The sequence below is a fragment of the Scatophagus argus genome, chromosome 13 (genome assembly GCF_020382885.2).
Source record: "Scatophagus argus isolate fScaArg1 chromosome 13, fScaArg1.pri, whole genome shotgun sequence".
NCBI lineage: Eukaryota > Metazoa > Chordata > Actinopteri > Scatophagidae > Scatophagus > Scatophagus argus.
In genome coordinates this window covers 18,998,482-19,064,255 of record NC_058505.1, presented here as the reverse complement: position 1 = coordinate 19,064,255, position 65,774 = coordinate 18,998,482, and the positions used below count along the sequence as shown (strand labels likewise).

At 40.4% G+C, this 65,774-nt stretch overlaps 6 protein-coding genes across 6 annotated transcripts; 2 read left to right on the top strand and 4 right to left on the bottom strand.

Moving 5' to 3' along the window:
- Nucleotides 1-7,675: 7,675 nt before the first annotated feature.
- On the bottom strand, nt 7,676-8,963 carry LOC124069764 (gastrotropin-like). The gene is made up of 4 exons (XM_046409183.1): nt 8,819-8,963; nt 8,546-8,721; nt 8,319-8,408; nt 7,676-7,804 (listed from the first exon to the last, which is right to left on the bottom strand). Exons 1-4 carry the CDS (start codon nt 8,883-8,885, stop codon nt 7,754-7,756), a joined length of 384 nt encoding a protein of 127 aa, XP_046265139.1. The 5' UTR covers nt 8,886-8,963; the 3' UTR covers nt 7,676-7,753.
- A 10,923-nt stretch (nt 8,964-19,886) lies between these two features.
- On the bottom strand, nt 19,887-24,952 carry elovl8a (ELOVL fatty acid elongase 8a). Its single transcript, XM_046408627.1, has 8 exons — nt 24,947-24,952; nt 23,194-23,260; nt 22,885-23,072; nt 22,169-22,249; nt 21,860-21,916; nt 21,561-21,675; nt 21,348-21,475; nt 19,887-20,060 (listed from the first exon to the last, which is right to left on the bottom strand). The coding sequence occupies exons 1-8, from the start codon at nt 24,950-24,952 to the stop codon at nt 19,887-19,889; spliced, it is 816 nt and encodes a 271-aa protein (XP_046264583.1).
- A 616-nt stretch (nt 24,953-25,568) lies between these two features.
- selenop2 (selenoprotein P2) lies at nt 25,569-30,176 on the bottom strand. Its single transcript, XM_046408626.1, has 6 exons — nt 30,167-30,176; nt 29,686-29,814; nt 28,476-28,734; nt 27,357-27,569; nt 26,822-26,930; nt 25,569-26,588 (listed from the first exon to the last, which is right to left on the bottom strand). The coding sequence occupies exons 1-6, from the start codon at nt 30,174-30,176 to the stop codon at nt 26,283-26,285; spliced, it is 1,026 nt and encodes a 341-aa protein (XP_046264582.1). The 3' UTR covers nt 25,569-26,282.
- A 1,456-nt stretch (nt 30,177-31,632) lies between these two features.
- si:ch73-382f3.1 (uncharacterized protein LOC100151273 homolog) lies at nt 31,633-35,552 on the bottom strand. Its single transcript, XM_046408708.1, has 4 exons — nt 35,127-35,552; nt 34,513-34,672; nt 33,125-33,300; nt 31,633-32,765 (listed from the first exon to the last, which is right to left on the bottom strand). The coding sequence occupies exons 1-4, from the start codon at nt 35,274-35,276 to the stop codon at nt 32,382-32,384; spliced, it is 870 nt and encodes a 289-aa protein (XP_046264664.1). The 5' UTR covers nt 35,277-35,552; the 3' UTR covers nt 31,633-32,381.
- A 201-nt stretch (nt 35,553-35,753) lies between these two features.
- toe1 (target of EGR1, exonuclease) lies at nt 35,754-42,264 on the top strand. Its single transcript, XM_046408707.1, has 8 exons — nt 35,754-36,182; nt 36,483-36,523; nt 36,677-36,773; nt 37,044-37,202; nt 37,688-37,801; nt 38,574-38,722; nt 40,378-40,540; nt 40,774-42,264. The coding sequence occupies exons 1-8, from the start codon at nt 36,069-36,071 to the stop codon at nt 41,497-41,499; spliced, it is 1,563 nt and encodes a 520-aa protein (XP_046264663.1). The 5' UTR covers nt 35,754-36,068; the 3' UTR covers nt 41,500-42,264.
- Nucleotides 42,265-44,932: 2,668 nt separating this feature from the next.
- On the top strand, nt 44,933-47,138 carry tmem53 (transmembrane protein 53). Its single transcript, XM_046409377.1, has 3 exons — nt 44,933-45,177; nt 45,364-45,467; nt 45,604-47,138. Exons 1-3 carry the CDS (start codon nt 45,123-45,125, stop codon nt 46,303-46,305), a joined length of 861 nt encoding a protein of 286 aa, XP_046265333.1. The 5' UTR covers nt 44,933-45,122; the 3' UTR covers nt 46,306-47,138.
- Nucleotides 47,139-65,774: the final 18,636 nt, after the last annotated feature.

Sequence of the window (65,774 nt, the reverse complement as noted above, 5' to 3'; positions counted from 1 at the left end):
CTGAAAAGGTATCAGTAAGAATAAGGTAAAGAAATTTTAGGTCTGTATATGTAGAATTTTAATGTATATGTACTCCCAAGATCCAAGCAAAAAAGAAATTGAATCACAAAGCAAATATTTCAGAAAAGGAAAAGTGATACAGACCGTGTGGGAGTGAAAGAGAGCGAGAACAGATGAAAAAGACTGAGAGAGGAGAGAAAAGGTTGTCAGTTTTATGGCTTGATAAAAAAAGAAAAAAGAAAAAGAAAGGGTATCAGTAAAAGCTTAGGGCTGGAGAGAGAAAATCTTTAGGGAAAAAGAGATGTGGTGATGGTGTGGAGGTGGGGTCGAAAAGAGAGATAATATCAGAAAGAGAAAGGGAAATGGGGGCGTAGAGAGGCCCGTGCCCCTCCCAGTGCCCTGTGCCTTGAGGGGGGACCCAGGGCAGGTCTGGGGAATGTGAGGCATGATGCGGGGGAACAAAGCTGACTACTGTCCCCCAGAGAGAGGCCTTGTTCTGGGCCATGGGGGTACAAGAAGTCAGCCGCTCAAATGCATGAATGGATGGATGGATGGCTGACCGGCTGTCTGGGTGGATGCTGGTTCCCCGTCTGACAGGCTGGCTGGCCCACTTGCCCACAGAGCAGGCATGTAAGGGAACCAAGGCAGGTCTGGGGAATGCAAAGCATGATAGGCGAACAAAGCCGGCTACTGTCCCCCAGGGAGAGGTCCTGTCCTGGGCTACGGGGCACAAGGAGTCAGCCTCTCTGGATGGATGGATGGATGGATGGATGGATGAATAGAAAAAGGGTTAGCTTGCTGACTGACAAGAAAGAAAACCAATAGTTTAAGTTAATACCATGTACCCAGTTGGATCTCTTCCACAAGAATCTTATTTGCAAATTAATTAATGTATTTGAATTAACCTGTACTGTGGATATGCTTATATCAGATCCAGAGTTTGATGAAGAGTCGCAACAGTGACCTTAAAACCAAAAACATTCCATCACTTCAACCTTTACTAGACCCCAATGTTCCCTTTAAAATCATGGTCAGTGGAGTTTAATCCAATGAGTTAGCTACAAAATAAAACAATTGGCCAAATGTGCATTGCCACTCTTTGTGTCGTATTTAAATGTTTAAAAAGGTGTATGTGTTTTAATAGTGTTTTCTTTTCTTTTTTTTAAATCAGTACTCTACCTGAAGTTAAGCATTTCTCTACGGTATAAAAATCCTCAAAAACATATGTGGTCAAATGCATTGTACCACATTCAGAGAACTCTATTGTATACTCATGCAAGATATACAGACATTTTATTCTATTTGTTGATATTTCAATACAGTTTACTGCGACTCCTTAACTTCCTGTCTCTAACCCCCCCCCTGTGTTAAAGCTATGTGACAGACTGAATGCAGGACTGTAAGGCAAAAGATTCATGTGGGGCTACTTTTTATGTAGGACCACAGTAGTGAATGCACAACTCATTTAAGGACTGAAAGCCTGAGTGAATGTCAAGCTCATTGTAAGGCTGAATAATGTTAAAGTGAAAGAAGGCCTTACTAACACAGTTGTGCCTGGAAACTACACTCATTTAGACAATGGAGCTCTTTATTACAGAAACACGCCCCACTTCTGCTACCAGCTGTCTGTTCTTTACCATACCGCTGCAAGTAATGGTCAAAAAATGGCATTTAAATTTTTCAAAAAATCGTAAAGAAATGACACTCCAGGTCAGCAAGGCAAGTTAGCTTATTTTACTTAAAAAGTCTTTTTCAAAGCAATACGTGATGATCAAAGTGCATTACCAATCATCCAATCTAATATCACAGGTGCAAGAGAGAGCAATATAGATGATGCAGACATTCCAATGTGCGTGCAAATTGTTGAAGCTTCTCTCTTATTAGGGAGGAGGCTGTTCCACAGTCCAGGGGCCACAACAGCCAAGGCTTTGTGCTCCTTGCTGCCAGCAGCTCAGCTCTTCTTCTTAGAACCCTAGACAGTGTCGGGTCAGACATCAACACAACAAAAGATTGTCCTTGTGAGAAACGCTTTCACCTACTGGAAATACTCTGGTTTAGCCTTTGTCATTTGGTATTTGCATTTTGTGACAGTACCTGCATTTGGATGAAATATCAACAAAAGAGTGAAAACAAATTTCCAGGCAAACCAAATGTGTACAAAATAGCTAATTCTCCAGACAATGACCTGCTCTAGTCACACACAGACTCAATTGGACATTACACAGAATTAATGGTAATAATAATAATAATACTTATTATTATTATTAGTTCAACTTTGGCTCTCTTTCTGCACCAGCTAAATTGAATCTTTTCAAAACTGCTGTCCATAATGGTGCTGTGTGTGAAAACCTGAATGAGCGACACAACGGGGAGATATATTTCTCTATCAGAGTTGTTTTCAGACAGTTTTTTCAGGTTTTATGAGGATGAACAGGTTGTTTGGCAAATGTACACCCGGTTAACCGGCCCAATTCAGACCAAAAGCAGCACAGAGGTGGCAAAAACGTTCCCATTTTTGCTTGAAATTCATTCCAGCAAGTGCAACCAATGAAACAACAGAGGAGAGAAAAGTAAAGTTCTTTGTCACAGACTGTAGCTATAGGTTGAAATGCATGCAATTAATACTAAACTGAGATGTACACACAACTCCCTGGTTTTCTTCTCCATCCAGTTGTACTAATTACCCTTCACCAAGACAGGAGAACTTCAAGCAAATTGCTAGTGTTATTATGGTTATCACAGGTAATTCCAGGTTATTAATGCCTAATGTGCCAATCACAATGTGGTCTGTCACCCCTTCATTATCCTACACAGAGCATTTTCTGTCTCTTGCTGTTTCTAGATTTTATTCTTGTCTTGAACCCTCACTCATTCCCAATGAATCACTTTCCTCTTTGTCTCTCTGTACCTCTTTATTCAGTACATTCTTCAAAGCGCTGTGATTTGAGCTGCTGTGATTGAAATTGGAGCTGAAGGAAGACGGAGACACTTCAGTGATAGCAAATTGAAAATCAAACTGTGGTGCAGTGGTTAGCACTGTCGCCTCATAGCAAGAGGGTTCCAGGTTCGAATTCCTGTCTGGGCCCTTCTGTGTGCAGTTTGCATGTTCTCCCTGTGCCTGCGTGGGTTTTCTCCGAGTACCACACAATGCCAAAAACATGCCCATTATGTTGACTGGCCACTCTACATTGCCCCGAGGTGTGAGTGTGAAAGCGTGTGTGGTTGTCTGTCTTTGTGTGTCAGCCCCGCCTCTCGCCCGTAGTCAGCTGGGATAGGCTTCAGCACCCCCACGACCCTGATGGATAAAGCGGATATAGGAAATGGATGGATGGATGGATGGATGTAAATTGGAAAAAGCAAACGAGCAGTTCTGGGTCATTTTCATAAAGTCAGTTCAGGTTAACTAGTTGCACTCAGATACTGCTACAAGCACCAAATGCAATAACGTGTTCTGAAAGCCAGAGTCAGAACATTTGGTGAAACAAACAAAAACTCAGAGCACAGGTTACATGTTGCGACAGTGCTCCATATGCCCCAATCACATTTGGCTATTTTGGGAGAGTCACATCTTGTTCCTCTGTTATTATGCAAGTTAATATTACCAAAGGTGTTCAAGCCGAAGCCGTGAACATTTTCCAATTTTATAATGGCAAATGGTAGCAAAATTGTCCAGTTTTATAACCAGTGCCCAGTAACTCAATTGATGTTAAATGCTATGTGGGCAGTGAGCCTTCAGTATTAAAAAGAAATGTCTGTACTCACTCTGACTGTGTCCGGTCAGAAAACCACAGCTTGTGTATTAAGAACCGAGAGTCATGACAGCAACTATATATATAAAGCTTTGAAGAGAGCAATGGGAGAATCATGTCAAACACTAATGGGCAAGTTATTCCTGCTTGTAATAGAACTGCATAATGCTTTTGGATGACTTTGATGAAAAACTCTAGTGTGAAAGAGACCGGTATTAGAAACCAAGGGCCCAGTGAAAGTGATGTAATGATTGGAAGGACTCAAAGGCAGACAGTGCACAACAGAAACAATTCAGGGGTTTATTGCAGAGGTGAACATGCAAGAGTTTAGAGACGGACAGAAACAGACTGGCTCATAACAAATTCATGTGGCAACATAGAAACTATAAAATTTAACTATCTGGCATTGAATGGGGGAAAATGTCTGGTGGATGTGTGATTGTATGGCAGGAGGGAGTGGCTGGAAGTGGAAGCGAAGAAAAGGGGAAAAGTCTAAGGTCATCTGGAGAGCTTGAGGATGGCAGGTCTGGGGAGTTAGAGGAAAGTACATGGAGAAGTGAGTAGCTGGAGGCAGGAACAGAAAGAGAGAAAGAGAGAGAGCAATGCAGAGGGATGACAGAGAGGGGTTAAAGGGAGAGATGTATCATAGTTGGTAATCTACATCTATGGCTGGGCTGGGCCAACATGAGTTTATGCAAATTCAAATTGGTGGTGTGCAGTGGGTCAGCACTGTACATCTTGGTTAATCCAAAAATGGACAAAAGTGTAGGTGGGGCTGAGGTAGGCTGAATGAAGCTTGATTGTTGACAGGTAGCTGGACAGCTAGCAGCTAGCAGTGGCCATTTGAGGAACTGCAGTTGTTGGCACTACTGCATTAGCTTAATTTTTCAGCTCCTGGGCACTAGGAATAACAGGTTGCTAAAGTAGTAGGACTACAGAAACATACAACAACTTAAAATGCAGTTTGTGGAGAATGCAGGTTCATATTCTAGATTGGCTGCAAGTGTGCTTGAAGGTACACAATCACAAAAACAGAGAGAAAAACACACACAGAGATGTTAACAAGCCACTTTCTCTCCACTTCTGGTTGCCTAGATGGACACCAATCACAAAGAGGCAGAATGGCCAATCAGAAACGGTAGCCTTGGAAATAGCCAATTAGGCCTGTTTGTCTGTCAGGACAAAGGAAGTAATATTGCAGAGTGATTGCAGCAGCACTGAGCTACACAAACATGCTCAAATGACACCTTGCTTGTTGCCTTCCAACCCTAATTTTCCAGGAGTATAAGATCTTGATTGCATCGGTGCCAGCAAGAGAGGGTGTCTCATTATTACACCAAAACAATTGCCACCTCACAGGCAAAAAAACGAGATTTTGTTTTCATTAGGGAGCTATTGAGTCACCAGCTCTCAAGTCAAGGCCAGCGCGCGTGTGCACACACAAACACACACACACACACACACACATACACACATGCACTGAGGCTCTGGTCTGGCAATTTTATTCAAAAGATTTGTACCTTACTCCAGTCCACTTAATGAAGCTGTAAATTTAGAGACATGAGAGCCTTTACAGTGCTCCTCTGAGAGCTGCTACAATGATCCTGGGACTGAGCTGGTTAATTAACTGATTATTTGCTTGGCTGGAAGCCACCGAGAAATAGGGTAGATGCAGAGAGACAAGAAGGGGAGGAAAAGAGAGGACATGCGGGGAGAGGACAGAAGAGAATGGGAGTACAGAAGCAAAAAGGAAAGGAAACCATAGACGAGAAACAAGAGGTATGCAAAAGGAAAATATGAATTTAAGGACAGGAAAGCAGAAAAGAAAAGTAGAAACAAATGAAAAGAGCCGTGTTGAAAAGAGAAAGCAGTCAGTATTTATGTCTGTCAGTGACTGTCAAAAGAATTAGGCACAGATCAGGAATTAACATGCCTCATAATTTAAAGATAATAAGAACCATTTTAATCAACCGTGTTGCTGCAATATAGCATCCATCACCAGTGGCAGCACTGAGTGCACTGCAGCAGAGCAGCACTTTAGGAAGATATCCTCACCTGCACCATATTTGATTTTATAGTTTGGATTAGTCGTTGTTGACTTCAAAGGAAAAGGCCTTTGTTGGTTAGAGTAAAACAAATTTTGAGATTTGTTGAATAATGTTTAAATGTCATCTGATTCATTATTAATAGAGGGAGAGGTGTATTAAAAGAGATGTCAAATGATCCCATCAAATGAATGCAAAAACTATGAATTTTGCACAGCATTTATCAATCCATTTTCTATACCGCTTATCCGCCAGGGTCGCGGGGGAGCTGGAGCCTATCCCAACTGACTACGGGCAAGAGGCGGGGTTCACCCTGGACTGGTCGCCAGTCAATCACAGGGCCAACACACGAAGACAGACAACCACACACTCACACACTCACACCTAGGGGCAATTTAGAGTAGCCAATTAACCTAATGTGCATGTTTTTGGGGTTGTGGGAGGAAGCCAGAGTATGCACAGCATTTTGTATGACATAATTATAAAGACTGACTTTCTCTCAGCCCCTTACTCTGTCTGACTTTCTAGCAGGAACCATATGTATCATGACTGTCTAGAATCAGGATTAATTTACCTGAAACCATCTGATTTACTGTATGTGTTGTGCTCTTTAGTGATGCTGCCATTATTAGGGTGACAAAATCAATCATTTTCACTGACAGCGAGAGAATGGATGACAAATGAAGCCTGAATGAATGAGAGATTAATGTTTCCAAATACAATTGAGAATAATTCACTAAAAGAAAAAAAGTAAAGTGTCAGTTACAGGACATTTTACTGGGATTTTGATTTTTCAGCTGACTAGTTTAAAGTTGACCAAGTTTTGTTGGAAAGTTTCTTAGTATATAACCTTGATTTTAATGACTGGCTTCCTGGACATACTTCTTAGTAAAAGCTGATCAAAAGTGCTTATAAAGTAAAATCCTTAACAGACATTACAGTCTTACTGCATGGATTTTCAAAAGAGAAACCTCTGCGGTAATGGCTGCTTGTTTACGTCCACCGACAGACCTGCGAGCTTAGCTGAGTAGGACTTAAGTATAGGACTTTGTAAGACTGACACCTCTACAGTAACAGGCAGTCATTAATGGACTAGTTGGAATACTGTTCTAACATCCTAATTATCCAAAAAAAAAATTATCATTTAAATTTTCTCAAAATCAAAATAGCCATAGAAACACATGGAGCTGCCAAACATTTAGAGAAATGTAAGACAGCGGAACTGCTTTTTAAGATGCACTCATTTGCACAGCTCTACTTTTTGTCTGAGACTGTTTTTCTCACTAGCATAACTTTGATTTTAATGGCTATCTGGCAGGTTTTCCTGGACATTTGAAAAAGCTGATCAAAAGTGGCTTAAAGGTAAAATCCTTAACAGGCATTACAGTCTTATTGCATGGTTTTTGCCATCCTCTCTATCATGTCCTCTTTTTGTCTTTTCTCATTTATCCTCAGAATTCTGTCTTCACAATCTAACACATTGCAAACTAAGTGACCATTGCCATTTCAAGTCTGTGGTGAGAGATACATGGACATTTTGGTGCTAATAAGGCTTAATGTTCTATAAGGAATCCTTATAACCCTTTTCACATGGCTCATAGGTTAACTTGTTTGAGTTAAGCATATTACAAAGAGTCAAAATCATTTCAATAGAAGTCTTGTTTTGCTGCTTCTGCTGCCAAACCCCACAAAGCTGAATCCACTGACTCTCTTTCAGCTGTGGCATTAATCAAAGGTTATTTCTTGCATAAACTCATATATCAAAAGAAGCAGTTGCTGACCTTTTCATGTTTAAAGATCACACATTACCCTTAAAAAAAGGGGATACACAATAACACACACACCAGAAAGCGAGGACAGAAACAAAGATTCATGTTCATTTTCTTAGTTTATTGATAGCAGTAGCTGTAGTTCTGAGGTCCCCATTCTAACTGTGACAGGTCTAAGGTCAGGCAGCATCTACAGCTTCTTGCTGGTTCTCTTCAGCACTACAGAACCGGCTGTGGAGGTCTAGAGAGAGAGAGAGAGAGAGAAAGTAGTGAATCATTAAAGCAGAGAATATATTTTTCTAGTGCCTTGCTTTTGTAACACAACAGTGTAAGAAAAATGTAAATGTTCCCCCAATCAGTCTCACTGGTGACTGACACCTCTACGGTAACATTTTTTAATCCAAATGCTTGACTTCTTGGAATACTGTACTACCATCCTAATTTTCCAATAATTTATAATTTGAATTTTCTCAATAAATAGCCGTAGAAACACACTGAGCTGCCAAACTGTAACATTTAGAGCATTATCTCACTCAGGTTTAAAAGGGTCAATGTGAGGAATTGCTTTTTAAGATGCACTCATTTGCACGGCTCTACTTTATGTTTGAGACTGTTTTTCTCCCTAGCAAATGCCTGTCCTTGGCTGAAGAAATATTACATTAATGACTCTAATAATCCCTGTGGGGTGTTGAGTGTAATAACTGCTGTCACCACGTTGAGTTCTCAGTGCTAAAAGCCTGTATGAGTGTGTTTACCTCAATGAGCTTGCCTCCACTGATCTCAGAGGTGTGGTGGTAGTTGGGGAAGGTCACACTCAGCTTGCCTCCCTCCATGTGCACAGTGGCCTGAAAATGGACAGGTTATAATCAGTCACAGAACATTCATCCTCCCTTCCCTTTCTGCTGGGTTCATCCTCATCCTCATCCTCATCAATTTATATTTCTGCCCTGCACAGCTTGAACCTCAGCTTTGAACTTCCTACCTTGAATTTCTTTCCTCCGATGGTCTCCATGTCACACTCCTTGCCGATGGTGAACTTGTTGGTGGACCTGACGTTTGTGGGGTAGACTTGGGTCCAGGAGAAGTTATCACCATCCTGGGTGACCTCTGTGATCAGCTTGTAGTTACGGCCCTTCTCAATGATATCATTAGGGATACCTATAAGTGGAAAAGAAAAGAAGTGTGAGCTTGTAAGTATTTCAGAGTGGACAGAGAAATAAAATGTTTGCGTAGTTTCTGATTGAGTCTGTCTCACCAATCAGTTTGCAGAACTCATCGTATCCCTCCTGGGTCTCAGTTTCCCATCTTCCAGCAAAGGCCATTTCAGTGGTGTTTGGTGGGTGGAGGTCTGAGAGCAGAGATGCTGAGGCAAGCTGAGGGAGAAGCAAGGTACTAAGACAGAGACTGTTCCCTGCTTATATACCGTACACCTCTCACCACCTCCCTCATCTGCATGTGATGACACAAGAGAGCAATTAAAGCTGAAGATGATGAGTACAATAGGCTGCGAGGGACAGGGCAATAACCTGCATAAACGGGCATTTATGGAGTTCCCAAGCAGTGAGTAAAATGCTGACTGCTCATCAGGGTGAGCTGGGAGCTCACCTCCAGGTCACTGAACTCTCCTGCAATGGCTTTATGGTCGCACCCTCCACTTTTACTGCTGTACACTCTAAAATCAAATAAAATAAAATAAAAAAAAATCTCTTTGTTTCAGAATATAATCTCTCCATTTGAAGTGCATTGTTATCTTACATTGTGAATGGTCCGATCTGTAAAAGGATCATCGTGTACTCGTCAAAGGTCTTTACTCATAGGTTGGCACAGAAAAATCTTTATACGAGTCATTTCAGTACTTTACAACTTACATATTTGTGTAAGCGTAGACAGATTGTTGTAAATAATATTACAAGTGAGGTAGATGTGTATTTGTGTGTGTGCTTGTATGTGTATGTGTGTTGTGGCAAATTGAATGAAACCAGCAAACTAGAGGCAAAAACAAGCCCTTCTTAAATCGCCCTCTAAGAAGAACTCAATACATGGCCACAAAATTACAGTATAATGTTGCTTGAACACATTGGTGGTTCTAAAGCTGTCCATTAAGGTGGCAACATGGCTAAAGCACCTCAGGCTTCTAATTCTGACAAATTGTGAATAGGTAAGAGCTGCGCTTAACTTCGATCTCACACAACACAGCCACTTTCACAGACCACTGATAGTGTTTCTAAACCGTAAAAAGTCATCATGGCCTTGAAGCTCTTTATAGATACATAAAACATAATATTGGCCAACATCCTATAAAAGAAACCACTATCTCCCTCTCTCTCCCTCTCTCTCCCTCTCTCCCTCTTTTTACTATCTCTTCCTTTTTGTCTCTCGCACACAGTCACACACATACAAGAGGTCATTGTACAGAAGTGCAGAAAGGCAGTTTAACCCCCCCGCGCGCCCACACCTTTATATTGTTCACATACAGCACTGTGATGTTACACGAGGCTCAGGTTGACCTTTAGCTCTCATGCACGTTTGGCCTCGCTTAATATATTTGACGATGATGATGTTAAACCTGTAATAGTACTTCTATATAAGTATATTTCAAATGCATAGCTTTTATTTGTAATGGGACTTTTGACATCGCTCTTTTTACACTATGAAAGTAAATGTACTTTTACAAAAAAAGTAAAGGTACTTTTACAGTAAATTATCTTTTTCCACCACTGAGATGAGAGTTGTTGGATCTGTACTAATAAAGTATCAACGCTATCTTTACTAAGTCTATAATGCACTATAAAAATGTGTTAATTACCTTAAAATGATGTGCTGTGTTTTAACACACATGTGATTAAGTAATTAACGAAGCATAATGAACAGTAATGCCTCAGGTTCAGCATGATGGTCTTTCTGTAACACACACAAATATAATATGAAAGGATATTATTGAGCTGTATTGTGATTGCTTTGGAAAATTGGTTAGTTTTAATCAGATGCCCAGATGTCCACCACATCTTTAAGCATGTATTTGAGCATTAATCCAAATAAACTCCTACAGCTTGCAATGCAGAAATAAACCTTCATAACATCCACCCTGTGTAAAGTAATATTGATGCTCGTCGGTGAGTGCAACCGACCTTGCAGCGATCGCTGGTATGACAGAAATCACCAACTCATTTTAGATCCTACTCCATCTGCCACAAGTGCAGAGCAACAAGCTGTACCAACAAATAAATTAAATACACAAATTCCTGTTGTGTCATCTTCCTGGTTTACAGGGTGGAGTGGTGTTTGGCTGAGGCCATTAGGTTGAAAATTAAGTGTGATCAGATTTAGTGGGAGGCTAAATCTTATCCAAATGTCAAAATAATGACGTGAGGTACTTGTGTCTCCTGCCACCAGAATTTGATTTTATGTAGGAGGTGCTGGACCCAAAATGAACAATTATTCACTCTGTTTATTGTGTTTAACTTGTCGGAAGGTCAAATCATATCCAACTAAGTCCACAGCAGCACATAGTGACCAAGGTGCAGTTGTTTAAGTTTATTGTCGAAGATGTACATTTATGGTTACAATTTAATGGTAGGTTGCAATCTAAACTTTTGCTGAAACATTCCCTTTTTCTGATCTTAGTTCCTCGAGGGTGAATTCTGCTGGACAATAAGTAACTAGGATTACCGGTCATAATGTCCAATCACATCACAGTGAAGTCATGCTTTACTTTCGCTTGCCTTCTTATTCTGTGAGAGACACTTTTCCATACCTGCCAAGAAGGAGAGAAATAATGACGAGTACACTGAGCTGATGGTGACTATGGAAAACAAGAAAAAAAAGATGAATATGAACAAGGAGTTAACGCAGAACAAGAGAGCGGAAGGCAAAGGAGTGGGGGAAGATTCTAAAGAAAGATACATATAGATTGATTCCTTTTATCTGCAGCTATAAAGAGGGGATTTGCGATGGAGGAATTAAAGGAGGGGAGGCCTTGATATGCAAATGAAGCTGCTGCTAATCAAAGCAATAAGATTAGCCTTCCAAATTGAGATGAAGAAAGGCTCCATTATCTGGGCAGAGTGTCATGTTTAATAACGCGGAACGGCATGGTAATTCACTGGTGATGCAACTGTAGCCTCTGTGAGTGTGTGTGAGAGACGTGTATGTGTCTGTCTGTCTGTCTGTGTGAGGGAGTGAATGAGGACGAGTGAAAGAGAAAATATATGTAAAGGGAGAGAATTAAACATGCGAAAGACAAATTGTAACCTTGTCTGTGTGATACCCAGCGTGTATGTGTTTGTGTGTGTGTGTACATGCTTGGTTGAGATGCAAAAAATTGTGTGGTATGTTATAATTCATCAAATTAATCCCTAAAAGAGTGACACAGAGGTGGACAGATGTGACTGAATCGACCGCAGACGAGGGACTGCAATACATAAATTAGCACACATTCCAACATGTAATTGACTTTGTGCCAAAGGTGTGGAGAGTGTCCTTGTTCAGCTAGCCACAGAAACTAATTTTTGCTGCTTTTGTACGATATTACAAGCAAGTACGCTTTATAAAATAACAGCAAAGAAAGAATAGCAGAGCATAGTTTTACTTGTGCGTACAGCGGCACCCATCACCAATCAGAATTAGAGATCAGAAGCTATAATAGGCTAAATAAACAGGACTATGGTTCCTCCATGTTTGCTAGATGTGTAGCTAGGCTCTGGTTAAGAAAATAATATTTTAAGCAGCAATATGCTGTTGGACTGGATCAAGGAGAGTTTTTCATAAAACTGTGCGGTAGAATAAAAACTGAAGAAATCAATGAGAAACAGACAGAGCAAAGGGAGAAGAAGCAACAAGTAGGAACATTTTTGCAGCAACGTGTTTTTAATAATAATACCATAGATAACTCTTATGTATCTTATGAGACGTAAGACCAGAAAATCCACTGGCGTGCAAGAGAGGCTTCCAATTGTTTATGGTAATTATACCAGTCTATCAAAACCAATTTGACCATGACTGCTGATGGCTGAAAAATGCTGCACATAGCACCTTTAACTTTGAAAAGCCTGACAGGGAAAGCTGCCTCAGTAACTTGGGCAATGAGCCAATACAACCATTAAACACAGAGACAGAAATAGGCCATGGTAGTCGCCAACAGTAAGCATTCTGTTGTTGTTATCTTTACTCTTTCTCAATCCATCCTGACAGTCTTACCATCCTTTGGGGAAGGAAACTGCAGTCACTGGTGATTATAAAGCCCACACCACCCCCTCATCCACCCCTCATCCAGGGAGCCAAATTATGCCCACATTAATATTTCATATTACACAGGACTTGCAGAGAAACCACATGTGTACTCAGCCCTTTGTCTTTATGTCAAATGAAATGTGCTCGGCAATCATCAGAGGGTAAACTGAGGTGGTAAGAGGAGGAGTGACGGCAGGAGGGGAGGAGGAGGAGAAAGGAAGGGTTAGAGGGAGATGAGAGGAAAGGATGGTAGGAAATAGACAAGGGGGGATAAGGAGCATGAGTGAAGCCAGGAAAAGACTGGAGAGTTTAGAGGAAAGAAGAGAAAAGACTGGGTGGGGCGAAGAATGGGGCATAAAAGAGAGAATACATGGGTGAGAGGAGAGGCAAGTGTGAGGAGATTTGAAAGTGGAGCAAAGTAAAGAGATCAGCAGAGCAGATGAAAGGCAAGCAGAGCAAAGAAAGGAGGAGGAGAAGAAAGGAGGTGTCGAGAAATACCTTTCTGCCTTGAATAATGTAAAGAGGTGAAGGCGTACGCTGGGCTGAATGGAGAACAAAGAGGTTTGTATTGTATTGGAGAGCATGCCAATGAATAGAAGTTGTCATATTTTTAGTTGGTTTTAATTATTAGTTTATCTACATATTATATTTTCGAGAGATAAATACTGCAAGATAGAATCACAATTTAAGATACTAAATATTTAAGCATGTAAGCACTAAATAACACTTATTAGATATTATTTGTCTGAAATTGCCTGGAATTTCATCTTGGTTTACTCAGATTGTCATGTGTGGGTCCTCATGCGATCCAAGCATTACCTGGTTTCTCATTCAGAGCTGAAGAGATATGTTAAAAGCCAAAAGCTGTGAAACTTTCTCAGTAGGGACAGGACTTCTGTGTTTCTGCATTTAATTACTGTACCCATGTGTTGATGGTCAGCAAATAGAGCTGAAGATGTCACGATTGTGTTGCGTCGTCGCTGACGCAGAAATTAGCTGAACCCCGATGCAGAGTCAAAAAGGAGCAGGCAGGCAGGCGTGGTGGAGGTCCAAAAACACTTGTCTTTTATTAAAACAAAGCTAAACTCAAAAAACACACTTACTGTGGCAAAAAACTAGGCATGGCATGGCATGGCATGGCAAGGCAAGGCAAAACCAACAACACGTTCCTGGCATGGCATGGCATGGCATGGCATGGCATGGCATGGCATGGCATGGCATGGGGGGGGGGGGGGGGGGGGGGGGGAATGCAGACGCTCCAACAAAGGTGACTGGGAAGACAAGGACTAAATAGACAGGACAACGAGACACAGGTGACACACATCAGGAGGGAGAAAGCAATCAGGAAAACTAAAAGCAAAGCTACAAGAAAACAGGACACACAGGGGAAGTGACGCTTTTCAAAATAAAACAGGACATGACAAAAACCTTGAACATAAAACATGGAAACACATGACAAGACAAACATGAAACATCGCACATGGACTGAAATCAAGAAACAAAGCATAACCAAAAACCACCAGGCATGACAGAAGGCCCACCTCAGAAAAGCCAGAAGACATCCACAGTATGACAGCTTCAAAAAGACTAACAAACATTCAATGAAAATACCCATAAGCTAAAGAGGGTGGGGGGTAAATTGCCTGCTTGTTCATTCCAATTACCTGCTTGTTCATTCTCAATTTCTCATGCCTGAACTATAGGTCCTCAAAGCTAGCACAGCAAAAATAAGATGCGTAAGAGGCTTTACTGTACTTTAGACTGATAGGCGCCTGATGGAAATGTTGCTGCCAACACACTGGTCTTTTGCACTGCATTTGTTCTCCCCCTCATTACATGTAGCTTAATAAAAATCTCACTGCTGTGAAAACAAACAAACAAACAAAAAAAAAAACAGAGCTAAGCGCATGATTAAAACTGATTTATCTTGACTGCTCTGTTGCTGACAATGATGCAGCTGGATACATCAGTTTTATCATTTGGAATTGACTGAATTGACTGAGCAAGATCAATTATGTTGTTTTACTTGGCTGTAGATGTAAAACTGAGTCAGTGAAAAGTCCAAGGCAAGTTTTGTTAGTTTATGTGTGGCACTCACCTCCTGTAACCTTAAATATGTGTGGGGGGCAGCCGTGGCCTAGAGGTTGGAGAAGCGGCTTGTGATCGGAGGGTCACCGGTTCAATTCCTCCACCGGACGGGCAGGAAAGATTTGGGTGTGGTGGAGTGATTACTGCGATAAAATGCCCCTCCCCCCTTCATTAGCAGGCTGATGTGCCCTTGAGCAAGGCACTTAACCCCCCAATATGCTCCCCGGGTGCTTGATGCTGCCCACTGCTCTTGTGTGTGTTTCACTGCATGTAATTTGCTGGGTGTTGCATGTGTGTGTTCAGCTAAGGATGGGATAAATGCAGCAGTAAAATTCAGTATGTGTGTATGTAAAAATATATATATACTGCCAATAAAAGTTGATTTTTCTTCTTTTCTTATATCTGCTCCAGGTTTAAAGAGTGAAATGCCAGAAAGTCATTTACTTTTTAGTTGTGAATGTGAATAGATGTGATTAGAGAAGTGGACCACAATTTAGCCACAGTAATTGGTTTAGCGATTGGTTGAAAGCTTTCAAGTGTTTTGCAGTGGCAGGTTTCTGTTGCAAAAGACAGCAATTTTCATTTTGTCATTTTGTCACTTTTGTCTGTTATTTGACCTGCTGTATATATTAGAAATACACAGACAAAGAAATGAGTAGTAATAATACAAGAAACAGCTTAGAGTTTTCTCATTCTGGCCAATGGCATCAATGCTGAAAGTGTCATTATGGAGCAATGAAATCTAATTTTTTTGTATTACATAACATAACTACATCAACAACCGCCTTCCGATTAGATATTTGTGTTATTTGTGTAAATTTTCATGTAACAGAAAGCTGCTCATTCACAATTTGCCTTTGTTAGGTTAAATCCAAAATGTAACACCATTCAGTAGCTGTTTATATACTTCACTCAAGACCATAAATGTCGCCCAAATGGTGGCAATAGAGGGGATCAACAAACCCAGTAAGATGGGCTGTTTGTGTAAATTTAATGGCAATCCATCCGACTTTTTTTGAAAAATTTCATTTTGGATTGACATGGTGGACCAACTGACCGACCAAATGACACTGCCATCCCACTAGTTTTCTAAAAAAAAAAGTGACAGCTCTATCAGAAATCAATTTGGACTAACAGGGCAAATTATAATCAGGATCACACAAATATGAATTGAATCACCCAGTGAGCCCAAGCCCAAGCTCCGAAACAAATCTCTTTTTGTCTGAGATTGTCTGACCCACAGCAAACAATAAAAGCCATAAATCAAGCTAACTGCCTGTCAGTGTAAATGGCAAATTCCCCATATACCTTTGATAACACAGATACAGGTGGCATTCTGTTCATCCCATTGTCCATAAATGGGGACGATGTCACCAACAGATGGGGCTTCTCCAGTTGAAAACAAAGAAACACATGGACATGCACATACAGACACACTCAAGTGGTGACAAACAGATGTGATTTATACTGGAGGCTGAAAATGTAGGCAGAAACCGAAAAGACCTTCTCTCCTCCAAGAGTCTGTGTTGGCCACTACCTAGAGTTTCATGCTTAATTACACACAGACACACACACTTGACAGGGAGCCACTAGCTGGTTGTCTGGCTGATTAACACTAGCCTGGCTATGGTTGAGTGTGCTACCATCATGTTGAGATTGCTCCAGCCTCTTGTTAACCCTCATTGTATGAAACAACCCAGTGGCTCACCTTCAAGCACACTTATCAGCCTCTTACTCCCAAACCTCTCTCACTGTCAACAATTATGTGTGTGCGTGTGTGTGCTTGTGTGTGTGTGTGTGTGTATCCTTGTGTGTGAGTGTGTATCTGTGTCTCTCTCACTGGCTCGGAAGTTAGCAGCCACAGCTTCAAGAGCGTTTAAATACTTTCTCTCTCTAACCTGATTATTAATTACAGCCTGCCTCTCGCTGCTGACCTCAGCCCAAAGACCAGCTAACTACTGTTACCACGGAGACCGACACAAAGTCATTCATAAACAATATTTCAGAAGCATAGATTTAAGCATGTTCATGGCACAGCAGTTGCTCATTTTTAGTCTATTCATGTCTGTATCAACTGTGACATTTAAAGTATTTTAATTAACATGCACGCCCATCAAAGGTTATTTGATCGTGTCAAATGTAAGTGAAGAGCATAAATGCTTATGTGACACCTGTAACTAGTCTAGCATCTTCTCAAAAGCAACGTAACTCACTAAACACTCAAGATGAAACCCATCATGTGGTTGGAAAATTGTAAGTTGATCAAAGCGACTGTGTGCCAGAAAGACAGTCATGCTTAAGCTGTACAGCACTCAGCAGTAATCAACCTGGAGCTGTGCCTGCACTGAGACTGAGGGACATCACTCTTTAAATGGGCTCCTGGCAATCAGTTGTGTGTGTGTGTGTGTGTGTGTGTGTGTGTGTTTGTATTACACTTGTGCTGAGATGGAGAGCAGATTAAGTACTTGCCAGCAGCAAAATATGGCTTATACTGCTACACAAGTGTGCTCTGTGTTATTTTAGTGCTGGCCATAAGGTGCTGTACACACACACACACACACACACAGAGAGAGAGAGAGAGAGAGAGAGAGAGAACCTTCAAAATGCTTACTGTGTGATGTCAGCCAAGTGTCAGACATCACACAGCCCTCAGAAGAGTTTTTCATCTGATAATAAAGAAAGTAGGCAAAATCTGTTGTAGTTTTCTCATCAAAGTGAGGTGCATGTACCCCTGAGGCCTAACAAATGTTGTCTTCCTTCCTTGTTAAACACCAGCCAAGTCAATTCTTAAAACACTTAAAAAAAACCTGCATTGTTTAAATCTGTGTTTGCTGGCTTGCGATCTTCTTGTTTCATGTCTTGTCACATCGATCAGTGCAGGAAGCAGCGTCACCACTTTTCATTACCGTGCCATAGCATGGCAAATAGTGCTTTATCTTTACACAATAATCTATCAGGAATGTCTGCTTGGATGTATTTAACTGACCAAGGCCTTTTCATAAGATACTGCACTGTGTTACAGAAATAACCTTTTTCCAAGGTAATCTTGCATGTTTGTGTTTTTTTTTTTCCCATAACCTCAAGCAAAGCAACGAGGGGGCTGCTTTTTCATACGATGTCAGAGCACAGTGTAAGAACACCCAAAGTCCTGATCCTCCTGGTCTTGCTGTCCTGAAATGAGTTTACATCTATATGGGTTAAATGTTGCATGTCGCGTGCCAGTTTCCATCCACCAAAGGGAGAATGGAAGAAGATGTGTTTCATTTCACGCTGCAGTTCTAAAGCTCAACTGTCTCATGTTCTTTCAAGATCATACATCCAAGAAATTAGATGTTATAATGACTCACACAAGATGGCTTACCAACTTCATCTACCACCTTGTTCAACACTTAAGAGTTCATTTGACTTTCTACACAAGCGTATTTGATTGTATTAAAGAGGATAGGAATGCATCAGACCATAATATTTGAATTACATTCTGTACTCCTTATGTCAGTTTTATTGTGTCACTTTGATGCAAATGGGTTTTTAATTGCAGTCTTGTTACAGTATGCCTTTTCAAAGATCACAAAACAACATCTTATGTCATGTTAATTGTGTGTTATGTTAATTGCCTATGAGCAAGCATACAGAGCCCTGAAACTGATGCATATTAATGCTGTCACCGCTAATGCTATTAGTTACACCTGCGCTTTTACCTGGTGTAAAAAATGCATATAATGAAAGAAGTCTTTGTACCCTTCTGAAATGTCAAAGAAGTAATGATTTCATTCTCCGGTCAGATTTGAACACAACTTTACCTTCTACTGTCATAACATTTTCCTTTTTACTCAGCAATAATTTTGCTATACTAAAATGCCATTTTTCACAAACACTAGTTTGGCTTCTGTTTGCTTTGTGAGTTGTTTCATGTTGCTTTGAAAAACTCACACATAAAGGGGTGATTCTCTGAACTTTGTTGAGAGAGGCGTTGCCACATTGTGCTGATGGGTATTAAAAAGGCTTGCCTGAGTAGCTGCCTCTGGAACTTTGATTTAGTCACTTCAAAGTGCTTTTTCATGTTGGGTTCTGTTATTTTGTCTGCTCCCTGTTGAGTCTGGAACAGAGGACAGTCAAAACCAATATGCTGTGGGAGATAAAAGTAGAGAAGTAGATAGTGAACAAAAAGGGAATAAGTGATGATGGCAGGGGAAATATAATGCAAGGGAAGCAGATGTGGTTAATTCAGTCACTCCTCTAATGATTCTTTCATTTCTGTCCACAAGGTGGAGTGGATGGGATCATTTAACTCAATTGTACTTGTACATCATGACAGATGGAGCCGGTGGGGAGGGGTTTGTTGGGTGGGCTGGGTTTTCCCTCTTGGTAAGAGAGGAAAACTGGGGAGGGGAACCTTGATCTGAAACAGGGAAGGGATACATGGAGAGCTCCACAGAGCTAATGGCAGCCAACAGTTCATTGGGTGTGACTGCCAGCCAATGGGTGTACGAGTGAATAAAGTGACTCCATTGGTGATTAGACAGTCTCATCTATTAGCAGCTGGGGGAAGGGAGTGATGAAACAAGGGTTAATGTGTGTTGAGTGTGTTTGGGGTTGTACTGGATGAATGAAAAGAAGGAGTGAATGAATTTACTAAATCAAAGCCCACCATAATATATCTTAACATTTGTGCTTATGTGGCACCAAAATATCATTCATAACACATAAGATGGAAAATTGATTTTATTACAATTACAAATAAGGTGCCACTGTAGGTTTTTATAAATATGTAAGTGTAAGTATTTTTTACATGCAAGACATCAAACAGTAATTTCTATCATATAACTAACATGACTTATTTAACATAACAAACAAGCAGAAATTTTCAGAAGTCTTCATACCTCTGTCATCTTTCTTTTTCGTTTCCTTTTCTGTTCCACCTTGCCATTTTGAAATCCTGCCACTCTCCAGTTTTTAATGTCTGTTACTGTATCATATAGATCTGGTTTCTTTCTCTGTCTCTCTCCCTATGTGTCCTTGCTCTCCTTCTTCTTGGCAAGATAACTGCGGTAGTAGAAGTTACTGAAGAGAGCGATGAGGCTGAGAGAGTAGGCCAACACAACCATGTTCATGGAGTCAGGGAAGTCACAGTCTGCATACAGGTTGTAGGTGGTGTGGATGGTTACTATGAAAAACTGGAGCTGGGAGGGAGACAGGCAAACAGACAGACAGGAGAAATTAGAGAGAGAGAAAGATAGAGAGAATCGCACAATACCAAGTGACAGTCTGGGCACCTTAAGCGATGGCTTAAGGCAGAGCAACAGCTCCTCCTATACTGCAGCCAAAGACAGAAAAACCGAGTTCTCAAACTCAAATCTGGTGCACACTCAGAACCAAACGGAATTTAGGATTCACTTTGGGAAAACTGATACTAGCACCGAAGAAGCAGAATAAATCAGAGCATTTCACAGTATCGCTGTACCACAGTATCTCTTTTCTTCTGTGGTTGTCACACAGTACACCCAGTTATTACACTATAATTATCAATAATTTGTACCATTGTTTTTTACATCTTATATGTTGTATAGTCAGTCAGACTTTGATGATGATGGCGTTGTTATTTGATGACTTGGGATACAATGTTGGTGCAACAAGGAGGCTCAGTCTTGCAATAAAAGTCAATGGAGAGCTACAAATCGTCAACTTATGTCAGTTCAAAAACAAAATTGTCAGAATCTAAACTATATTAGCCTATTCAATACCCAGGCAGGGATTATGTGTGTGAATGTATACAATGGACATTATGCATCTATTCGTCCCACTCCACACACACCTCCTTTGTCCATATACAGTATATAATTACTTCTAAAAAATACAAAAGAAACCCCTCATACACAGTCAACCAACTCAGCCTCGGCTTCAGTTCGCCAAACTATGAAAACACCTGTTAATGAAGGCTTGGGGGGTCACCTCTAAGGTCAGTACAATTATTGTTACATAATGGAAGTCAGTCACAGTACTGACCTATATGCTGTATGTTGCAGCCATATAGACAGATAAAACCCTACCGGATCCTTTGTCTCTTCATCAGGCTAAGTAAAAGAAAACAGATGGTCAGTCTTCCGTTGAGGGGCATCAGTGCTGTTAATCTGTCTATGCGGTCAGAACAATGACAAAAGAAGCAGCAGGCCTCATGTTAGGCTTGTCAAAGCTGAGCACACCAAGTTTTTTGAACATTTTAAGATAATGTTGTATACCTGAACAGTTGTAATTCGAAGACAATTACCAGTGTACTTAAATACTTCCAACACCATAGTTTCATATACAGGATGCAAGAAGTCATATATTTTTTCAAAGCTGTCTTTTATTTAAAAATGAAAAGAATGAATTATGCTAAAGATATAAAACGAGAGCTGATCACCAAAATGAATGAAATGAAGGCACTAATGTCACTGAGGTGCGCACACACACACACACATAATACTGACTAGCTGCAGGGAGGTGAGGTAGCGTTTCCACCAGAGGTATTTGGACATGCTCGGTCCCAAAGCTGCCAGACCGTAGTACAGATACATCACTACATGGACCAAGGAGTTGATCAGACCAATCAGGAAAGCTATGGACAGATACAGAGGATGAGTATTACATACAGTTGAGCATATATTTCAGTGTGTGTTCTTGGTGGGTTGGCATGTACTCACACTGGCCACCAGCCACATATTTAACTCCAGCCCACCAGTTGAAGATCATGGTGGCATGGTGGTAGACATGTAGAAAGGTCAGCTGACTGTTCTTCTTCCTCAGAATGAAAAATATCTGAATCACACAAATACACACAAATATAAGTGAACAGTAAGGTCTTGCAGCTATGTGTTTTTGTATATGGATGCACTGCAGGAACGAAACACATGCACAGGTGCAACAGATAATAAATGGAACTCTTACTGTGAAAATGAAAACAAAACTCTTGACAACTTCCTTTCACTCCATTCATACTCACAGTGTCACTGAGCTCTATGACTTTGGAGAAGTAAAACCACCAGCAAACTCTAGCCATCTGTCCAACAAAAAAAATGTGCAATTATTTGCTTTTTTTAACATTTTAAAAACTGGATGGATAATTTGTTTCACATTTTCCAAAGGGAAAATTAAGCTGTAATTTTGGGATTCACATTTTGTGAGGTACTTTTACAGAATATTTTGGTCATCAAGACACCTAAACATGTGTGTATGGATGCATAAAACTAATTCCAGAGTGGAGATTTAAATAGAAATCCTTACATAAAGTATGATGCGGTAAAAGATTTACCCTCATGGCAAGTGGGCTGCTGCTGTAGTCAACAGGCTGGCACAGCAGGCTGTATCTGGCCAACCAGGAAGAGGCTGTGAACTGACAAGAGACAAAAGCTGCTTTCATCAGTGCTTTGGTTTCTCTCAGTCAGCACAGCGACCCTTCGTCCCATTTTGTCAAAATGAAATTGGCTGTGAATGGGTGAAGTCACTTCCTGCCTCACTGATGGACAGGGTACATACATATTACAGTATCTGAGGATTTTTGTCCAGTTGTAACTGTAAAAATTATTTTTTCATGCACTTTGGGGCAACAGAAACAAAACTGCAAACACAACAGTGAAATAGTAGCACCTTTTAAGTTGATATTCTCTATAATCAGCTATTTAATTACTAATTTCTCTACTATGTTCACAAACTCTGTGGGTTTGTCACTATGAGCAGCCCCTTTCACCATACGAAAAGTCATTTGTGCCATTGTTATCATGGGGCAGCTTTAAAGCTAGTCTGGAGACTTGACATCTTTTTGCATCTGTTAATGTTCCATACATCACTGCTTCACTAACGCAAGATACCATCTTGGATGATTTAGGTTTTAATGATCACCAAATGTTCGGAGGCAGCTGAAATGCAAACAATGGAATGCCCTACATGTCTTCCTACACTAACCTCTTCTCAGCTACCTACATTCCTTACAATGTTTAGTTTATGTTCCCACATACAGTACAGTAGTACCTCATAGAACATGTATGCAGACAGGCAGACCATGGCAAAGTTGTAAACTATCAGGACGGGTTTAAGGTTGACTGGTTTCCTTTTCGCCATCATCTTTGGCCCCACCCATATAATGACCAGATAGCAGAGAAAGATGCAGCTGATTGGCACAGGAGAGTAAACCAGCAGCCAATCGTCTGTCCTCTTGTCTAGACAGAGAAAAGCACAGATCAAGCAAAGGTTGTTCTAATGTCTGACATAAATGTCTAAGACTATATAATTGAAGACACATGAGTAATTGCATTTATGAAAATGGAAATAATGACTTGCCTCCATTATCCAGAATCCCTTGGTAGAATAACTGTAATTTCTGCCAAGTGGTGAGAGCCTGGAAAGCCTGAGATGGGTGCACATGAGCATTAGCAAGTAAATACAAAACTGAACCAGAACACCTTGTTCAAAGCAATATTTGAAAGAGGTGCAACAAATATAGCTAATACAATACGAAAATAAGGAAAGGCACTACATTCTTGGAAGGCCAAAAATGATTGCATTTTGAGATGCCTCTGACAAGAGAAAGTATCTTTCACATAGCAAAAGAAACAATAGAAATGATGTCTTGCTTGCTTCAGCTTATTTGAACTAATACTCATTTCATTTTAAAGAGAGTTTACACATTTGTTTTGATCATTGTATTATCGTTGTATTATGTAGCATATGGCCACATATATGTGTCTCTGCTTCCTTTATCAAGGCCAGTAATTAAGTGCAAAAAAGTCTTCTGGAAGATTTGAAACTTAATGAAAATACATCACAAAATAATTTAGAACTGTTTTTATGGGATGTGAAAGCATTATTCTGTGTTTGTTATAAGGCTAATAAAATCTAATAAACAACTGACTTTTTGCAGTTTCAACCTACATACAGGAGAATGCCCTATTCCAAATTTGATTAAGGCAGCCAGAGATAATTCAAGGATTATGTTCACTAAACCGTATCTCTTGATAAAAGATAATAACTAATAATCCTCTTGATGAATGGCTGCCCAATGTGGACAACGCAGTGATGAGCTTTCTTACATGATTAACATTACAGTGCTGCCATCTAGTGTAGGCAGATGAAAGTCTAGCAGACATCAGGTCAGGTACTCACTCTACTTCATCTTCCTTCAACAATATATTTCAGAAATAACAAGAATGTGCACTGATGTCTTTTGTCTGGGCTTGAGCTCTCCATGTGGTGTTGGTTCACTAACCAGCTCTTGGTTCCCAAAGAGTCAATCTTTTTCCTAACTTAGATTTTGAATTGGCACTATATAAATAAACTGAATTGAATTGAATTGAAAATTTACAAAAGATATCATTAAATTGATACATTTATTGATAATAATTCTGAAATTTACAATGATTTATTTTGCTGTGGTTGGGGGTTTGAGTGTTGCACCAGGAGAGAGGACTGCAGAGAGTAGATCATCTACGCCTCTTCATCCTCTCTGAAACATCTCACAGTGAATCGATAGGACAATACAAGCAGAGAACAACAATTCATGGTATCAGTCTTTACACCAATCTAAATTGAACGGTGAGCTCAGTGGGGATGTACAATGTCTTTTTAAAGCAGACACATTAATGGGTGTTTTTCTCTCCAAGTGTTTAACATTCTACCACTGAATGTAAGTGAAAGCACTAATTACTGCATTGGCAGAAGCAGCAGACTGTGTGGACAGTGCTAAGTAGTTTAGCCTCTCTAGCAGCCTCTTAACCTGGGATTTACACAGGAAAACCCCCAACAGGGTCAGGCCTCTGCAACCTGCTGCGCTTTATCGAGCAGGTTCAAGTCCTGCAGTGCTGCTAAGTGGAATGAAGAATCTGCAGCAACATTTCACAAGAATCACAGTATGCAAAGCTGACGCTGAACTGTTCATTCGATCTGCTGTTTAGACAGAGGCACTAAAGCAAGGTAATCATGGGAAATTATGACAACCATTAAACTTTCAGTTGTATCAGTTATGGTTGAGAATGCAAATATTTCATTTTAAATTTCCCTTTTTGAGGACAGGACAGCTCTGAGGAAGTGGCCTTACCTTCATTCTGACGGTATCTGTTGATAATTCTGCTCCTCAGCTCTCCTCAATCGAAGCAGGCTGCATCTCAGTCATGTGTTAATCAGCACTGAAGTAATCTGCCTGTTCTCTCCATGTATGCACTTGTGTGTGTGTGTGTGTGTGTGTGTGTGTGTGTGTGTGTCCACCCTGACATATGGCAGTATGTGTCTTTTATCCTAGTGTAGCAGGTCAGGTGCCTGCCAGCTAAATCCTACCTATCAGAGGTCCAGTGTTATTCGGAAGACGTGATTGTAACTGCAGTATATCCATGCATCCATACATCCATTTTCTATACCGCTTATCTGTCAGGGGGCTCGAGCCTATCCCAGCTGTCTATGGTTGAAATGTAACTACAGTATAAGACAACTAATTTCAATAGTTCTTACTGTAATAAACTGTATATTATATAAATATAATGTTGAGTTAATTGCAAGTTTCAGATAAATTTAAAATTTCAATTTCTAATCTTGAACTTTTTTGTTTGTTTGTTTCAAAGTCAACAAGGTTTACAAACACTCAAAGAATTTTTGATTTTGCTGCTGAGAGGTAGATGAGAAGACATAAACTATGTCCAAAGGACGTGGGAGACACCTTGAAACCCTTTCAGAATGATATTCGTTTTAATGGAGGACTACAACATAAAGGTTCATTCTACATTCAAAGTAAAGTAAATATGCAAATGTGAAAAATTGATTAAATGGATCAATGTATTTTATAGTTTACTACAGGTACAACTAAAAAAACACTGTGTTTGCTGGTTTGATTTATTACATCTAATGATTTCATTGGATTAGTATACTAATCTGATTTATCTTACCACTTCTCAAAATGTTTGTACACATTCAAACGAATAAAAGACAGCACCTACATGCAGCTGGCAATGTTTTAGACCCTGCAGGTGACAGGATTAACAGAAGCACACTCTAAACAGGAAGGAAAATGCTTGGACAGCAATCTGACTGGGGGTTGCTCGGCAGCAATGTGCAACATCCTCTTACTCTGCCTGGGTAACAAGAACCATCGGTCCATCCAGTCTCTCCACACACATCTGTCTACAGCCTCCCGCAGGCAGGTTTTACACCATAGACTTCATTAATGGGAGGAGACAGGGTAGGACAGGCTGCCTTGCCCACACAGAGGAGTGAGGTGTGGAGATGCTAGCTGACAAACCACAGTCTGATTACTGCTTAAACAGATTCAGCTGCTCTGTGAACTAATGTTTGCCTCTAAATTCAAAATATATGCCAGACAAAGTAAACCCATACTAGACAGAAAGAAGAAAACAAATACAAACACTAGTAATTTTTCTTTCATCCTAATTATCCACTTCAGCTTGCTGCTGCTGATCATGATGATGATGATGAGGATGATGATGAGGATGATGATGGTGATGACTGACATGAAGAAGAGTTTTATTCTGACTTGTACCGTGCTGGTGTTGGGACTGCTGACTGGTTTGATTGTGGTGGTGGTGAGAATGATGAGGATGATGAGGATGATGATCGTGGCTGTGGTGATGAGTCGTCCCAGGAGCTGTGTCTCCATCCTCTGGATCGACAGTGTCCAATTGAACTGTGGGTGCTGTGGTTGTCTGGTTGACACTTGACAAGGTAGAATTAGCCTGGGAAAGATGAAACGCATGTTATATTTATGTTCTATTTTTGTACCTTAAAGCTGCATTACCTTCATTAATATGGTCACTTGGGAGCAGCAAAACAAGCTAAAAACCTAAAATGAACACAGTATTTCTTCTTATCTATCTTCTTGTTTTGCTGCTTCTGTGATGCAAAAACACTCATGAAGGAATGTGTGAAAACATTTGCACGTGTGCATTTTTTTTCTTTTTTCACTCACTGTGCAGTTGCAGATGTTTTTATGATAAGTAGCTCTTATTGCGGCCTCTACGTAGGGGTAATGCAGGAAACTGTAAGGTAGCACTATGTGATAGGTGAGCAGACCACACCTGGAGAAGAAAGGGAAAGAGAGATGGAAATCACTGCAACTTTATTGGCTACCTCTTTACAATCCCAATATGATGCACCAAACACTTCTTTGAAATGCATTTCTTTTTTCTCAAAATAATTAAAAAAAACTTTCTCAAAATAATGACTTAGTATCTCAAAATTGCTTCAGTTCTTATTCATTTGAGATATTAAAAAATATTTAAATTATTTATAATGACTTACTGTCCATCACATAGCATAAATGAGCTTCCATATATGTCAAATGCCATGCCAGACGCTTCAATCAAGGATGCTGGCAGTAGTTAGATTTTCTGTATTTTATGGCTGAGCTCTGGTCTCATAAGACAGCAAAAACCTGCTTGGTTTTTGACACTGAAAAGACCTAAATTTGATTTACATGTTCTGAAGAAGTGGCTTGCCTTTACCTATCATAGACCAAAAAGTCATCTTTGTCACCATCCAGAGCCTCCCACACATCATCCTGAAAGGGACCCTGCTGGTACACAGGAACACCAGGTGGCGCTCTTCTCTTCAGCATCCAGTACATGGCTCTGGACTGAGCCTCTTGCTCATTTACTATCATAAAGGAAACCTGTGTCAGGTTGCTACGGTTCAGCCTGGTACGCAGGCCTCTGATGCTGCAGAAGAACAGTTAGAGAAACAGACCTTTATAGCTATGCCTTCGACTTAACGTGAAATATAACAATCAGCTATTAAAGGTCCTTATGGATCAAATTCTCTTCAAAGAATTTTCACACTCAGCTATCTAACATGCAGACAAGGTCACAATGTACTGTATGTGTGCTTATTCTGGATGATGGCAGGATATTAGATTGTCATATTGGACAAAGAAAGAAAAGAAAGTGTGTAAGTAAGAAAAAAGTCTGATGTAGTGATCGAATTTGTTTCAGATCGATTAACAGTCCAACTCGAGAGTGCCATAGGAAGTTGCTGACTCGCATTAAAGCTTGCTATACAACATGAACACTAAATGTTTTAGGATTTTACAATATTTCTCATCTATCATCCAGCCAATAATGTTGCATTCAGTTGCCTGCCAACTGACCTTGCCTACTTGGCAGGTTCTATTATAATGAGTCACTTGTGAGCTGTACAAGTACTGTAAACCTGTAGATAATTATTGATAATTAAGACCAACAAATATTTTAGCAGGCATTTTGACCTCTCTTAGGAAAAAAACAGATGTTACTAACAACATTATCTTATCACTTTGTTCTATTCAAGTGTCCCCGTAAGTCATGACAGTGTAACAGTGAGCCAACATGTTCAAAGTGAAGCTTCCAAATTGAATTCAGCCATTACCCATTTCAATATTTACAACTGTGCTTTTCTCACTGCGAACTGAAAATGTCTGAAAAACTCTGGCCAAATCTTTGTAATTGTAAAAATTTTTGGCCCTTAAAAGATGTTTTAGGTAATGATCACACTAAGTTAACCTGCTCTTTAATAGTCTTTGCACTGCATATATCACTGGCATATTCATGTTAAAGTGCTGCATTGCTCCACGAAGTCTGCTTTCGTACTTGGAGGCCTGAGTGAGACAAAACTGTCAGCTGGCCTTCAGCAGAGCCACCACCACCACTTTTCCCAGCTGTTCTTTCATGGGTGCATGTCCCTTTATATCCCAGTGGGGGGCAGGTTTGCAGATCCTGGAGGCGTCATTGTCCCCCTCCACTAGCAGACTGACATGTGAGGCCCACAGCAGACCTGGCAGGGCCGTGTACAGCCACAGCGATGAGAGAGAGTACATTGTCCCTCCCTGGCTGGCTGGACGGAAAGTTCCTGAAGAGGAAGACGTGCAATAATCCATGTTACTTTGACCAAATGCCACTCTGTACATTGTCATACAGGTGCTACATATAGCTTTTTAGACTGGATCCATATTTGGGTATATATAAACACCTTAAACAGGGATAACGAAAAGAAAAGTTAAGAAGCCGATGAAGCTGAGTCATCATCATTCTTAGATCTTAACAAAATGTGTGCCAAGGCCTCTACTCTACGTATTAGTGTAGGTATGATGATGTGAAGGCAGTCTGTAGACCACAGTGTACCACGTGCAGGCAGCATGGGCTGAAAGCAGTTTGAATCTTTGGCAGGTTTCCCCTGCCCTGAACCAAATGGCCAGTCAGTCTCATCCCCCAAATAATTAAAAGAGTAAACCCTCATTGTCTCTCTCATCACATGTGGAGATAATCTGCAGAAAGAGTTTATTACTGGGTACACTGCCAACAGACAGAAGAATGTAGGGGGCAAAAGAACAGACAAGCTGGCAGACAGAGAGACAAAGAGAGGCTGGGACAGAGATATTTATAGTCTCAGTAACATCCAAACAGATGAATGTGCCTTTTTTTGGTAGTCCATTTCAAATTACTTTAAGTTTATTTGTCAATTTGCAAATTTTATCTCTATCAGTACGACCAGACAGCTCCAGTTTTATTAACACGAAGGAGATGCATCAATGTGTTCCATAAATAATGGTTATCTACTAAATTCAGATTACATTAATTGCCTAAAAGTACATTAACGAACCTTAAATTTATTATTTCGAAACTACTCAGAGTAGTTTTAGAAAATAAAACTGTTCCTCTGACACAAATGTCTTATTTTGAAAAGATAAAAATCAAATAGTACTGGTTAACAACAACTTGTTTCATAATGGAATTTCCAAAATAAAAGAGTTTTAAAAATGTAAATAGAAACAAACTTGTGCAGCAAAACAGACAGCCTTACCTCTGTCTTCTCTTGTCCTGTGACCCACATGAACAGACAGTAAACCCCTGTCGTTTATAAAGCCTGTGGGGTTGAGTGAGCACTTCCCCCAAATCAAACAGAAAAGAGTTAGACAGACAGATAGAGAGAGAGAGAGAGAGAGAGAGAGAGAGAGAGAGAGAGAACCATTTTCAGATGAAGCCGTGCAGCTTCTCTTCGATCTACCAAATTCCTCCTTAAACAAAGGTTATTGTAGAGCAGCAGCGTTTCCACCGGGGTGTACACATACTGGAATTGTCAGTTTAAGCTTTTAGCTGGTTGACTTTTCGTGTGTTTAGCCATGCTAGTCGCTGGCTCTGGGGTTGGCCAGTTGCCCTGGTGTATCACTTTGGTCCACACTCACATATCACTGCAACTATTTGATGGATTTCCATGAAATCTGCTACAGATGTCCATGGTGTTCAGAGGGTAAAGCCTTACTGAAGGCCAGCAGGTCACTTACATCTTAACATCTACTTGATGAAGCTGGCAGAAAAATATTTATAGACTTTCAAGGTTCCCAGATGATGCCTGTTCCCTGACTTTCCCTGTAGCACCACCACGAGGCTGACATTTTTGATTTTGTGTTAAGCCAAAACATTGAATGGACTGTCATGACATTTTGGTGCACACATGAATGTTTTCAGTCAATTCGCTGCCATTTTCGGATCCTATTGGCTACAATATTTGGTATATGAGGAATGTTGATGGAAACCCTGAAAAAGTGGATGAAAATTCTGAAATTTGTGTTAAGTGCTAATTAGTAAATGTTAACATGATCACACCTGTGTCAACACAGTGTCACTGTGTCACTAACTCAAAGTACCACCATCCACGTACACTCTTATTTATACCATTAAAAGAAGTTTTTGTCTTACTGATTTCATTACTGAATAATATTTACTTTACTATGTGTGAGTCAGGCTTTTGACTGTGCAGAGGTGAATGACAAGACAAACCATGGTAAAGGCCAAAATCAAAGACGGTCAACACGAGCAGCTCGAAGTGACAGACTTACTACAAATGTGTTGTTTGTCAAAGAAACAGATGGAAGCTGTGCTGTACACACTTACTGTAAAGCTCCAGTACTTTATTGCATTGGTCAGTCTTCACGTGTGCAACATGTCACTTGTAGGAATCTTTCTAAATGTTGTCCTCATATTGCACTTAAGCTAAGGTAACAAGCCAACTGCAAAACAAATATGTAATCTAAAATGTGTGTGATTGGCTCAAAGTCCACTGTGTTTGTTTAAATGCAGGGTAAAGATAACGTGGACAGAAGCTACACACATCATCTGATAGGCCAGAGTGAGTGTTACATTACTGCAGCGGTATCTAAGGTTAGTTGTTTTTCTGTTTTTTTTTCTTTTTCCACCAATGGAGTTGTGAGCTTTCGTTTGAGCTCCAGTGTAAACAGTGTAGTGAGGGCAACAGTGTAGCCAATCTGGTGCTGAGCTGCCTGCTATGCAGTGCAGGCCAACATGCACTACACCTTTACTCTCACGTTCACACATACTGAACAATACGAGTCATTGTTTACAATCACTTTTTTGGTTCCTCACAGTGCCAGTGTGTTGGATATTGAACGTCACATGACTTAATTGCGACTAGCCTGAGCTTTTTTGTTGTTGTTCTTACCCTTTGTGGTATTCACAACTGTGCTGCAAAATCATCCAGTCATCTCAAGACAGGGGAAAGAGTCATCTTTTAATCTATAGTGTGGAGTTACACTAGTGGTAGCTGAGGGTTTAACTTTATTTCCTTGCCGATTACATACAACTCTCAGGGTTTGCTCCTACAGTAAATATAAATTCTATAATTTGGTACCAGTAGAAGATTTTGGAAGTTTCTGGGAAAAATAAAAGCAAAGGTTTCAGTTTTGCGAATGTGATCAAAACAGGCTACAGGAATTAAGAAAACAAACTCCAGTTTTGTTGGTATCATTCAGATGCACTGTAATAGAGGGTTAATCAGTTTGAACTCAAACTCCATCGATTACATTTAAATGCAAACACCCTAGACATTCACTTTTATCGCAGTTATGTTATGAAAATGATAAATATTTTAGGTGAACTGTAACAAAAAATAAAGCTTGTATAATGTGCAGGAAACAGTTTGTGGTGTAAGACATTTTACATGCCACTGTAGTCCTCATAATATCAGAATTCTCAGGTTACATAACTCAAGATATGAGTTCATGTGCTCTCAGTACATTTGAGTATCCCTCCAGGGTTTTATTGTGCACGTAAACACCGAGAGTCGAACACTTTTAATCCACTGTAAACACAAGCAGCAAATTCAACAGCCCTTGTGCAAATTAAGTCTACGCTGTCCACAAAACCCCACTACACCCTACATCTCCTTACGCATGGCAGCACATACTGTAGCTCAGTGTCCTCATGGTAAGAAACACCATAAATATAAACCTAGGCTAACTGCCAGCCCCGACATCAGCTGAGCAAAGCCATAACGGTCTCAGTGGTGCAGATCACAAGCACACACAAGCAACAGCTCAAACAAGTCAAGCCAGCATACATTTATATCGATGCACTCTTTCATAAATGAGATAAGAAGCGTAATGTGCCCATCTTCTACTATATGAAATTACATCTGTAAATGTTTAACACAGCTAATTCTGCACATTCTCCCTTTGGTTAGAGTCATGCAAGCTGCCGTAATCAGGACAAAACACCCATCAGTTCCTCCTCATCATTGTCTCCAACACCTCCTGTGGGACTGTCGCAGGGGGGCATGAGCTCCAGGCCCAGTTCTGCCAGCATCTCACAGCTCATGTCAGTCGTCACCATGATCTTAGTCTCCAGGCGGTTGCACAGAGTCCGGTAGGAGGGCAAAGGGTATCCCAGCTCTCTTAAGTACTCGTAGCCTTTTGTCCCAACTGCAGAGCGGATCTTCTGGGCCTTCAGGATGGTCTCTGGGGACCAGACGGCACGACGGGAGCGTTTGGTGAGGGACAGGGCACGAATCTGGTCCTCATACAGAAAGTTCTGGAGACCCTTCTCGATTCGGTCAAGTCGATACAGACGCTTCTTCATCTCCTCTGCCTGACAGAAGAAAACAGTTTATTGGGGACATTTAATGAAAGTTTGCACTTATGATGCCCAAACTTATTTTTCTCAATTTATGTATTTTAAAAGTGGAAGCTGCCATCTAAGTTTGTAGATTATTAGAGCCAATAATCAAATAACTGAGGGATGTAGGCTATCAGCTGAATCAGCATAAAAATTGTGTTTACTTTTCTCACTCACTCAATATGCACAATTTGAACTCTTTTAATTTGCTAATAGTTTTTTGGTTTTAGAATGCAGCACATTCTCCCTTCATATATAAAAATTAAGGTAAACAAACAAATCAAAAAAAGAAGAGAGTCACTTGCTAAAGGAGACAATTGCAGCCAGCCCACCTCCTTCTGCAGCCTTGCGGTGTGCTGCATCTCCTGCTCCAGCTGTTTCTTGAGGAGTCGACACTGTTTGCAGGGCTGCTGGTCATCAGCAGTCTTGTCTGCATCCTCCACTTCCAGGCCAGGCAGAGGGGTGCGTCTGGCATAGCCATGGTCCCCGAAATTCAGCTCCTTCTCCACTACAGACATGGAGCAAAGTTTAAACAGTACTACACTGACTGGCTGGAATCTGGTGCATTTCACATGTACCTGCTCTTATAGGCATTACATTCTGTGGCATCAGAAATGTTGCAAATTAGGCAAGTCATTTGCACAAATATGCCTTACCTGTCCTGTAAATGTGATATATACAGGTTTATTAGGCTTCCAGCTGCCCTCTTATAAATCCAGCATATACGGAATAACATAACAGTCATGTGTTTAACCCCCTGGCAATATCTTTCTTTTTTAATTTTTTAAAATATTTATTAATTTTTACATTTGAAGCTTCTAATGAGGTTTTTGAATGTGTCATCAGCAAGAGGAAAAGAGGATGCGGCAAGTTGTCAGTTTAGCAGTAACTGTACAGTGGAGGTTATAGTTTATCAGTAAGCAAAGGCTGCAGCTTCTTAGTCCCATGTGTTGTTTCTCAACTGCTGGAAAGGTGAGGGGGGTTAGTCCTGTAAGCCAGAATCGACTTCAGTCTCCCCTGCTCCCCGACTAGGAGCTGAGCAGGAAAGGTTAACACTCAGAATAGATAGATAAATAGATTAGCTATTGTGGTTCGATCATTGCTTTAGAAATCGAATGGCAACATTATGAAGGGAGCTTTGGGGAAGCTTTGGTACATCCCAGTACCTCCGCGGGCAGCTGATTCTGAGGATGTGAGGTATTCAGAGTTTATCAGAACTTTCCTGGATTAAATGGATGTCTATGAGAGCTTGATGAGAAGTGCTGAGACTCAGCACTACAGTAAATGTGACAACTGTGAAACAATAATGATTTATTGATTAAAATATGATTTATTCATAGGTTATTGGGCTTATACCGGGACCAGGGAAACTAATTTTGTTCCAACTCATTTTTTTACATGTGTGAAATGACAATAAAGCTCCTTGAATCCTTAAATTTAAAAGTATCTTAAAATCTCCACAGAGCTGATATGTCTGGTGTTAATTTTAACATAAAAACTATGATCAATGTGAGGTTACTTTTGTTTCTTTCTTGGATCTGACTGAATGCCATATACTGCTAAAGCACTACGGCTCAAGTTTGACCTGTCAACAATAATCAGTACTGCAGGGTCTACTCCAACGGTGTCAGGCCAACTAGAACACAGAAACTATGAGGAAGAAACTACAGGTATCCCCACATGACATATCAAATAGAAAATGAAAAATATCTGTTGTTACCTGGCTCAGGTTTCATGGGCAGCAAGATGTATGGAGCAGTGACTACAGGATAAGGAGGGTCTCCAATACTGAACAGAGTTGGGATGGCATTGGGCCTCAGCTTCTTCCCCCCAGCTGAAGACCTTGCTATCTCCTCAAACTGGCTCTGTTCAAAGTGGTCCTTGGAGAAACGAGACACGAATACACATACAGTTTATCCAACTAATGATCACGTTACAGTCAATCACATGATGCAACAACATGCAGACAATGAGTGAAAAATTCGGATGGGGCAAAAGGACACTAACATTTTACAGCGTCTTGTTATGTGGGTGGCATTTAATATATGTGTGTTCTGTGTTATGTAATTGATTCGAATTTATAGAAGAGCTTGATCTCAAATGCTCTTCTTTGTTTAAATGAAGGCTTGAATGAATTGGTGGGAAAAAAAAGACAATCAACTGAACCCAGTGGGTGGTGGACCATTAAAAAAGAATTAATATTCCTACTTTTATTTCTGTATTATTGCCCGATGCATTATTATTGTTTGAATGTTGTTTGGACCGACGTATCTCTGTATGAGTGCTCTAACAAAGCTGGGTCACAAACAGCCGTGGCAGTCAGTGTAAACTTACCTGGCAGAGTCTGGAATGAGGAGTTGGTTCGAAGTCCCGTCGAGAGTTCATCACCCATTTCTTCTTGCGGTCAGGATCTTTGGGGAATCTAAACAGCTGTTTGCCCGCACTGGTTGAATTGGAGCAGTTTGGAGCAGAGCAGCCACCCATTGCGGCAGATGAAACAATCAGCACAGCTAAATTTAAAGTTAGCAAACGTTCCCCGTTTGCAACGGAGCCCAGCTGGAGATTTTAATCGTTATTCCCTTACGCGGTGCAAAGAAACAAGAAAAAGTTACAGCACAATTAGCTATTGACGCGTGGAAACCAGAATGTTGCCCTACAGACTGTTACATTGTATTTTAATGATATAATTGAAAATACTTTGCCAGAGATGAAATGTTTCTGACTTTGTTTGAGCCAAAATGGCGCACGTCACCTCGATAGTGAAATATAGTGACGTAATGCTTATAGGTGTCTATCGTAAACGCCTGCCTTGAAATGTTTTATTGAAAAACTAAAAGTCAGGCAGAGAAAGAAAATTGAAATAAAATAAACATAAATTCTAATTCTTATTTTATATTTATTAATTGTGAAAAAGGACATCCGTTTCTTTAAAAATCGTTTTTATTTGAGGTCAGGTGATTGACATACTAGTGTGGGTCTTTTAGCACAGGACCCCAGGAGCACGTTGAAATGTTTACGATTAAGTCTCTCGGTGAAGTTGTAGACCTGAATAAGTGCTAGTAACTTAACAACTGTCAAAAATAATTACCGAATGTATGAAGATACTATAATAAATCAGCAACAAGCAAGGGTTCGCATAGAATAGCTGAGAATGAAAAGCATTGCGAGTTAGCTAGCTGAGCTAACTAATATTTTAGGTAGCCGTCGATAACTGCGAAAACCGTTTCAGGCACTAGCAAGAGCGGTTTGTTATCTGTATACTGAAGTTGAGACAATATGGCATCATCTCTGGTAGTTCCAGTTATTGATGTCCAGAATGATAATTTCAAAGAGCTTTGGCCTGCTATGGTATTGGCCATTAAATCGTCTTCATTCGTTGCACTGGACACGGTAAGTGCAGTTGTGTGTCTGTGCACCTGAGGTAAACTAACTACGACCACACTCTTTATTGTTCGTTAATGATGGTGGTAATGACTATATTATTATCATCATTATTATTGTTGTCGCGGAACACTTTTATCACTACTTTAAAAATAATACAAAATGCCTCACATGTTCCTTGTACCATACACTGACTTGTGCAGTCTCACACGTAATAATGCACACACATACATAACTCGGCCCTCACTGTTTTGTCACATGATTTAAGTAGTTAAAAAGAAAATTAAGATATCCATGTTTTTGTTTTAGGAGCTGAGTGGTCTTGGAAACAGGAAATCGTTGCTGGCTGAGTGAGTGAAATATTAGTTTTACACACACTTCCTTGTATTTCCTTGCAACAAGCCAAGGGTGGACAGGCATTTTGATTTTTTACTGCTTATTACTAAAAATCCTACATGTTTAGCATTTGTCAGTTTGACCCGACCCTCGCTGTAATGTTTCAGATCTATAGAGGACAGATACAAAGCCATATGCCACGCAGCTCGCTCCCGCTCCATCCTCTCCTTGGGAATTGCCTGTTACAAGAAACAGGACTACAAGGTGCAGTAAGATAATGCTGTCTTCAGCTGCATAAAACTGGTGGACATGACACATTTTTTATTTAATATTTATTTAATATGAGCCTTACTCTGGTCAAAGAATGCCAATTAGATAGGTCTTATCTGTGATCTGTTTCCTACACCACTATCAGATTTAATGTCATATAAAAGAGCTTTCCCCTGCAGACTTCCTTACTAGCACCTGCGTTTGTTCTTTGAGTTTTATCCTTGGCCTCTTCCTTCTTTCGTCCCTTCCCCTCTCCTGCCCCAGGCTGCAGACACATACCTGGTCCAGGTCTATAACCTCACCCTGCTGTGTTCAGAGGAGTACATCATAGAGCCCCAATCAGTCCAGTTCCTGGTACAGCATGGATTTGACTTTAACAAGCAGTATGCCCATGGAATCCCTTACTGCAAGGGCAATAATAAGGTGAAGATACTGACATGCTGTTCTGTGTTATGATTTATGTTCTGAGCCTTGTCCTGAAGCCTCTGTGTCCTCTGTTGCACCTTTCTGTCATTCTCTGTCATTACCTTTCTGTCCTTTACTAAAACCTTGATATCAACTTTTTTTTATTATTATTTTTTACTCCCATCCAGTCTTCTTTCCTGTCAAAACCTGTCACTTGCATCAGCTCAGTTTTAAACAGTTCAGTTGGAGATTAGTGTGTACTCTACACCCCCAGATTTTATTCACTATCAAACTTGTAGCCTTCATTCCCAATCAGTGCTGACTCAAGTGACATCACTCAAGGTCATTTGTCAGATTTCACACCACTCCCTCTGAGGCACCTAAAAACAGTAGCTCTTCCCTTTCCAATTAATAATGATTTATGAGATTTATTTATGAGATTCTAATAGTACTGTGGTTTTATCAGTTTTCTAGCTGTCTTTCCTCTCTACCTTCTTTGTCAGGGTGGAACAGATGACCGAGGAGTCCACATCCGGGCCTTATTCACTGAACTGCTGCGTGCTAAGAAACCGCTCGTGCTCCACAACGGCCTCATCGACATGGCCTTCCTTTACCAGGTACCACCAACTTATTTGGTTTGCTGTTCAGTTTTATGCTTTTCTGATTCTCCTTTTAGTGATTTTTTTAGTCTCACATATTTAGTAAATAAATATGTCATAAATACTGACTGTATAGTTAAAATCAGCCACTTGTTACATCACTTTAAGTCATCATTGGTGTCAGATCAGAGGTAAGAAATCATTCTTATTAGATGATTGCTAAAAAATGAACCAAGAACTATTATGATCATCAGTTCAGTTTTTTTTCAAGCAAAATGCAAAATTTTTCTCGTTCCAGCTTTTCCAATTTGAATATATACTGCTTAAGTTTATTTTTATATTACTGTAAATAGAATATGTTTTGGTTTTGGACTGTTGGTCGGAGATAAGAAACATTTAATAGCAACTCCAAGGTCTTGAGTGAAATGTGATAGACATTTTTCAATATTTCCTTACATTTAATAGTTAATACAAATATTGGCAGATTAATTGTGATGATTAGAGGGACATTTCTCTCAATAATCAAATATGCATATTTGTCCTCTGACATGTAGTTTAGATTGTTTGAGTGTGTGTTGCAGAGGTTTCTCTATACATACGTAGCACTGCGGGTAAGAGGGAAAAATGCGTATTGTTGATTTTGTGCTGAACAACCTTTTAAAGCTTTCACATGGTCTGTGTCAAGTGTTTGCTATCAACTGTTGTACAAAACAAGAGTGTGCACACCACATCAGAAATCCTTCACGTTTGATTTCTATGTTTTGAAATTGATTTTGTCTCTTGCTGCCAGAGTTTTTATGCTCATCTGCCCGAGCGCTTGGCCACCTTCACAGCCGACCTGTCTGAGATGTTTCCTGCTGGAATCTACGACACCAAATATGTCACTGAATTTGAACTGCGCCTCACTGCCTCCTATCTGGAGTATGCCTATAAGAAATGGTAAGCGTTAATACCATTCAGACCTACAGATATTTTTTAATAGTGTTTGTTGTCAGATTGAAATCCTAGTGTCAGAACTTCTTAGATACAAGAAAAAGACCTGGTCTGCTATTGCAGATGCCTTGAATAGTTCCCTCGACCTTCACTTTAAACTATCTCATAAGTCTGTGAAGGAGAGGCACACATGATGGCGTACAAGTATAAAAATTAAAGATGGAAGTTAAGTTAGAAAAGCTAGAGATGGAGGAGCAGGTGAGGAGAGCAGAGCAGTTACAGCAGATAGCCAAGATCATGCAAATGATGCAGCAACAGTAGGCCCAAATGCAGGCTACCAAGGACAGCTCCTTCAACAACAGCAGCAGCATGTTGTAACCGGAAAACTGAGAATAGTTATTATGTAAGTTGTTATTATGTAGTTATTATTAATATTAATGAATAATAATCAGTGTGCTCATGTGGTTGGCACACAGAATTAAAACACAAACATTGATTCTTTTTTCATTAAATGGAGACTTTTATATTGACTAGCTGCTATATATCTCCATTTACAATGCTATAAAATGGTGTTTAGAATTTAGCAATTTATTTCAGTGCGTTTGGTTGTCAAGACCAGCATTTGGTAGTTACACCTTATGCTCTTCATAGAGTGTGAATTTCCTGAAAAATAGTCTGCAAAATCTGGAAGATCCAATTTTAAAAGATTTGATGTCAGGTACACAAGCAGGTGAGTGCATTTCTTTGCAAGTCACATACAATGTAGGATTTAGCTGTATGGAGTCATAGAACTGCCATAAAAAGAAGAACTCTGTGAAAGTATACCAGCTTAAATAATATATAAATATAATATAAAAAGAATAAAATGATAGAATAGACAAATAGGATGGAATTAATAAGAACAATTATAGGCATTTTCATTTATTTTCACACTTAATTGTTAATTTTTGTCTGAATATATCTATGTATTTTTAAGAGGATATATTTTTGCATGTAAATATAAAACCTTTTTTTTTTGTGACACACGTCACATGAGTCACAATAAAGTAAAACTTACCTACTGGACCATGTAACTGCCCAAATCTCTGCTCTATGCTGCTGCACATATATATATATATATTAATAATAATAATAACTTTATTTATATAGCACCTGGACCAAACCAGGACCAACAAAACTGGCAAATTGTACACTTAATAGAAGGCAATAAACAAAATATAAATAGACAAATGATGAAGGTTTAAGATTTAAATTAAAAAAAGGATCTTCAGTACCATGAAGAGTGTCTCTGTGCCAGTCACCACTTTTCTTTTTCTCGAGACATAATGTGGCCACATGTTTCCACATGAAGTAAAGTAGCTGTGATATTGATCATCTTGTTGTGGTTATGTAGTGATTGAGCTCTGCCTTAAACTGTCCCCTGGTCATATTTTTTAATTGGATTGTTTTTAATATACGTGAATGAACTCTTTCTGTGTATATGTGTCAGATTTCCCCATGAGGGATATTTGAAGTGTTTCAAATTCAATTGTATCAATGTCATCCACAGTACACAAAATGTCACAGTGCCACACCTCAGAGTACTTTGTTGTGCGTGTTTCATTGCTGTGTTGATGTTGAAATCAGTCATCATCACTCATATTATCTCCTCCTCCTTCCAGTAAGCTGGATAACAGTCGCAGTGTGACCTCTGGAGGGAGCAGGCCTCACATTTATGTAGAGTTCTGTCAGTATGCCAGTCATATGTCCAGCTATGTGGACTACAGAGTGTGTCCAGCTGTGGCCTATCCTGAGGGACAGACTAATATCTGCCAGCGCTTCTCTGTGAGTTTATATATGTTCTTTTGTGTTATTGCCTCTTTACTCAGAGCATTCATTCAGTTTTGCTAAGATTCTCAATTTTAAGTGAAATTAAAGAAATGAAATACTTGAAATTAAGTTTTAATGCCCAATCTAAATGTCCATCATTTTCCTTCATTGGCCTTTCACCATATCTATTAGAACAAACAAGCCAAATAGATGCTATGTGTCTTTCTGTTTCTGTGCTTGTTTGACAGGCGTTTGGCTGGTGTCCAGACGGCACCCAGTGTCCATTATCCCATGACACTGACCTGATCATCCTCCAAGACGAGAAAGGCCTGGGCGATAAGAGAAAGAAGAGGAAGAGACAGAAAGAGAAGAGAGGCGGAGGCAACGCAGTGGAGGGCTCTTCCATCTTTGACGGGGCCCCAGAAAACAAAATACCCCATATGGAGGTGGATCCGGAAGTGGCATCAGGTGATCAGCAAAGGGCTGAGCCATGCTGTGAACCTCTGATGGACAGTGACAGAAACACCCAACAGAATGAAGGAGAGAACATGAAAACAGACAGCGAGGGGAACGGAGTGTGTGAAGACAGCACAGACTTAGAAGAAACTGCAACAAGCGATGGTGGTGTAAACAATGGTGGAGAAAGCACAACAGAAGATGGAGGGAAAGAAAAGTTCATTGACCAAACATCTAAGACTGGTGATCAGAAGAAGAAGGCTGATGCAGGAACACACCGGGCGGGGTTCGATGCCTTCATGACAGGATACATCTTTGCCTACTCTTGTACCTGCATCAGAAAGGACGGAGTGGGAGGCGTAGAGGAGCAGGAGCAGCAGTCATGGCTTCCTTCCTGCCTCAATAAGGTCTACCTCAGCGGCAAGGCAGCTCCTCTCAACGTGGTTAGAAGCACCTTCTCCAAGTCATCCAAGGCCCATGTGCAGAAGATGGAGATGGTCTGGGGAAGGAAAACGTAGCACGCACACTTGCACACACCAGGGCAGCTATAGCACATACATCACGGTTAAGGTTGACAGCGTGACAAGATGTCAGTCCACCACTCTTCTGCCACCATGAGGTTGACATTTTTGTTTTATAGTGAAATGTGTTGACAACTGCTGTATGGTTTGCTGTGGTAGTGATGTCCATGTCCGGTATCGGATATTAGCATGCCAAACGCTGAGCTAAGATGGTGAACATGTTGGCATAATCATTGTGAGGATGTTTGTCCTGCCATTAGCAGTTTGCTCAACGCACCGTTATGCATTAGAGAGCTGTGAGTTATAGCTATGGCTATAGACTCATAGTTTTATTTCTGGTGTTTACTGAGCATTACGTTCTCAAAAAGCCACCAGCATGGCAGAGATTTCAGTTGACTTTTGAAGAACGTTGGAACCTTTGGGATAAAGGTCATTTTATGTTCATGGCAAACCTGTCTGACAGTGAAGAGAAAAAGATTTTGTCACATTTTTTCATACATTTTGCTCTGTTTTTATGCTCTTGCGCTTATTTAGAATTCTCCTGTGGATGTTTGACAGAATAATCACCCTGCATAAAACCATAATGACACGAGTAAAACCAGAAATAAATTGCAGTGCAGAAGCACCTGTTTTTGTTTCGTTAACTAGGATTACTAAGGTTTCTGTGAAAGCAGCCAAGGTCAAATCATGTGCTTTTATTCCACAATTCAGATTTTGTAATATGACCCCTTTCTGAAATAAACTAACAGTGCTTTAACAGTGTTTCTTCTGTCTTTTTAATCTTTTGCAGTTACCTAGATGAATGATATAAAACAAATTAGTACAATAAATGAACAACACAGTGCAAACTATGAATGGAAAAGATGTGGTAGTGACTGCAAATAATGCTGTTGAACTGTTTTGTGTGTGTTGTGTAGATAGCATTTAAAATCATGAGCAGAGCGTCAGCAGTACCACAAGTTCTCACTCCTATGTTGTGACCATGGTGCTGCATCTAAGTCTGTAACCTTGTTAGTGTCTTTATGAGGCTGCTTAGGCACGGCGGTGCTTTGAGCTAAATGCTAACATCAGCATGCCAAGATACTGATGTTTAACAGGTATAATGCTGACCTTGTTTACTGTCTTAGTGTATCATCATGCTTACATTTGCTAATTAATTAGCGCTTAACACAAAGGTGAGCCTGATGGGAAGGTCATTAGTTTTGCATATATTTAGTCATAAACCAAACGATTGGACAAATACTGACCTGAAGATGGCACTAGAAGAAAAGCTGGGATTATTTTTCATTCTGATAGGGACATGAACATGTGCACTAAATTTCATGAAAATCCATCCAGTAGTTTTTGAGACATTACAGTCTGGACCGGAGTAGTGGACTGACAGGACATCATATTCTGAATGATTTCTGAGTTTATGTAAATTAGATTTATGAAACTCCTGTAACCCTTAGTTGACTGTAAGTGGACACTGGTAACACCCCCCCCCAAAAAAAAAGCTAGTGTGTGTTTAGTTAAGATGCTTCATATAACCTTCAAGCGATTTACTGCTGAAGAGGCTTTATGTTAATCAAGGAAACATCAAGACAACACTGGATGTGTTCCTGGAAATTTGAGTCTCTGTAAAAAGAATAAATACCTCAATAGATAATAGGAAGACAAACGATCTTTCTGTAGATTCGAAGAACATTAGTAGCATGCATGTGTAGCTCAGGTGATGGAGGAGGATGAAGATAGATAATGAACGAGCCAAAATAACCTCTGAATGAACTACCTCACTGATTGATCAAAGTATGAAGCTAGTTCACAACAGGTAGTGAGCAACATTCATTAATATCTCTCTTCTTTACAAGTCAGAAGCTCACACTCTTCATGATCATCGTCCACAGTGAACAGCAGCGGCTCAGGTGGAAGAGGAGAGAAACACAAGAATCAGTAGTAATACAACCAAAATAACCCCTGAATTACTAAATAAGTGATATTATACTGTATGTATGTGCAGTATAGTATGTACTACGTTCAAGAGCAGACGTTGCATTGTCTGTTTTTATATTAAAGTCTATTCTAGATCAGAAGCCCACAGTCATGGTGGTTAGTAAGACAGAAAGTACAAAATAAGTGATATTATTCATCCAGACAGGTGGAGCATGCAGTTTGTAGCGGTTTGACACGATAACACACATCATTTTCTCTTGTTTAAATGTTACAGTCTGTTTTGGGATTTTTTTTGTTTTTGTTTTTGTCAGGAGGAGGTTGAGCAAGAGATGATAGATTTGTGATGCTAGAAGAAGAATAACTTTGCACCAGTGTTTTTTAAAGGAGGCAACATTTTGATCTACAAATTTAAGATGCTGTTTAACAGACAATTAGAGTATTAATTGCTTGCTTATAAACAATTTCGTTATAGTTTTTAATATATCTAAGTTTGTCACATTGTAGGTATACCTGTAATTCTGGCTACCAGAACAAAAGCGATTGCAGGGACATTTGATTTGATGCACAACAATAATGGCTTTTGCAGATAATGGAACAAAACAATGGTTTGCTTGGTCAAGTTAAATCAAAGACTTAGAGTACCATTTATTTATTCATTTGATCAATTTAAACGACATAACGCGATCAAACGAAGGGCGGCAGTATTGCGACACTAGCTGGATGCTGTTCACTATTAAACAACACAAAGAAGACGATAGGCCATGTTATTTTTTCCCCGGTAGAATGACAAAGGCATGGCCCGCCCCACTCAGCCTCTGATTGGCTTAGGCTGATATTCTCACTTTAACCCTGACCAATTTCTCTCTTTTGTTTTTATTTTTCTCTTTAATTTAAAACTCTCCACTTCCAACACGTGACTTTAATACAAGAACAGAAAACATACAAGCATACAATAAAACAAGAACAACATGCAGGCAATAGGACACGAAGTATTTGTAATGTAATCATAAAACTAAAGAAATAATTACAATGACGTTAAATAATAACATACTCTGAACGGAATAAAATCCCAATTCCTTAGAAAATCTTGTAGCAAAACTGCGTGAGCAAATTTCTTATTTTTTGTAATTTGGTTAGGCTCAAAGTAGCCTACTTCTTAACTGAAAGGCGAGACCAGGAGGACTTTGCTTTATGGATGTGGTGTTAACCAATCTAAATGAATACGTTGACAGGCCGCTGACTTCCTGGCTTTTGTTTTCATAATACGGTATTTGACCTCCAACTTAACCAAATAAGGTTTGAGTGTAGAAACAGAATCCTGATCTATACTGGTATTTATGTAACATATGTGTAGTTTCTTATTAATTTTCTCAGGTTTGTGACACTGATGAGTCTCACAGCTCATGCACCTGCGGATAACCAACCCAAATCAGGGGAGGGAGAGGGACACCAGCCAATCAGAGGAAGAGTAGGGCGGGTGGTGACTTCGCCATCCTTTAAAAAAATGGTTTCCAGTAGGAAAGACTGTGTAGTGACAGTCCACGGACCTGTGTGTAGTATGCGGGTTGTTCCAGGTTGGCATTGATAAATTTAGCTCCCCGTGGCTTGTCTATCAGCGTCTTTTACAATAGCCAAATGAACCAAACATTAACGTTAAAGCACAACAGTTGATACTCTCGAAAACCGAAATGGCAGACGACGAAATAGACTACAATATCGTGTTTCCAGATGCAGGGACATCGGGTGAGCATCATTTCATTGTGCTGTATGTTCATGCCTCGGTTAGCTTAGCATACACGGTCACATTATCTTAGAAGGAAGCCATAAAGATGGAATTCTGCTGACCGTTAGCCTAGCATGCTAGCTCAGTTTAGCTTAGCTTGCTGTGACAGTTTGGGTAACGTGTCGTCTCATCTGGTTTGTTTTCAGACAGACACTGGCAGGGGACAAAGGAGCCAGTTGTGATTCTGTTGGGCTGGGCTGGTTGCAAAGACAAACACCTCTCCAAATACAGCTCCATCTACAATGAACAGGTTGAAATAAAAGCCAAATAATCTCACAAGACATTCTGCTTACTGTTTTGACAGCATTGCAGAAGTGGTGCAAAAATGTAAAGAATTTATTTCTAACTCCTTATTGCTTTTTTTCCTTTGTTTCCTTCACCTGTAGGGATGTGTCACCATCCGCTACACAGCTCCCTTGAAGACGGTCTTCATCTCCGAGTCTTTTGGCTACAAGGAGCTGAGCAGTACAGCCCTGAAGCTGCTGGAGATCCTCTATGACTATGAGGTGGAAAACAGTCCTATTTTCTTTCACATATTCAGTAATGGTGGCTTCATGCTGTACCGTTACATTGTAGAGTTGTTGCAAAATGATAAGCAGTTCAGCTCCCTGTGTGTGATTGGGGCTGTAGTGGACAGTGCCCCAGGTAGTGGAAATGTACGTGGGGCCCTGCGTGCACTGACCGCCACCCTCGGGCCCAAAATAAGTCCTGTTTTAAGATACGTTCTCTTAGCCCTATTCGCAGTGACTGTTTTCCTGTTGCGAATCGTGCTGTACCCATTGACCAAGTACATTCACAAGAACCACTATGATGCAGTGCAGGAGAGGCGGCCCGCCTGGCCTCATTTCCATTTGTACTCCAGAGCTGACCAGGTGATCAGGCATCGGGACATTGAGATGTTTGTGGAGACCCTGAAGCAGAAAGGCGTCCCGGTGGACAGTTTTGATTTTGTAACCAGTCCCCATGTTGGTCATTTCCGGGATTTTCCCGAGCAGTATGCTCTTAAGTGCCGCGATTTCCTGGTTTCTTGCATGAAGGACTTGGAAGGGACTGAGATAAAGAAGAGACAGAGGGTTCAGAATCAATGAAACCTTGAGAAACTCACCACACTCGTTGAGCAGTCGTTCCAGATTTTAAAGAGAAGTGAAGAAAATCAGACAACTTCTCAGTGGTCTGAAAAAATCAGTTAGAAAGTGAGGCCGAAAAGTTGAACAGCAACAAGTACGAGGTCTTGGCGATGTTTTTCCGTCCCGGTGCACGCAATGGGAAGGTTCTACATGTGGTCTGGGTGTACTGCGCTTAATCCATAAATGGAAAAACAACAATGTAACACACTGTAATTCACGTGCCCCTAAAGTGTGCGGCACAGAGGCCTAACCCTGCCTACTCAAATGTTTTTAGTCGTATATCATGTAAAAAATAATAATCCAAGCTATTGCTATACACTGGCAAATAAATCCTTTAGGATAATTTAAATGGTATTTAATATTGCTGTGAAATGTGATGCATTGTAGATTAGGTTAGTAGTGATTCTACAAGTGAGGCTGGCTGTTTGGGAAAGAATAATCTCTATCACCTGTTTGTAAAAGTTTACAGAGTACAGATTTAATCTTAAAATAAGGTCACAGGGTGCTTACAATGAAGGCAACTGTCAAATATTAAAAAGATCAGTCACGTAATGTTCTTTTCTTTTTTTTTAAAAAAAAAAAAAGTCTCAAAATTGTCACCTTAAGCAGTTAATGCGTTTTTGAATTGTCTTTTTGGTCCAGAAATTGTACATTACTCAGCCCTAATATGTGACACACAGTTGATTTAGTTTTAGATTTAGTAAAAAGGTGATTGACAATGAATGTATATGTCCAGCACAAGCATTGTGTTCTTTCTAACTGATGTGCCTTTAATAAATGCTCGTAGAAAATTATGTCAGCGTATTTATTTTAGATGCTTTGGATTTACCTGCTAAATGATTTTAGGAGGTAAATTTTGAGATTTTTGGCTGTCTAATGTCACATCACAATGAAATGTTTCCGAAGGATTCCCTGATTGGCAGTTTCCAAATTATGGAGATGAAAGATGGCTTCCAAAAAAAAGTGGCGCTCAGGTCAGATTGTGGTAATATTCAGAAATTCTTGGTGGAGCAACCTAATTGCAGAAATGGTAAAATTGAATTGGTGTTTTTGTTATTTCTGTAAATCCACATTTAAAATCCTACTCAAATACAATATTTTCACAGTTCCGTGTGAATTATTTGTTGTTGATTCTGATCATCGTTCGTAATAGTAAAATACTTTTGTAAAGTCATTTTGCAACATCAAAATACAATTAGGTCGTGTTGTCCAGCTTTACCAACTGCTGTATTGAACTAAAAATGTGCCATCTTACGTTACATGTGTGATTCTGGTCTACAGACGTGAGTCAGTATTTTACTTACACTGTAAAGTGAAAATGGCTCCTGATTTTAATTTGGGAACATTTATGGCATCTCTTCATTTTACTTGTTATGAATTGTGTTTTAACCTTAGTTGATCTCCTGACTTGTTCCTTTGCTGATAACTTTAAGCACTCACTTTATGTACGTAATAAACCAGAGGGCTCGCTGAACGGAAGACGTGAAGACAAGGTGCCTGTCCGATCTCAAACCCACAGGCAGATAAAATGCATCCATTTCCTCTCCGCTCTCGTCACGAGACATCGGGGACTGTTTGAAGAGCGTGGCTCTGAATTGGTCCAGCAGGAATGGTTATTGAATGTCTACAACATGTCAGATTTGACATTTGGAAGAGCGAGTGGTTGGCATTTGTCTCCGTGCAAGGCCTGGCCCTGGAACTTCATGTATCATGTAGAGCTGCTTGGAGGAAAGGGAGAAAGAGGAAAGTTTACATATCGGCACAGACAGATGAACATCGCTTACTGGAGTGCATATGAGACGGACGACTGCGATCCTGCTGCAATTGTTTCAGTGATGTACGTAAAGGCAACACACACAGACACTGTGTTACAGTGACCAGAGAAACATCTGGAAGATTGGATGTGTTGTGATTTTGTGATTGAGGATAAACAGAATCACCTTTACGCTGTATCAGAACAAGTATTCATGTGCACGGTGGTGCAGTGGTTAGCACTGTCGCCTCGTAGCAAGAGGGTTCCAAGTTCGAATCCCGGTCTGGGTCCTTCTATGTGGAGTTTGCATGTTCTCCCTGTGTCTGCGTGGGTTTTCTCCGGGTACTCCGGCTTCCTCCCACAATACGAAAAACATGCACATTAGGTTAACTGACTACTCTACATTGCCCCTAGGTGTGAGTGTGAAAGTGTGGTTGTCTGTCTTTGTGTGTTGGCCCTGCAAGGGTGTACCCCGCCTCTCGCCCGTAGTCAGCTGGGATAGGCTCCAGCCCCCCTGCAACCCTGATGGATAAGCGGTATAGAAAATGAATGGATGAAGATTCCATGTGAGCGAAGGTACAAAAGTACCATCAGCAAAGTTCTTAGTATTTCAAATTGTCTGTCCATACAGATAAACAGTGAGTTGAAACCCATTCTAAAGCTCTGTAAAGGCAAGCGTCCTCACTACGATGGGACCCCTTTCACATGTCATTTGCTACTTTGTTATTATGTAGATACTATAAACCCGTCAAAGAGAGGGAAAAAAAAGATTTGTGTCAGGAGATTTGTCTCTGGGCTCATCACAATAAAATACCCAAACAACTTAGCAAAATCCCACCATATCATAGCAGCTATCATTACACGTGCACGGTGATTGAATTCAGCCATACAGTGACACAAATGTTCCTGAAGAGGGCAGCATTGACTCACGGTTCCCGTCGTTCATCGTCTCACCGAGGCCTCAGAGGAGCATCAAGCCGACAACATTCAGGTTCAGCTGTGGATATTTTATTCTCGGGCTCTCCTGAGGGATAAAGGCTGTGAAACGTTACCTTCAAGAAGCTATTTCTGTGCATGTTTGCACTGCTGATTTATTCATGCAGCAAGAAATAAAATCTTCCAATCCAAAATGTTAGGTTTAGTTATGCAGATAGCAACATTACTTCCTGAAAATCCTACTTTCCCTTTTTTCCTGTAATTGTTCTGACATTCCAGACAACACTCATGAGAACGAGAGCTAAGTGTTTGTTTAAGTAAGTATTTCAGAGTAAAGAAAGAGTAATTGTTTTCAGTTAAGGGTGGAAGATAAAGGCGGGAGAAGAGATGGGTGTGAAGAAGACGTCATAACAAACCCCCCTCCCAGAAGCGCACTGGAAGAAGAAATTACCCCATGGAAGTTAATGAAGTCTCACAAGTTGATGAGGGGAAAATTGCGGCGAAGAGGGGTCAGCGCTTTCTCTTTAGCCTTTCCCTCTTCTGTGGAAAATGGCTGCGGTCAAGATCCATACTTTTAGAGGACGCTGAGCACTCCAGCACAGAGATGGAGTGAGAGAGATTGTGGGGACGTGTGTGTGTGTGTGTGTGTGGGACACATCAAGATTAATGGTATTAAGTGGTAGCACTTGGCAATGGGGCAACATATCGTCTATGTTCTCTATTCCACACTGATAGTTTCATAGACCTTGGCTTTACACGTTGACTTTTAGCTGTGATTTACAGGATTAAAATAATCCGTGTGGCTTTTCATCATTGCAGGACCTGCGAGCACCTTCAGTACGGAGTCGCATCAGTGCCAGTTTTATCGGAAAATGCGATCAGAACCTTAAAACACGCCAGTGTTCCCCTTCTGCACTTTGGGATTGCTGGTTATCATGCAAAGCCAAAAAATAAAAAAGGAAAAAAGAAATTGACTTTCTTTCAGAGGTCTGTTTATTTTCAGCATTTTTTTCATGGCTTAATGTCAGTCCAAAACCAAAAGAAATGTTTGTATTTATATACATGTTGACATTTTGGATGCTTCCTCATGAACCCCCTTTCTAGATCACTGGATGGGGAAAGAAGTGCGCTATTTTATCTGACAGGCACATACACACAAACACACAGCAACAGATAGGATCTAAAGGCAAATCTCTGCGCCTCCTTCTCTGGTGATTGGAAGTGATCGTATATAATGTCTGACATTTTGATTTTAAGGCTGACATACTGTGATTTTATGGCCAATGATCACAATGGGTTTTTTGTTGTTGTTTTTTGGATGTTCCCTTTACACGCTGGTCTGCAATGACAGCATAAGAAAATAAGGTTCTTGGAATAATTTGAGCTAATTTCTGATTTTTTTAATCTAAATTTTGGGTTTTTTTAACGCTAGAATGTGCACAAATTCGATAGCCTGCAGTCCCATTTCTTCATTGCTGCGTCTCTTCTCACAATTCTTATAGCCTTCCACACACACACACCCAGGTGTGTCACTGTGTTTTCCGGGCGACACACACGGCGTTGAAACCTTGCCTTTCTCCCTCACTCCACAGGACAAGCCTTGTGATCAAGTTGTGCGGGGAGCCGACGAGAAGTCACTCAAGTCACCCTCTCTTCCCTCTAATGAGCAAAGTGTCTCGTGGAAGCCGAGTCGGAGACAGCATGGGAGCCCCCGCGCACACAAGTACGCTCACACAAAGGGGAAAAAATGCGTCACGAGCGTGCACACGAACACACACCTTCAATGGGATGAAATCCGGAGGATCGGGACCAAAGTGTTGTCCGTCTTTGAGTAACTTTGAAAGGTCTCCTGGTGGTTTTGGGTTGAAGAATGAAGGGAAAATTGATGTGTGTGTGTGTGTGTGTGTGTCTGCGGTTTGAGAAGGGAATCGGCTTGTTGGCCCAGACAGGGAGCCATCATCAAAATCTCCCCTGGTCTATCTCAGCCCCTCAGCCCTCTACTTAAGACCAAAAGAGGCAAGAAAAGCGAAGGAATGTTAGATAAAGGGGAAAATAGACAGAGAGACGTAGAGGGAGAGGAAGATGGAGGGTGAGAGGAACAGCAGTGTAGAAACCCCTCAGCGTGTGTGCAGCCTCTCTCCCATCGTGCCGTGCAGCAGGCTGCCTCTCTCAGCCTATTCAAAGCTAGTGTGTGTTAGTGGTGGACTGTGCGCGCGCGTGTGTGTGTGTCTTTCTTCACAGATGTCCTTGAACAGAACCCCCTCGGCTCTGTGGATCCCTGCTGCCACTGGAGAACATTTGACAAGCAGCAGGCTCTTGTTAGAGCGCTGTCAAATTAAAGGTGTGTGTGTGTGTAGGTCAGAGAATACGTGTGCATGTGTGTGTGTGTGTGTGTGTGTGTCTCAGAGGCTCTATTCAGAGCCCTGTCAAATTAAAACTACCAAACAAACTGTGCGTGTCACACCGACAGGCCAAGTTGTGCGTATGTTGCCAGTGGTAGAGCTTGGGCTGCTTTGTCTGTGTTTGTTTGTGGATGAATATCTGTGTGTGTGTGTGTGTGTGTGTGTGTGTGTGTGTGTGTGTGTGTGTGTGTGTGTGTGTGTGTGTGTGTGTATCAGAGAGAGAGACTTGGATTTTGTGACACTTTTTTTTTTTACATGCATCTTTCAGTTGTTTGCAATAAACAAATTCAAACACACACTGTTGTGAGGGAAGAATCTAATGAGGTGTGTCCAGAAGTAAAACATATAGTGCACACTCACCCTCAGACTTACTGTATATCTCCATTCAGATAACTTTACATGATTATACAAAGATCAAAAATTCAGCAATACGGGAATACAATGAGCAATTGCTTCTTTGCACAGTTTAAACTAATACATTACTATTATCTTTTCATTTCAGTTTGAATTGAAATAAATCACATTTGAATGAGTTGCTCAAGAAAGAGGACAACGTTAATTTGTACCCCTATTCCCCCCCAAAAAAAAAAAAAAAAAAAAATGCAACAAGAAGAGAAATTGTTTTCCGCTAAAACACTGAGGGGTCTGAAATAACATAATGAACCTCGGATGATAAGTGAACAAAAAGGAAAGCTGTGGGTCTCCTGCAGGTAACGTGGACGGACAGAGATGTAGATACAGGCTACCTTTATGTCAGGACTCATTTACAGGATGTCCCACTGTGTGTGTGTGTGTGTGTGTGTGTGTGTGTGTGTGTGTGTGTGTGCGCGCGTGTGTGAGTGTGTGGAGTTCCATACACTGCTTAAAACCGTATTCACAATAGTACAACTCACAGACACGATGAAAAGTTTGTACAGGAATAAATGGTGCTTAAATGTATTTCTCAGTGTTGCTCATGATGAATTTGTTGCTGTATTCCCAAAAATGTGTCAAAGCAACAAAATGACAGCTCATTTGTCGATACAGCATGTTGTTTTGGCATTCCGATTTGAAACGCACCAGATCTTCTGTGTTAATCAGTCGGCTTTGGACACACTTGATTTTTGTACCTGGGCGAAGGTAATGACAGGGGTTAGTGTTAGGTTTACAGCTGGAGTGAGAGTTAAAGTTAGCCACGTAATGGAGAGATGAATTAAAGAAAAAAACTGATCCTAATTTGGAACAGTACACACAGTATGGATGTGTATTTTTGCTTACCTAAGTGTGCATATTGTAGTGTCTACACACTCCACAGGCTGTGTTAGTGTTTTAACTTTGCCTCCATTAGCAAAATGTTATGATTTATGCAGTTGCTGGCCGACTAATATCTTTAGAAGTTTTTTTTTTCCTTTATCTTGTAGCTGCGAAGCCGATTCATCTTGAAGAGTGATGAGGGGAGGTTGCTCTCTATGCAAAACGCATTAAAGCTAAATGAGGAGTCTATTACTCAAATCCATCTGATAATCCGTTAGCTAAAGACCCCTGGCCGCTAACTAAGCAGATTAAGATATGTCATTGCCACCGCAACCGGGATGACAATAGTACACTACTTATGATCTCAGACACACACACACACACACACAGTGAGAGAGATATTACCACCTTGCTGAGTGTGATAATACAACTGCACTTTTGCTTGGCATTCTGCACACAAACCCGCAGACGCACACACACACACACACACACACACACACATATGCACGTAATGTTGGTCAACTAATCTCACATATTGTTACATGCGCCAACACGCAGAGAGAGAGGCACACACACACACACACACACACACACACACTGGCCACACACCCACCGCTTATCTACATACAGTGTCTCCATGCCAGCTCACTTCATAGAATTAATTCTCTCCTCTCCGCCCACTCTGTTGTGCTGTGTGTGTGTGTGTGTGTGTGTGTGTGTGTGTGTGTGTGTGTGTGTGTGTTAGCAATGCACAGGGGACTCATGAAGAGGCCATGTTTGTATGAAGATGGACAATTCATCATGGCTTGATTAACATACAAGATTTTATCTCTCTCTCTCTCTCTCTCTCTCTCTCTCTCTCTCGCTCTCTCTCTCCCTCTCCTGTTGTGATAATTACAAATAATTTATTCCTACTGGTTAATTAACTGATATCCTTTGCACAGTGTCCGGGAAAACACAGGAAACATTTTGAGTAGCTCAGAGTAAAACCAAGTAAGGTGATGTTGCTGTAATTGCTCCAAAGAAAACAATTAATGATGGCACATGTGAACTGATTGTGATAATGGCATTTGTTTGAACCTGCTGAAACTCTGACACAAACATCAAACCCAAATATGAGCAGTTAAACTGACCTCGACCTCTTCAAACAAAGCCCTAATTTTCATTTAAAGTTGCAACCCTGAAGATATCAGTCTTACTTGATATGATGGCACGGTCACAGTGGTTACCGTGGCTTTAAACTGTAGCAAACGCTCTTTCAGTCGCAACCTCATCAGAAATATGACAGAGAAGCAACTGGCAGTAATGCAAGTCCCCTGTTTGCCTCAGCAGTAATTTAATATAACTCTGATACGGCTGTAAGAGAGCAAACGGTAAACAGTGAGGCTGTTTTCAATGAGACAAAATTGTTCCGGATTACATCCATGCCCCTGTGCTTATGCAGGCTATCTGAATCCAGTGCAGATGGTGGACTACGCCACTACCAACGAATACTACTGCAGAGGCAATATTGAATGTAAACAAAGTGAATGGCTATTACAGGAATAAGATAAGACAAGATAAACCTTCATTAGTCCAGCAGTGAGGACATTTTCAAATTTCAGACCTTAGTCTTAAATATAGGGTTTGATTTGAAAATGATTTATAATTTTTTTTTCTTTAATGTTCAATATGGAGAAGAAATTTGGAAATTCAGAACATCAACTGCACAAGCTGCCATATTGAAGCAGGAAAACTCAAATTTTTTTTTTTACTTCTTGTATCCTGGTGAATCAAAATGCTGACTGTAATTGTAGCAATGCAGCTGAGCCACTGGCCATTCTCACATGTCAACTACCTTTCTCACCTTATTTCAGTGTTCCATAAAAATGAGACAAAGACATTATTTTAACAAAATTAATGGTGATCACACATCATTGTGTATACTGAACCTTTTGGAGGCCTTTGGCATATGATTCAGCCAATCATGCCCTTTACTTTTTGAGCCGTCCACTACACTGTATGTTGGGCTTGGCGCACACAAGCAGCTCTCACTTTTGACATCCCAAATAAGTAATTCAGGTCAGAATGTGCCCAGTGTTATAGCCTCATTGTGACTCATTTAGGAGGTGTTGTCACGTCCAGCTGCAGACTGTAGCTGGCCCTTAGACATCAGTGTCCACATCACTCCAGACCTTGGAGCTGGTTGACCTGTGCTGTGCTTGTCTTGTTTCCAATGACCGTTTGTTACTAATTAATGGACTGGAGCCCATTCTCCAGCGCTGAGTGCAACACAAACCACATGCATTAAACATGACCATGCCTCCCTCTGCTGCCAGAGCTGGGGAGACAGAAAGATGGAGAGAGAGGCAAAGGCCCAGAGAAGCTGTGTGAGAGAACAATATGCATGTGCAACACTTAACTTAAAAATACACAAATGAGTACAAAGTTACTAACAATTTCAATGAAAATGTGCTAAATAAATATTCTATAGTTATTATAGGTGCCAGTGGTTCCAGAAAATTCAAGTCCTGTTCATTTTCTGCATGGACAATGCATGTGACTGGTAGATGGATCACTTCCAAAACACAGCAGGAGCTAAGATGAACAACTAAAAAACACATCCAAATATTCGTTAGAAGGGTACAGTATCCCAATAAAGGAGACACAGGAAATGTCTGCTCTCAAGGTAAGTAAGTAAGCAACATCAAATCACAGAACAGAAGTTTTGTATGAATGCAGTGCTAATCTCCAGCAGAAGCTAAAGATTTCACTGTGTGGGAACCAGATAACAGCTTAAAGGTTAAAAATATGAAATTTTCAAGATTAATATAGCAGCAGTCTCAGCTTCTCTGTTCTGGTGGCCAGGCTGGCTGCATGTGAATGTTACATGCGTGTGTGTAGTGCAAGGCTGTCGTTTCCCATTTTAAGGTCAACCAGTGCACTAAAATATGGTGCTAAATACATTTCAAGTGAGAAATAGGCTCTGATGATTCATATTGAGTACAGTACTGTTTATTTTTACATTTAAGTGGCCTCAGTTTCAAACCAGGACACAAAACGGTGGCCAGTTTGTGTTGAGATGACATGTGGTTTCATATTTGGTCAGCATTTCCGAATTCTGCAGTTTGATCTGAGTTTCGTGAGTGTATTTTTAGTAAATGATGCACACATTTGTTTTGGTCTGAGATGCTGGTGCTGTCGTGTCGGGCAGTGAATTCCATATATTTCACCTGTGATTCAGCCTAGTTTCTAATTCTGTGTCAATTTTCCTCCCGCTTGCAACAAGAGTGTCTTGAATTTTCTGCAGTTTGGTTGCTGTATTCACAAAATATGCCAAAAATAAAAGTAGTTTGTAATGGACAAGGACAAGCTTGATTCTGTCAGTATTTTTCAAAATAATTCAAAAAATATTTTAGCACTAGAGGTAAAGGAAACACCTCATTTCAATGCAGAAAATATCTACACAAGGTCACTTTGCATTTGGGTATTCCCAAGACAGGAAGTGACCCTCATGTGTCTCAAGGTTTACTGAAAGAATTCAAGTATTGGGTAAATTCTAATCTGTTTCAAACTAATATCAGGAAGATATAATTAGGCCCCAATTGCAACACAAATGCATCCTTTATTCCAGCTGTTATTTTCCTCATGATCTCTCCTCTGTTTTATATCACAACTACAATATTTAGATTAGCTGGCATGAAAACATTTAGAGTGTCTGCAGAAGGCCTTTCATAAGATTGGACTTGCCCTTTAAAACTGAACGCGTCCTTGGTGGCCATCATTACACAGACACACACATATACACACTCACAATCTAAAACACACACACTGTAACACACGTTAATGCATAAATTGCCATTATCTGAGCTGCCGCCGGTGGCAGAAGCGCCCCCACCAAGATCACCTCAGCTGACAAAAGTTAATTTGCACTAATGATGTTTTACTCCTCTCATTACCTTAAATCATCTCCTTCCCTTCCCCGCCCTCGTTTCGCTGCAGAGAGGGAGAGAGAGAGAGATGCGAGCAGAAAGGCGCAGAAAGAGACGTGTGGAAAGAGAGGCAGAGCCAGAGTGGAATAAGTGAGACACAGTGAGATACATACACAGTGGCCAAAACAGCAGTAAGCACTTTGTAATTGTTATTGTTCTGGATGGAGTTGATGTTCATTCGAGCTGCCCTAAACAGCTCTCTCTCCGCTCGCTGTTAAATATTTTACACCCTCATATAATTATCAAAGCTACTCAAGTTAATTTTTGATGGAAGGCATGTGCACTCTCGAGTGTTTTTACTGTACAGCCCGCCTCAGCTTTGTATTTATGTTGTAGGCTTAAGTGGTGGACTTTGTAATGATAACAGAGTCTAGCCTTAACAAGTGTAGAGTGTTTAATGTGTAAATGAGATTTTTATAAAGCAAGTTTGAGTATTATAGTTTCAGGAGTGGAATAAAGTAATGAGCTTTTTGTTGTGTTTTGCCAAACTTCTTCATCCTCACAAATTTTCCGTTCCTGCTCGAGGTTCGTGTCGAAGTGTCTTGCTGTGTTTTTCTTTGTTAGTTTTTGTTGTTGTTGTTGTTGTTTTTACTGTGTATCACAGTGATGTTTTTCCTATAGACTACACAGTGACTACCATGACCCGGATGACTGAGAACATACATAGACATATCTATTATGAAGGCCTTACAGCCACTGTCCTCCACACACTGGCATCTATTCCAATGCAGCTGAAACAATTATCATTATTCTTTCATGGAGTTTGATGACCTCCTCATGATTCCCAGCATCACTCTGTCCATCTCATACTGGACAACAGGTCAACTGAGCCAGAAGAACACCTGTGAAGGTCTGTGCAAGGCCTTGAAACTTTTTTGTTCAAAGTCCAAATTAAGATCATGATTTTTTTTCTGTCACTGTAACCTCACTCTAACTCACTGTGAATGACTGGATTTTTTTAAGCACATTTTTTTTAAGTTCTTGATCAAACTGAATTTCTTTTAAATGTTCGTGAGCCACAGTTATCACAATCAGTCAGTTGTCCCAGTTAATCTAGTAGCAAACCAGCATACACAATAGCAAGGCTCTGGAACTGGGTCGACTAAATGTTAAACAGTTATTATTAATGGTATTGATTAAGGGCAAATGTGACTCCACTAACACTTGTGTTAGTTAAGTGACAAAGTCTGCAGTGGAAAGGCCTATAGTGGAGGGCGTGGAGATGGCTAAAGCACAGTGAGCTTTCCGCATATGTAGTGGTGAAGTTTTTGAGTCACACACTTCATATCCCCGGGTATATTAATTTAGCACTAAAGGAATACTGCACTGTTAAGCGTAATTGCAGTATGTATATAGAAATAGAACTCATGCATGTAAAGAGAGCACGGATGTCCTTTTTGCTCATTTTTAATGTTGCAGCATCAACATACTGGCTAAATTTTTGTAGATAGCTACAGGATAACTTAGCCAATTTACCTCACAGGGTAACTAGCTAAGGGAGTTATCGTAATATTCACTCTGATTTATTGTTGGTATCTAGTTGTTGGGTTGTTTACCTTGTTAACTTTATTCACATTTGTAACCAATATTTGATCCAGTCTCAGCAGATCATGTCCTTATGGTGGTATATCATCAACAAAATGCATTCTGGGTAATGCCATTGCATATGGTTTCATTTTTACACCAGTGTGCAGTGTGAGGCACGGTTCTATCAAAATCTAAGAATGTGTTTTGTTTTTGGAGAAGGAGATGTTACGTGACTTCTTATTTGGCTGTTCAGACTGATGCGGCACTGCCACAAGTATGCACCAGAATTCATATAGTTGGCTCAGTTCTAAATTGAAAATTTGGGTCTGTTACAGTGTCACTGAACATTCGAAACATTTGATTTGGCTTCTTTTACCTGCTTTTTCAATCTTCTGAACACACACTCCTTTTCACACACACACACAAAAACAAGCCTGTACGTTTGCCAAGTCCACTACAATTTACAATAAATGTGTCCACCCCTCGATAACAGCCAGTCGATATTGATTGATGAGCCGTGGATCATAAGAATCACATATGTAAATTCTGTGGATTTCACCTTTACTGTAAAAGCACTCCCCAGAGTTTGCAGACAATGTTCTCCAGACAAAGTTATGTGCCACCGACCCTTCCCTCACATCAACTCTGAAACCTCGCAGTCATTAGCAGCCGATTGATGAGGGAAATGGTATTAGTCTGAAAACATTTGCAGCTCATCCAGAGAAGGGGCCATTTTTACAATTGGTTTAGGGGGTTATGAATGTGCACATGTTCAGTTTGAAATAGGCTATGTTCATTTTTTATCTGTAATTGTTTCTGGAGGAGGCTTTTAGTCAGAGATGAGTTAGGATTCTATTAAAATCCACAGCCTACCTTTTTTCTTTCTTTCTTTCTTAGAGATACAGAATCTCTTTTAATCTGTGCTGACTTTAAGATGAGTCTGGTGGATGAAGTGACATGTCAGATAAAAATATGTGTATTACCAAAGTGTATAAAATAGTAAACCTGTGCTTATAAACAGGAGAGAATGTTGCTTTTACAGTCACAGTTAAATGAGTGATTGAACATGAGACTAACCATTTCCAGGAAAGCTGTTCAGTGTCCATCGTCACCTGCCCTCTTTGATGACACTCATAGCACGTAAGCAGCCTTGAATAAGTTTTCTTTTTTGCTTTTCTGTTGTCTGCACATATCAGTTTCATGTTGATCATCACTCTCCTAGTAGCCAGCAGCACAGCTGATGTCAACCTGAATACAGCAGCCTTGTGGTCCGTTAGTGACACAAACATGTATTCAGTACCACAGAGAGAGGGAGGGGGGAGAGAGTGCCATGTGAGTGATGATCAGTGGGTATGAAGGGGTGAGGGTGAGGGAACCGGCTTGCGTGATGGATCAAAGGGTAACATGACAACCAGGCGAGGGCTTCTCGGTTGACAGAAACATTCCTCAAATGGACAACATGACGTATCAAATATGATGATGATGCTGTGTGTGTGTGTGTGTGTGTGAAAACAGACAGCGTCCAGTATCCAAAATGATGTGTTTTCTTCATCTCAGATTATTCTGTCTGTGTTTTTATCTTCATCACTTGTCTCTGATCTCTCCCTGTGTGTCTTCCTCACACACATACAGGCATAAATGCATATATCAAAGTAAAGATGGGTGTTGTCTCCTCTGCATGAATTTAATGTCTTTATGGTTCACCTTCAATATGATACTATAAATCATATGCATTTTGCTGTCATGTTAGTGTTCCTGTAAGTAACAGTTTGGGGAAAGCTCTGGCAAAAAAAAAAAAAAAAAAAAAAGATAAAATAAACAGATAAACAATTGTATATTTCATGAGCTGGGGGAAGTTTACGCCTTTGGGACAAAAAACTAAATTGTGAACAATTATTTGACTGGGAACATCTTTTAAATGGTTTGTAATAACTTTATTAATAGTTAACTGTTTACTGATGAATGGCTTCATGGTTTATATCACATATGAACTTTTTGAAGACTATTTTATGACTCGGTGGCCTTTAAGATCAATAACTGCCCTGTTTTAATGAATAAAATTAAAATAAAAACTGCAGTGGGTTGAGAGGTAATGAACTATGATCCAAACTGAGTAAGAGAGCCATTCATTTGAAAGCTTGTAAGAGGCCAAAACATTGCAGAGGGTTTTATAATGTCATGTTTGAAGGACTTTATTGCTTTTGAAGCTTATCAAAGTGGAAAACTTTGCTCTTTGATATTACAAATTTATGTCATCTACTGGGACTGTGTGCATGGCTGTTTGTGATAGGCCAAAGCAGTGATGACATTTACTTGCTGACATTTATGTCTACAAGTTGGATACATTGTTATCATAATGTGAATCATATATACTTATGCAATAAGTGAGAGATGAAGAAGTGCTTTCTTGATGAATTGCAAATCTAACAAAATAAACAGTAGCTCTAACTTTGTTCTTACAGTTAAACAGTAAAAAGTTAAACTAAACTGTAAAAGTTCTTACTAATCTATCAAGCCTTAATAAAAAATAATTTAACATTAACAAAAGCCATTCCAACTTCCGACCTGAAGAGAATTTCTGATGTGTTGCAATTGCATATGAAATGGAACAACACAAGTGGGTGTAAGCAGGCAAAAATTTGCTCTGGGAAAAGGTGCACCCGCACAAGTTACAAATATTCTAACTTCAGTGAAAGAGTTGTGCTAAAGCACAGGCTTTATGACACTATTTCATAAACCTAGGACAAAAATAACAACAAACAACAACAAAAAATAAAAGAAGTTTTAATTGACTTTTTCATCTACTTTCACCAGGAAGAAACATCAGAGGAAAGATGTTTGAGTCTGAATGAAGAAGGTGCACAACAGCACAACAAAAGAAATATTTTGCTTCTCCTCTTGTGTCATAAATACCTTCCTAGTCAGAGTTTGCTCCCCATCAAATATTCTTTATCCTTCAAACAAAACCAAAAGGGGTGTATGTTTGATCTGACGGGATACTCAACACAAAGGAAGGAGGGCTGCAGTTGCACTGTATTTGAGTGGTGTTGTGCAGCACCCCAATCCTAATTCACAGTGATGTTCTTCTGCAGTTTTGTGGAAAACTGCGTCCTTGTAGCATGGATCTCCATGTATCACCATGTCCAGAACCCCGCAGCCTTTGGGAGGGTCTGGAATCACAAGGACCAAACATAATAAAGGTAATTTACTGCCAAGGCAAATTCCATAGCTCTGGGCTTCTACCCCATGTTAAACAGCCTGCTGACCTTTAGCGTCTGATTTCATAAAGGGGGACACAATCCGATTAGGCCTGGACAGGAAAGGTCAAATGCACTGGCAGTTATGGCGGGAACGTCGCCGCTAGCTGGCTGGAGACATACAGATTGGCCCCGGCCGTGCGGACCGCAGCCCTCTGCATGCCTGAGTGTGAGAGAGTGTGTGAGTGTGCATGTAAGAAGAGGACAGTGGCTGTCTGTGTTGTGGCTGGGTGGCAGAGGTTGGGTGGGGCGGGGGGGGTGGCAGAGACGGCAGTTAGCCTCTGTGGCCTCTGGAGCTGTTAGCAGAAAGGGCAGCATATCTAACATGGGTGGCGTGCTCCCTTTTTATGTCTCAATGACTGCATGCACACACACACACACACACACACACACACACACACACACACATTGCACCAGCTTTAGCCTGATAGCATCTCCAACTTCACCCAGCCTTGAAGTGCCTCACTGTTTGGGGTATGTGTGTGTTGGTTTTCTTTCCTTTGCTTTATTTTGTATAGTGGGTTGAGTGGACATCACAGCACACTGTGAAGGTGAAATCCTCACTGACTGCTTGAATCTCTGTCTGAAAAGCTTAGCCATAAGGCTAGCCATAAAGCTAATCAGGCCTAATTGTTATCCACTTTAAACTGATTTTTTCCTGAATTGTCCATCCATTGTCTTCCTTTTGAATTTAAAATAAGCTCCAAATTGTCTGTTTTTAAAGTGCAATTTCTATTTGTTGCAAATTGCACTCTTGTTTTTGTAGTTTTAGACCTAGTTTATATTATGATAATGCTGTAAGCACCAAATAGATTGCTGAGATCAGGCAATGCAGCGTCCTTGTCAGACATGGCAAGAAACAAGGGGTCAAACGATCACATGGGTTGTAAACAAGCCTGCACAAGAGTGCAGTGAGGGGTCACATTGTCACATGTGAAATACAGAAGATGTGATGTGTGGGTGTGAAGGATTCAAGTTTTAATACAGCCATATTATCCTTATTATCCCAATCTGCTTGGCACCGACTTCAGCAGTTAGGACCAGGAATCCAAAAATGTCAACTTTGTCCGGTTGACTTGTAATGAAGTGTTGGGTGTTCGTGTTGAGATGCTTCTTTTTTTCCAACGCATGCTGGAAGAAAACAAAAAGATGACTGAATGAAATAATTATTCCATACTTGTTATATGTGCATATCCTCAATGTGTGTGTGTGTGTGTGTGTGTCAGCACAAGCAGTTTGTCTCCCCTGTGAAATGGTCTTGGGTAGCAGGGCTGTCGTCTGTTTTACGAGGTGCCCATTAAGGAGCACACACGGATAATGCTGATTGCATGGTACGCGTGTGTGTGCAGGTGTGCTTTGTGCATGTGTGTGTGTGTGTGTGTGTGTGTGCAGAGAACAGAGGTGAAACATGTGTGTGGGTGCATGCATACATTATACAGTATCTATATTTGGTATGAGTTTGGGTTTAAAAAACGTGTGTTTGCATATTTGTGTGTAAATTTATGGCAGGATATGTGAACAGATTTGCTGCTGTGCGTGTGTGTGTGTGCTGTACGTGTAAAGTTTTGGATGGATGCACATAGTCATTGTGTCTTGCGTGTGTGTGTGTGTGTATGTCATGGTTAATGTTGATTGTGTCGGGGCACAGCGAGGTGCTGACAGTGCCGCGTCTGCTGAATGACGGAGATGATGTTAACAAGCACAGGGAGGCGGTCACCACCCCCCTGTTTACAATATGGGGGTGCTAAAGCTGTCGAGACCATAACAACCACACGCTGCTGTCTGTGTGTGTGTGTGAGGAGGTGAGTGTGTGCACTAATACCTCCTTGTCCTCCACCTCTTTGTTGTCACACTCCTCATCTCCAGATCGCTGCAGAGCGGCTTGCCTGGCACTCCAGCTGAGAGAGAGACGGAGAGAGAGACCTTTTCAATAAAGATGCCTACGTGCTGGAGGGATAGACGAATAAGAAAACACACATGTATACAGCCACGATAATTAGAGCTAAGAATGTTTGTGTATGTTGTGCTTGTGGGAAGTCACAGTGTCTAACCTGTAGGGCTCTAGACAGTGATCATTCTTATCATTATTCTTCTAACTAACCAATAATCTTTCAGCAAACCCAAGCTGATGTATTCAAATAGCTTTATTTGTCTGACCCGTAGATTCATTTTTCCTTTTATTTTACAAAAATGGCCTATTCAACATCAACACAAATCCAAAACAGACAAAAATCATAAAACATCCCAAACATACTTAATTTTAACTTATCAAAAAGGTTAATCAGTCATGAAAAATGTGGTCAGTTGACTCATCAGTCATTTCAGCCTGACAGCAAATTAAAGTGAAAACTGCTGGAGCTTTAAAGATCCTTCCCAGATGTGTTTTAAGACATGCTGAAACACTCTACTTCGAATAATAATTTATGCCTGCCATGGTTTAAACATCGTAAAAAAGTTTGAATGACCAAATTCTTACAGTGACTTGCTTCAAAGGCTCGACTGCTGCACACAGGATGATGCCTTGCTGAAAATCTGTACCTAGACCATAAGAATGCATTGTATGTTTGGACTTTCTTCACTTTCATACTGGAACACAGTCTTCCAAACTAGTTATGAGAATTAGTTATGATTAATCCTTTATCATCCATCTATGTACCCAACCATAGTTGAATGTGCATCCAATTTTATTCAACATTAGGAAAACACTGTGACAACATTCGTAAATGAGGACCATGCTTTCCCTGTTTAAGCAGTGGCGACAATTCAACAGGGAAAGAATCTCACTGACATCTCGTACAGTTAAAATATCAAACGGCTCTGAGTTATAGGAGCCCTAATCCAAAATATATGTAGCTGTATATATCATAATCCTACCTAAAACTCACACCCCATTATGGTATAAAATGTATGTCATGTTTACTTCAATGTTCAAAAATTTATGGATGGAAACAAATCTTTGACAGTTTGCATGGAGAAGTTATACTATCTGTCAGGAATGCCCGCAGCCACCAGCCGCACAGCCTCATTTTAATATGGAGGGTTTAGACGCTACAGAGGTTTGCTTTTTTAGTTTACACTTCAGCATTCTGTTACATACAATAATATTACAAGAAAAGAAGTCATCTGATGCGACACTGAATCTTTGCATTTATATGTTTGCATTCTGGTTGTTTCCACTACTTTTTCATGAAAGTCTGGCTTGTACAACTCCCCCTTGTCCATTTATCAAAATATTAACATAATGGCCTGTGTCTCCACTCACTTGCTATTCGGGCTCAGCTTTTTGGAATTCAGTAGTTGTTACACGGAGTGAAACGGAAAGATACAAGGCCCTTAATGGGGTAAGTTAAAAGCTTGGCTCTTGTAGAGCACCAGAAGTTAAAAGCTTACACAGAGTTATCATAATAGGCCACCGTCAGCGTCAGCCAAGTCGTCTTTTTGAAGCGAGCGTAATTTCCCATGATGATGATGATGATCGGCCGGACAACATGCTCAGAAACAATTAGCGCTGGTCGCTGAAGTGGACACTTTCCCCCAGTCAGGCATTGAAGGCCAGGGCATAAATAAGTCCCCTTGTCAGCCATTGCCAAGAGACAGCTAATGACTCTCATTAATATGCAAAACAGCAGCCATTTTTCTCTCCTTCTGTGTGTGTGTGTGTGTGTGTGTGCGTGTGCATGTGTTGTTCCTCATTTTGCACACTTGCTCCATCCAGTGTAAAGTGTCCAGCTCAAGAAAATTTCTAATTGCAAGTCAATTATGTCATAGAGCCCGTTTAGATGTTCATTTGTATGCAAATTTGGAGGCTGCTCGAAGAGGAGAGGGGAGCTGGCATCAGACAACATGGAGGGCAGAAATACTCACTGATCAGTGACCCCCCCCACACGCACACACACAGAGTGGCCAGAGCCTGCATGGCATGATTCATCATTATTTTTGGTGTGAAAATACTTGGAGGCCTTTTGGTAATGAGAGTGGGGAAACAGCTCCCCTGCCTCTGGCCATATGTGTTGACAGGCCTTTATAACACAAGAGGAGATAATAATGTGAGCATCAGTCCTCACTGTGGACTTGTCGTCAAAAGTAAATAAGAGTGTCCTTATGCACAGTTCAGAGGTCCTGGTGCCATCAGACATCATTTGGCATTGTTCTCATCTGCCTGAGTGAGCTCAACTGAAGGAGCAAATTTTCAGGAGTGTCAAGTAAACAGCCGGACTCACTCCTCATTTAAAAAACAAAAAAAAAACAAAAACCAAAAATCTTTTATATATATGTATTTTCAATATTTTTCTCTGGCTGAATGTGAAGCAAAGAAAAATGAAAATTAAAAAAAAGTAAAAAGAGATATTTT

Excerpts from the sequence above, each read along its gene's own strand:
- elovl8a (XM_046408627.1), bottom strand. Across the intron at positions 23,073-23,193 it reads AGGGATTCTGGATAATGGAG|ACAAGAGGACAGACGATTGG; the intron begins GCAAGTCATTAT and ends TTCTCTGTCTAG. Across the intron at positions 21,476-21,560 it reads ATATGTGGCTGGTGGCCAGT|CTTTCCTGATTGGTCTGATC; the intron begins GTGAGTACATGC and ends ATCTGTCCATAG.
- toe1 (XM_046408707.1), top strand. The coding sequence starts at position 36,069 with ATGGCATCATCTCTGGTAGTTCCAGTTATTGATGTCCAGAATGATAAT. Across the intron at positions 36,524-36,676 it reads AGGAAATCGTTGCTGGCTGA|ATCTATAGAGGACAGATACA; the intron begins GTGAGTGAAATA and ends GTAATGTTTCAG. Across the intron at positions 40,541-40,773 it reads ATATCTGCCAGCGCTTCTCT|GCGTTTGGCTGGTGTCCAGA; the intron begins GTGAGTTTATAT and ends CTTGTTTGACAG.
- si:ch73-382f3.1 (XM_046408708.1), bottom strand. The coding sequence starts at position 35,276 with ATGGGTGGCTGCTCTGCTCCAAACTGCTCCAATTCAACCAGTGCGGGC. Across the intron at positions 33,301-34,512 it reads GCCCATGAAACCTGAGCCAG|TGGAGAAGGAGCTGAATTTC; the intron begins GTAACAACAGAT and ends CCATGTCTGTAG. Across the intron at positions 32,766-33,124 it reads CCGCAAGGCTGCAGAAGGAG|GCAGAGGAGATGAAGAAGCG; the intron begins GTGGGCTGGCTG and ends TTCTTCTGTCAG.
- tmem53 (XM_046409377.1), top strand. The coding sequence starts at position 45,123 with ATGGCAGACGACGAAATAGACTACAATATCGTGTTTCCAGATGCAGGG. Across the intron at positions 45,178-45,363 it reads TCCAGATGCAGGGACATCGG|ACAGACACTGGCAGGGGACA; the intron begins GTGAGCATCATT and ends GTTTGTTTTCAG. Across the intron at positions 45,468-45,603 it reads GCTCCATCTACAATGAACAG|GGATGTGTCACCATCCGCTA; the intron begins GTTGAAATAAAA and ends CTTCACCTGTAG.
- LOC124069764 (XM_046409183.1), bottom strand. The coding sequence starts at position 8,885 with ATGGCCTTTGCTGGAAGATGGGAAACTGAGACCCAGGAGGGATACGAT. Across the intron at positions 8,722-8,818 it reads TGAGTTCTGCAAACTGATTG|GTATCCCTAATGATATCATT; the intron begins GTGAGACAGACT and ends TTCCACTTATAG. Across the intron at positions 7,805-8,318 it reads GTGGAGGCAAGCTCATTGAG|ACCTCCACAGCCGGTTCTGT; the intron begins GTAAACACACTC and ends CTCTCTCTCTAG.